Genomic DNA, 64,731 nt, shown 5'->3' on the forward strand with positions numbered 1-64,731 from the left:
TCTGGGAGGTTTGGAAATGCACAGCAGGGGGTCTGGCTGCAGGTGCCACGCAAACATGGCTAACGAGGGGCCAGAGCTCGGTGGACGTGGTGTCCTTGGGGGTCCTGCAGTCTGATCCCCCAGGGATACCGAGGGTGAAGGTCTCACAAAATTAAAATGTCCATTGGAGAACCATTTCTGTATCTCAGGTTTTGCTCCAAACCTCGGAGCTGTCTTCCGTGTTCACCCTCCATAGAGAGGAGACTGAGATGTACACGTTGTCACCTTTTCAAAGGGGCCACATTTGGTGATGCCCTGAGGAGCCCCCCAGTGTCCCTGGCAGGTGATGGCAACAGAACTCAGGCACAGGCTTGTGGCATCTGGGTCCTGCTTCCCTCCCCAAGGAGTATTCCAGAAGGACTGTTCTAAAGTGGCCAGGGTTTGGCCAGCCTTCGCATCTGTTTCTCTCTGAAGTTCTGGGCACGAGGCTGGGGGTGAGCAAGCCCCTCCCGGAGTCTGGAGGGGCTCTGCCCGCCCCTGCTTGGTCACGGGCTCTTGGCCTCAGTTACTGGTCTCGGAGGCACATTGTTTTGCTCGGCGAGACCCAAAACTGCACCGAGATGAATGCTTGCCTCTTCTCACCTAACCACACACAGGCAGGTGGCCTCATTCTGTGAGCTCAATGAGACCAGGGTTTCTCCCATCCTGGTTTTTGTAGTGTCCCATCACCGGGAACTGTCCCCTCTGCATGGTGGAGGCCAGCCCGCCATGTCCTCCTCACAATCCAGAGAATGGAGGGCAAGGGGGGGAGTATAGGGTCTCGAGAACTCACATCCCCTTTCCAGAAGGGTTGGTGACCACTTAGTCCAGCAGCCACTTCCACCAGCAAGGGAGACTGGGACAAGGGTCTCTGACCAGCACAGGCACTGTCCACACACAACAAGGCTGGGCTCTGCTGGGCAAGGCAGGCAGAAGGGACAGGCAGTCTGTGTTGAAGGCCATTCTGCCATCCCCCTGCTTCCTGGGAGGAGCAAATGAGGAGCACAGTAAAGTGCTGAGCGTGTCAGGCTGCCTTACTGTCCACACAGATGTACTGCCATCACCACCACCTTCGTCATCGTCACCATCTTACTCTCAGATAATCCCCTCTGGACTCTGGCTAACCTGTGAGTCCTGCCACTGGTTTGTTTTACGACCTGCCGTACCCTCCATTTGTGTTCAGAATTCCAGTGTGAATAGAACCTAACTCCTTGTTCCACGGGGGTTGGCAAATGGTATTTTGATATATTAATTCTCACATGTTTTAAAAACAGTTTTGATCATCGAAATTCACAAATTCACATTTGCAAATGTGTGTATAGTTTTAAAATGGAAAACTCTGTGGTCCAACCACGTTGCTTTTGAGATTTTTCTGCAGAGGAAATAACCACAGAGAAGGAAGGAGATTTATCTGTGAGGGTGCTTCTCGCAGTGATATTTATAACCATTGAAAAATTGGAAACAACCTAAATGTTGAAGAATGGAGACCTGGTAAGATCAATTACACTCCATCCGTGCCATGAAATACTATATGGCTTAAAAATTATGTTGTCGAAGAATATTCAAATATATGGAAAAGTAGTCGTGATGTATCTGTTAAATGAAAACGCAAATTTCAGAACCGTGTGTGAAATTGTAACCGTGGTCTGTGGGGGGATCACCACTGTCGGTGAAGAACATGGCTCTGAAGCCAAGATTCCACCCCTGCTCAGCCTGGCTCCCCGCCTAGGGCCCTGGCCACAGGACTTCCTGCCTCCGTTTGTGCCTTTGCAGAGCATGGACTCTGACACTGCCCTCCTCAGGGGCTCCAGGCCAAACCCCGCCCCCTGCTCACACATGGCACAACTGCCGGGGTGCAGGACCTCCACCCCGACACCTCCTGCATGGGGCCTGGGCGCCTCCTGTGGCTCTCCATGAGGGGGCGCCTCTGAGGCACACCGGGCTTTAAGTGCACTGAGCCCTTTGGGATGAGCAGAGCAGGGGCGGTGGTGATGGGGCCCGTGTGGGGTGGTGGCGGACTGGGTTTCTTGTCTGGATTTCTAGAAGATTCCTGTTCATTGTTTGTGGAGCCCTGCAGGAGGCAGGTGTCTGTCCCAGGATGCAGGGGGCTGGGGGAAATGGGCTCTGCTCGTGCAACAGGTGATCTCTGAGCACCTACTGCAGCTGCTGGGCCGACTCCACGCTGCACACTGGGGCTTCAGAGGGGAGGAGAGTCACCTGAGGCCAGGTGTAGCCTAACTGCAGAATGAGGTCATCCCAGAGCAACTTCCTGGGGATCCCTGAGCAGAGCTGGGGTGTCCCTGAGGGGCGGGCTTCCCACAGGGCTACCTGCCAGGCTGCCACTTGAAGGAGGGCAGAGCCCTCGCCGCCCACCTCGTCCAAGTCATCCACACCAAGACATGAGGGGAAGGGCCCCTTGTCCTTACCTAGCCCTCAATCCACATGTGGGTGAAGGCCCTGAGCTGGAGAGTGGACACTGGGGAGCCGGAAGCCAGCACTGGAGCTCTCGCAGGTCTATGCCACCCGCTGGAGTGCTCCAGGAGACCAGTGAGGAGTGGAGCCCGCAGGCCAGGCCAGCCTCTTCCCCCAGCCGCCATGTCCCTGCTGCATGCCATGAGCCTTTCAAGAGGAGCCAAGGTGCCACCACGGAGACAGGGCAGTCACCTGACCAGGTTGTGCTTCAGGGGGATCCCCCACCCACAGCTGGGTGACAAGTCTGAAGGGGAGGGGTCTGGGCAGGGAGAGCAGCAGCCCCAGAAAGGTGATTTGGGTTTCTGAACAGTGAGAGGCAGGGGCAAGGGGCTGTGGTTAGGAGATACTTGGGAGGAGGGGTCAGCAGGGCCCGGGGTTGGATGGCCTGGCTGGGGGAGGCCTGGGAGGGAGGAAGGGGACTTGCCCTGGGCAGGGGACAGGTGGCAAGCCTCTTACTGCGCCGTGGACTCCGAGGCTCAGCAGTGTGGCTGAAGGTGCAAAGACCAGTCCGCTCGTGGAGGGAGAGTTCCGACCCACTCAGTGCCCAGGTCACCAGCTGCACCCTCTGTGGCAAGCAGCCTCCAGCAGCCGGGACGTCCTCATCGCTGACACCTGCCCCTTTGTTCCTGCTTCCAACTCAGGAACCCCAGAGACAGTCATGCTAACAGCCAGCCCCTCAGGACACCCTGTCTCCCTGTGTCACCTCCAGTGGCCCAGGGCAGCAGTCTCCCACAGGGCTCCTCCCCTGCCACCCCTGGGTATCTCCAAATGCCAGTGAGGCCAGTGGCCCCTCCCTGCAAGCTCTGAGCAAATGGCCTCTGCCTCACTCAGTCTGTCAACGTCCACACGGGGCCGTGTCCGAGGTAGGACTGAAGCCTGGGAGTGGTGGGGGCCATGGGCAGCGTGTCATGGAGAATCCTGTAGGTCAGAGCCCCAGGCTGGAACTCTGGGGACCCCTGACCCTGAGCAGGTGGTGAAGGTCCAAAGGAAGGAAGATGAGACTCTGGGGGGAGGCCTGGGCCATGGAGGGCGTGTGGCTGGGGCCCTCCCACTCTGCACCTCGGAGGCCTTGTCAAGCCACATGGCAGCTGGTGGAGGTTGCTGGCAGCTCCAGCTGGGCACTGACCTGAGGGAGCCCCCATTCTCTGCCCACATCCGTCCCCACTGCACACTGATAATGTGAACCTAATTTAATAATCGCCCTGCAAGCATGTGCTTGGTGCCCAGATAGACAGGGTCCAGGCACAAACACAGGACTAAAGACCATGTCCTCCCCTCACCAAGGGCCAGTGGCCTCTCTCTGTACTCTGGACAGCTGGGAACAATGAGAGTCTTTCTTGATTGAAACAAACGTGCCCAGGGAGCATCCATTTCAGTCTTTGGAGGGTTCAGAGTCAGGGCCGCCTGTGCCAGTTGAGGTTGGAGGGTGGTGGGGAGTGTGGGTCATTGTAGTTAGAAGAGCAGGTTCAACAGCATGTGGGGACCACAATGTGTCCTTAACTGAAGCCTCAAATGCAGAGTCAACGCTGCTCACCACCATGCACCTGGTCATCAGCTCACTGGGCCGTCCCTCGTATTTCAAACTCGGCTCCACGTACCATAAACATATATAATTTTTATTTGTCACTTTACAAAAGAAATTTAGAAAAGAGAAATAATGCCACTTGGATTTACAGGAACCAACCAGTGCCTCTCAAAGCCACTTTGATCCCGTGGAGACTAGGATAAAAGCAAATGACCAGAAGGCCAATAGGGTGGCCGGCCCAACAGCGGCACTGCAAGGTCATCACCGAGCTTCCTGAAGGCCTGCGGGGGCGAGGCTCAGGGCTCCAGGAACCCAGGCTGCAGGGCGCCCCCCCGCCCCCCACACCCTCTCATGTTGTGCGAGGGAGGGAACAGGCACAGGGCAGCTGGTAACTCACAAAGCTCTCGTTACCAGGAAGTGGGTTCAAGTCCATGTCGGGCACCCCTAGTCGGGCACACCGGTTCACCCATGGCGCTGGCCCTCGGGGGCCGTGGGAGGGAAGTGTAGTCCACGGGCTTCAAAGAACCTGTCGAGGAGGAGCCGCAAGACCCGGCTGAAGGGAGGCGATGTTCTGTGTGGCTCCACTCTGCGAGTGATCGAGGACCCCCACAGCTGCTCCTGGGCAGGAACCATGGCTGCCGTGCAGACAGGGGTCCAGGCCTCAGCGACAGTGCAGGACCCCGGGTGCCCCAGCAGGACTACCGGGATCAGCATCCGAGCAGGGCTCCCGGCCACCCACCGGAGCAGGAATCCCGGCACAACTCCCACACAGGACACCCGCCACTGCCCCTGTGCAGGAACCCTGGCTGCCACCCCCATGTGGACCCCCATCCACCAAAGTGGGGCTCCTCCGGTCACCTCCATCTTGGGACTCTGCAGCCACTACCATAGTCCCCTACACGCTATAGGTTGCCTGCAACTGAGGACATCGCACAGGCACCCACATCTGGAGACAGCCGACAGTCACAACACTGCATGCCACAGAGCCATGTCTATGACACATTGCCCAACACCATGTCCACCACAACCCTCTCCTCATCGCTGAAAGCAGCCACCTCCATCTTGGGACACCTTCATCACCATCTTTAGTTGGGACAACTCCCAGCTTGGAACTCTGGCTGGGCAGGTCCTGACAGTATCCAGCCTCCCCGTCTGCCCGGCACCTGCCACCTGGCACAGTGACTGCCCGATACAAAACAGCTCTCTGGTGACAGATGCACAGTCCTCAGGGCTCAGCCCACAAGACCTCTAGGAGAGAAAGGTCCCCAGTTAGGAAGTAGAGAGGGAGGGGTGAGTGGGATACAGATTAGAGACTAAACTAGAGACCGGGAACCGTGAGGTCTACAGGTGATATAAGGAGAAAGACCAGGCGCCCACATCAGACCAGCGGGCCCCAGAGGAGATCCTTGGGGTGCTGTCTCCCATCAGGAAGGGCAAGTGCCATCCCCCACCTCCAGGAGCCCCGCACCTGAGACCGGCTCTCCCACCCGAATAACCTGCACCATCCTGAGGGTGGAGAAACCAGCTAAGGACAGACAACCCCCCTGTAGGATGAGAAGGGAAGCAGGAGAGATACTGATTTCCAACAAAAATAATCCTGGTTTCCTCATTCGAGGTTTTTCCTCTTGTTCTTTCTTCTCCTGCCCTCACGTCCCCAACATTTGTGAAACCAACTGCTTTTCATGAACCAGGCTACCTAGGACTGGGAGGTCTGAATAGTGCATTCCTGTGGTGTTGTCTCTTCTTTTATCTCCTATTTTTACATTTTTATTCTTCTTGATATTGGTGTGTGTTTGTTTCATGTGCTCTACTAACCTCCTGCTCACTTGTCTACCCCAATCACTTCCGCTCTCTTCTCCTGCTACTAACCAACTCCCTTAGATTACTTTTTCAGGCTTTCTAAGATGTAATAACTCTATCCTCACCTCCTTCCCCCTCAACATCTCATCCTAACCCCCACCCCCGGTTCTTTGTTCACATCAGAAACTGTAGACCCTTTTGCAAACCTACTGTTTATATTGAAGATAATAATTGAACTATTTCCGAACATTGTGACCAAACTGTATACGTCTTCATAGCAGCTATTTGGTTTCAGGTTGTACTGGTTGTATTGGGGTCTGTTAAGATTATCCTCCCCCTCAAAGGACAGGTATTAAACCCTGCAAGGACACTATAAGCCTGTAGGGTGAAAACGATAAACCATCAGATTGCAGTACTAGAAGGGAAGGCACACAGACAACATAAAAAAAAAACAAGGGAAGAAAGTGTCCCCAAACCAACCAAGGTTCTACATTATTAGACTCCAGGCCACTACAGCAGAAGGAATTACAGAGAAGGAGTGCAGGGTTACGGTTACGTGATTAAAATGTTCTGTGAATTAAAGGATGACATAAGAGAGCGAATCCAGGCAGCAAAAGACCATTTTAATAAAGAGCTACATAAGCAAATACAGGAAGCAAAAGATTACTTCAATAAGGAGACAAAGGTTCTGAAAAAACAAAAAACAGACAAATCCTTGAAATGAAAGAAACAATAAACCAAATTAAAAGCTCAATAGACAACACCACCAACAGGTTAGATCACTTGGAAGACAGGAGCTCAGACAATTCTTGTCAAAATATATCATCTTGACAAGAACGTTGACCACACAGAGAGGACGGTAAGAAACCATGAGCAGAACACTCAAGAATTGTGGGGTAACATGAAAAGACCAAAGTTAAGAATCATTGGGATAGAGGAAGGCATAGAGATCCAAACCAAAGGAAGGAGCCATCTATTCGATGAAATAATATTAGAAAATTTCCAAACATGAAGAATAAATTGGAAAATCCAATACAAGACGCTTATAGGATGCCAAATGTACAAAATCACAACAGATCTCTCCTCATACTGTATGTCTTGCATTTTCATTATGATATTCCTTGGGGTGGATCTGTTAGTTCCAAAAACAGCGTGGTATTGGCACCAAAATAGACTTATAGACCAGGGGTACAGAATAGAGGACACAGAGACTAACCAATATAATTACAGTTATCTTACATTAGACAAAGGAGCCAAAAGCGTACATTGGGGAAAAGACAACCTCTTCAACAAATGGTGCTGGGAAAACTGGAAATCCACATGCAATAAAATGAAATTAAACCCCTGTCTCTCACCATGCACAAAACTCAACTCAAAGTGGATCAAGGACCTAGGAATTAGACCAGAGACCCTGCACCTAACAAAGGAAAAGTAGGCCCAAGTCTCTATTAGGTAGGATTAGACCCTGACTTCCTTAATAAGACTCCTATAGCTCAAGAATTAAAAACAAAAATCAATAAATGGGATGGATTCAAACTTAAAATCTTCTTCTCAGCAAAAGAAACCTGAATAGAGAGGTGAATAGAGAGCCTAAGGATGGGAGCAAAGTTTTACCAACACACATCACACAGAGCACCAATCTCCAGGGTCTATAAAGAACTCAAAAATCTTAACGCCACAAAAACAAACAACCCAATCAACAAATGGACCAAGGACCTGAACAGACACTTCTCAGAAGAGGATATACAATCAACCAACAAATACATGAAAAAATGTTTATCATCTGTGGCAATTAGAGAAATGCAAATCAAAACTACTCTAAGACATCATCTCACTCCAGTCAGAATGGCAGCTATTGTGAGGACAAACAACAGTAAGTGTTGGCGAGGGTGTGGTGGGACCGCAAATTGGTGCAGCCAATATGGAAAGCAGTAAGGAGATTCCTTGGAAAACTGGGAATGGAACCACCATCTGACCCAGCTATCCCTCTCCTCGGTTTATACCCAAAGGACTTAAGAACAGCATCCTACAGGGACACAGCCACATCAATGTTTATAGCAGCACCATTCACAATAGCTAACCTGTGGAACCAACCTAGATACACCTCAATAGTTGAATGCATAAAGAAAATGTGGTACATATACACAATGGAAAATTACTCAGCATTTAAAAAGAATAAAATCCAGGCATTCGCAGGTAAATGGATGGAGTTGGAGAATATTATGCTAAGAGAAGAAAGTCAATCCCCAAAAAACCAAAAGATGCTGATCCATTAAGGGGATGAGTGGAGAGCATGGGGGGATGGAGGAGCTTCAGATAGGGAAAAGGGTAGGGAGGGTAAGGGAGAGGACAGGGTGGTAGGAAAGATGGTGGAATGAGATGGCCATCATTACCCCGAGTACATGCATGAAGACATGGACGGTGACTCTGCGATGTGTACAACCAGAGACGTGAAAAGTTGTGCTTTATATGGGTAATATGAATTATAATGCACTCTGCTGTCAGGTATAACAAATTACAATAAATAAACAACAACAACAACAACAAAAGAACTTGTGAGGCCCGATTATGTCATGGCCCAGGCTATGTGGGCAGTGACCAAACAGACTCCATTTTGCCCTGAGCCTCCACATCATGTTAGAAAGCCTTCTCCCAGGGAAAACCCTGCCTCTGCGCCTGTCAACAGTTGCCTAGCATAGCATGTTTGCCAACACAAAATGGCGATTCTTACACAATGTAAAAGTGTTCTCTCTTGGGTTCCCGTCTTCCCTGGACCATGTGCCCTGGCAGAGACTGACTCTCTAGACGTTGGTGACCATTCTGTAACTTGTACACAACTAGGGACCTTTTGGCCACTCCCTTTTTTGCTTATGATTTTAGATCTCATGATGTTTGTTTATGGTTTTGAATCATATCAACAGCCACTTCTACTTTAAGATGGTTTTGGACTATAAAAGGTGTACTCAGACCCCGAGAGGGTCAAAGGGTGTAGACCTGCAGCCTGCCCTTGGCCTGCCTGCTGGTGGATCTGGACCACAGGCTGGTGAATGAAGTTTTCATTCCCGGCTTAGAGATTGACTGAGTGATTTATTGCAATCCCACCTCAACATTTACAGGTCCCTTTGAAAGGATAAAAGAAACTGAAGTTAAAATGTAAAGGACCAGGTATTGTAGAGTTTCTAAGCTGCAAAGCCTGAGTTAAAATGTAAAGAACCAGGTATTGTTAAGTTTCTATGCTACACTCAAAGCCTGAAATTCCTGTAGCTGTTAGGACAATTCCCGGGACTGCCCATTAAATAATCCTCCTTGACCACTTAGTTGTTTAACAACTTGGACCCTGTGCAGCTAGGCACGTAGGCACCTCAGGGCCCAAACCAATCAGTTTGAATGTATCCCCCTCCTTAGGAGTGACCTATCACTCCCGCCCTACCTGTTCCCGCCAATGAATGTACTAATCATGTTTGAGAGTCGTTGTTTGATTTTCCCGCACCTCATGATGATTTGCTCTGATGTATGCAAAGCCCCCACCCTCCCCAAAAAGTGTACTTAAGCACTGCTCAACCCCTGCTCCGGGCTCTTGGTCGCTGTCCCTTCTTGAGTGAGCCTGGAGCCTCAGTGCACTGGATCCTCAATAAATCCCCTTTTGCTGTTGCATGAGTCGGTCTCTTGGTGGTCTCTTCCTCCATCGTTCACCAGACCCTTACACCTTTGTAGGAGTGGGAGTGGGTCACACCTGGTTATGGAAGGGGACAAAGCACCCCACCAGCCAGTGCTTCATTCCAAGGTTCCGAGGTGCTCCACCTTAAACAGAGCTGATGACTTTTTAAAAAATCGAGTAAATTAAAAGAGATGGACCAAGGCTTAATCAAGCAACTCATTTCAACCTCTCCAGAAATGGAAGGCACTAGAGTATGCAAATCCAGTGTTAATCTGCGCTCGGCTAAAGCATCATCGGCAGCTTGCTTTCTATGCAAATAGGACCCAGAGTGAACAGAACCGGTGACTTTCCGTGGCTGGGCTTGTTTTCTTTGTAAATTGATTTTTACCTCAAAAGACTTGAAATTTCTCACAAATAGCTCACGTGCACATGCCCGCACTGCAGTATTTTTGGTCTGGATTTATTTCATCCATTTCTGAATCAAGAATTCCCTTTAGACCTGCCCAGGACCCTGGGATGCCAGACATGGCGTCCCCCCAGCCCCAGCATGACCATGGTGGCAGGGTGGGAAATTGCGGGAGATGGCACCAAGAGCCACGGAGGCTTAAAAGCCACCTCCCCAAGAGTGCTCAAGCACGAGACTGTACATTTTATATGCAGATCTGCCTCGTCTTTGAGAGTAAGTGGACACTTAACTCCAGAGCCTTTTTGCAATTCCCTGTTACCCGCAGGGAATCAGCCGTCAATAAAGTCAAACCCACTTCCTGAACAAAGAGTTCCGGAAAACTTTCCTTTTAGCGAGGCAGTGGACTCACCAGGCTCCTAAGCGCTGCTGAAAGATTCCAGTTTGGACCCAGCTCTTGGGAGGCTGAGCACCCCCTCCCTGGGCCCCGCAGGGCTGTGCTGCAGAACCTGGGAAAGCAGGCACACCCTGGCCTCCAGCTCAGCGGCCAGGGGCTGGTGGTGTGAAGGAGGAAAGAACCGAAGGAAAAGGGGGCCATGCTTCCAGACGCTGGTGCAGAAAGAGACCTTCTGGGTAGGACCCAAAGCACAGGCAACAAGCAAAACTCGACAAATGGTGCTACGTCCAACTAAAAGGCTCCCGCACCACACAGGACACAGTCAGCAGTGAGAAGAAATGACCTGGAAAACGAGAGGAAGTCTTGCCTGCCATGATCGGCCAGCGGGTCAGTGACAGAATCTGCAAGGAACCCAGGGCCTCGTGACAGAAACCCAGGCAGTCCCATTTAAAAAAAGGGGAAATGATCTGAGTTGTCCTCTTCTCCAAAAAAGAAACACAAACAGCGACTTGTGCACAGAAAAGTGATGGGTGTGGTTGTCCACAGGGAATGCAAAATGAAATTCCAACCAGGACAGGGCCATGGAAATACAGCACCCGAAAAGCCCCTAGGTCCATGTATGAAGGCATGAATGGTGTGGCTGGACTTCGTGTCCAACCAGAGAAATGAAAACTTGGGCTCCGTTTGTGTACTACGAGTTGAAAGACATCCTGTCCTCATGTAGAACCAGCTGGAACAAGTAAATGAATGCATTTTAAAATGTGAATTTAAAAAAAAAACACAAAAAACAACAAATACTGGCAAGAGTGTGGAGAAGAGGGACCCTCGGGCACTGCTGATAGGAGTAGCAGTCGGCACAGCCTGGAGTTTCCTGGGAACTCTAAGACAGCCTGCCTCCTGGTCCAGCCAACCCACGCCTGGGTGGGAATCTAAAGGAAAGAAAAATCAGAATGCAAAAGAAACACTTGCCTGTGTTTATGGCAGCCTCATCCGCGGTTGCTAAGTTAAGGAACTGGTCCAGGTCCCCGTCAACAGATGGATAGACAGGAAAATTCAGGGGATACATGCACAATGGAGTACTATTCAGCCACAAAGAAGAACAAAGTCCTGTCATTTACAGCAAACTCGATGGAGCTGGAGGACATTAAGTGAAGTGAGCCATAACAGAAAGGTGAACACTGAAGAAGCGTCGGCCTCCAAGTGGGAAAGTGGTGGCCAGGGCCTGGGAAGGGTGCTAGGGTGGGGTGGAAAGAGTGTGGCTGGCTTTGATCAGTGCACACTGTACACATGTCTGGAATTGTCACCCAGAGCCCCAGTCACCAGAACTCAGTCATCCAGAACCCAGAACCCAGCCATGTAGAACCCCAGTCACCAGAACCCAGTAACCCACAACCCCAGTCACCCAGAACCCCAGTCCACAGAACCCAGTCACCTAGAACCCAGTCACCCAGAACCCAGAACCCAGAACCCAGAACCCAGCCACCAGAACCCAGTCACTTGGTACCCAAAACCAAGCCACGTAGAACCCCAGTCACCCAGAACCCAGTCACCCAGAACCTCAGTCACCAGAACCCAGTCACCCAGAACCCCAGTCACCAGAACCCCAGTCACCCAGAACCCCAGTCACCCAGAATCCAGTCACCCAGAACCCAGTCACCCAGAACCCAGAACCCAGTCACCCAGAACCAAGAACCCAGTCACCAGAACCCAGTCACACAGAACCCAGAACCCAGCCATGTAGAACCCCAGTCACCAGAACCCAGTCACCCAGAACCCAGTCACCCAGAACCCAATCACCCAGAACCCAGTCACCCAGAATCCCAGTCCACAGAACCCAGTCACCTAGAACCCAGTCACCCAGAACCCAGAACCCAGAACCCAGCCACCAGAACCCAGTCACCCAGAACCCAGAACCAAGCCACGTAGAACCCCAGTCACCCAGAACCCAGTCACCCAGAACCTCAGTAACCAGAACCCAGTCACCCAGAACCTCAGTCACCAGAACCCAGTCACCCAGAACCTCAGTCACCAGAACCCAGTCACCCAGAACCCAGTCACCTAGAACCCAGTCACCCAGAACCCATAACCCAGAACCCAGCCACCAGAACCCAGTCACCTGGAACCCAGAACCAAGCCACGTAGAACCCCAGTCACCCAGAACCCAGTCACCCAGAACCTCAGTCACCAGAACCCAGTCACCCAGAACCTCAGTCACCAGAACCCAGTCACCCAGAACCCCAGTCACCCAGAACCCCAGTCACCCAGAACCCAGAACCCAGTCACCAGAACCCAGTCACACAGAACCCAGAACCCAGTCACCAGAACCCAGTCACCCAGAACCCAGTCACACAGAACCTAGAACCCAGGCACCCAGAACCCAGTCACCCAGAACCCAGTCACCCAGAACCCAGAACCCAAAACCCAGTCACCCAGAACCCAGTCACCAGAACCCAGAACCCAGTCACCCAGAATCCCAGTCACCCAGAACCCAGTCACCCAGAACCCAGAACCCAGTCACCAGAACCCAAAACCCAGAACCCAGTCACCCAGAACCCAGAACCCAGTCCACAGAACCCAGTCACAAGAACCCAGTCACCCAGAATCCCAGTCACCCAGAACCCAGATCCCAGTCACCCAGAACCCAGTCACCAGAACCCAGAACCCAGTCACCCAGTCACCCAGTCACCCAGAACCCAGAACCCAGTCACCAGAACCCAGTCACCCAGAACCCAGTCATACAGAACCTAGAACCCAGGCACCCAGAACCCAGTCACCCAGAACCCAGTAACCCAGAACCCAGTCACCAGAACCCAGAACCCAGTCACCCAGAATCCCAGTCACCCAGAACCCAGTCACCCAGTACCCAGAACCCAGTCACCAGAACCCAAAACCCAGAACCCAGTCACCCAGAACCCAGAACCCAGTCCACAGAACCCAGTCACAAGAACCCAGTCACCCAGAATCCCAGTCCACAGAACCCAGATCCCAGTCACCCAGAACCCAGTCACCAGAACCCAGAACCCAGTCACCCAGTCACCCAGTCACCCAGAACCCAGAACCCAGTCACCAGAACCCAGTCACACAGAACCCAGAACCCAGTCACCAGAACCCAGTCACCCAGAACCCAGTCATACAGAACCTAGAACCCAGGCACCCAGAACCCAGTCACCCAGAACCCAGTCACCCAGAACCCAGTCACCAGAACCCAGAACCCAGTCACCCAGAATCCCAGTCACCCAGAACCCAGTCACCCAGAACCCAGAACCCAGTCACCAGAACCCAAAACCCAGAACCCAGTCACCCAGAACCCAGAACCCAGTCCACAGAACCCAGTCACAAGAACCCAGTCACCCAGAATCCCAGTCCACAGAACCCAGATCCCAGTCACCCAGAACCCAGTCACCCAGAACCCAGTCACCCAGAACCCAGAACCCAGTCACCAGAACCCAAAACCCAGAACCCAGTCACCCAGAACCCAGAACCCAGTCCACAGAACTCAGTCACAAGAACCCAGTCACCCAGAATCCCAGTCCACAGAACCCAGATCCCAGTCACCCAGAACCCAGTCACCCAGAACCCAGTCACCCAGAACCCAGAACCCAGAACCCAGCCACCAGAACCCAGTCACTCAGAATTCCAGTCCACAGAACCCAGTCACAAGAACCCAGTCACCCAGAATCCCAGTCCACAGAACCCAGAACCCAGTCACCCAGAACCCAGTCACCCAGAACCCAGTCACCCAGAACCCAGAACCCAGAACCCAGTCACCCAGAACCCAGAACCCAGCCACGTAGAACCCCAGTCACCCAGAACCCAGTCACCCAGAACCCAGCCACGTAGAACCCCAGTCACCAGAACCTAGTCACCCAGAACCCAGAACCCAGTCACACAGAACCCAGAACCCAGAACCCAGAACCCAGTCACATAGCGCCCCAGTTGTGGACACCGCACCGCCCAGCTTCCCGTGCCAGCCTCTGCGCTGTGTGCCACCCGCAGCGCCAGGCTCCGGAGACGCAGGGCCAGGCAGAGGTGCACCGTGCGGGGTGCGGTTGTCTCTGCCTCTGGCCCAGAGTGGAGGTCACAGCCCTGGGCAGGAAGGCTCCTGGGGCAGGAGAGAGGGTCATTGGAGGAGGCAGCCCCTGGGCAGAGCCTTACGGGTGCCGAAGAGGCGGTGAGGAGAGGGAACAGGTCAGGACAGCCGGCAGGGGACGGCAGTGACAGTGTGGGAAGCAGCGCGCACACAGTGCCAGCTTGCCCGGGCGCTGGGGAGCAGGGCCCCTCCAGGGAGAAATATGCATCATACAGCCCTTCCTCCTGCTCCCGGACTCCTCACAAAGGCCCGACCTGGGCCCTGGGGACGTGGAGGCCAGGGCAGCAGGGGCAGAGCTGGGAGAAGGCCGGGTGGGCCGGGGCCAGGGCAACGGGACAGCTCGCAGGCCTGGGCAGTCTGAGGGCAGAGCCACGGGACGCTGCTGGCAGGAGAAGGGCACAGTCGGACTGTGCTGGACCCATAGTCCTGGAAGGCCTGGCTCCCCCAAATCGTCCCTGACCTGCCAGACACGGTGCCACCAAAGGCTGTGGCAGGCACTCAGCTCCCAGGGAGGGAGGCAGGCCCTGGCCTGACCACGAGAGAGAACTGGGGCTGCCAGAGCCGAGGCTTGGTGAGGTGGGCGGGTGAGGTGGGCAGCTAAGGGAGACAGGGGAGGCAGGCAGGTGAGTGAGTGGGTGAGTGGAGTGGTGAGGAGGCAGGGAGCTGGCAGGGAGGTGAGTGAGGCTGGCAGGGGAGGCTGGCAGGGGAGGTGAGTGGTGAGGAGGCAGGGAGCTGGCAGGGAGGTGGCAGGGAGCTGGACTTTGCGAGACAACAGCAGGCGTGACAGAACCCACCCAGTGGATAGAGTGTGGCCCTGACGTGGCGCACCTGGGGTGGGAGGAGGATGCCCAGCACCATGCTGGGTCTGGGAGAGAAGCATCTGCCTTGGCAACAGGCGCCCACAGTGCACCTCACGTCCTGCAGGCGCACAGCGGGGCCCCTGCTGTCCTCCTGGCCAAGGGACTCCTCTGGATGTGATGGCCACAGACCCAGACCTGCCCTACCCATCAGGGCCCTCCCAGGGAGCAGGAGTGTCCAGTCGTCCCCACCAAGGCAGGAGAGGATGAGGACCGTGAGGGCTCAGGACAGACAGGACCAGCGGAGCCACGGGAGGCCCCAGGCAGCCCAGCGGATTAAAGTCACGGCTGACGGGAAAAAGCTGATCTGGGCCTCTCCTGCACCCCCCGGGGGCCTGGCGGGAATCTCAAGCTCTGGAGCCCCCAACCCCGACCCAGGGACCCGGAGTCCCCCACCCGGCCTCCCAGCCTTCCCAGCGGGTCCACTCGTGACTGAATCACAACACACTCCCTGGCAGAAGGACTTCCCCAGACCGCGAAGCCCAGTTGCTGTGTCCTCAGATCCTGCACCTGGGGCCAAGAGAGGGGACCTCACAGAACTCAGCACATTTCGCAGCAGAGCCGGCGGGCTGGGGCGGAGAGTAGGGCAGTCGGCCAGACATGTCTCCTGTGGCTCCTGTCAGGACACGCGGCAGCGTCTGCTGCTGTCATGCGGCACCGTGTCTTGCTGCGGTGAAGGCCACTGTGGTCATGTCTCTGCTCAGAACACGCGTCAAGCATGACATTCTGGGGGCCATGGTCATGGTCGAGTCAGGACGGAGAGGGACGTGCTTTCGTCCCCAGCCCTGGCTGGAGGTCTGCCCAGACTGCGCACGGAGAAGCAGACCACCAATGCAGCGTTGGAGAGGCAGCAGCGAAGGTCAGCGCTGTCCATGGTGGCCTGGCAGCCACAGGGAAAGCCCAGGGAAACGGCGGTCAACTCTGGCCCAGATGAGAGGGCCTGTCCAGGCAGCGACCCGAGCCCAGCACCGATGCCTTCTGTCCAGAGATGAAGGACACCAAACCCAGCGCTTGGAACACCCATCCTCGGCAACAGGGGACAAGCCCAGGTGCGGACAGTAAGCCCCCAGAGACCGCGACAGGGCCATGCACAGAGCTCCACAGAGACAAAGACGCAGTCTCTGGGCATCGCCCGCCGCGTGCATGGCCAGAGCCCACGCACTTCAGTAAAGACCCAAACAGGGCTCTTCACGGAATCAACGATCCTGCTCTGAGAGCCACGAGGAAGAAGGGAGAGTTGGGAACACGGAGGTCCTCCGAACACCAGGCAACGAAGAGGGGTGCTCCCTGGGACAGGTGGACAGGTGGTCCAGTCCTCAGGCACAGAAGGAACGCAGACCGCAACCCCCAGGACAGGGACTGCCACGGAGCAGCGAGGAGGCCACGGACCCACCAGGTCAGGGTGAATGGCGACAATGGAGAAAATGATGGAATTTCATTGACGGGTCACTGCTGCATGTCACTTCCTGGGGACAGAACGAGACAGCGAGCCCTTCACTGCCCTGACTCACGTGGATCAGGAAAACAGCCGCAGAACAAAGCTCTGCAAAAGCCAAACGTCACTTTATTTCTGGGGAGCACGGAGCTGGAGGGCCGGCTGGCGTGGCCTGAGGGTGTCCCCAGGACCCCAGGTCCTGGACTCTGGCTTCCTCTCACGCCATGGGATGTCCCTCTGACACACGCTACCCCCATGAAGTCACACACTCCTAAGTCACCTGATGGACTGCCCAGCCTTGGGCTTTCCTCCTCCAAACCTGAGAACGGAATAAACTTTCTTCTCTGATACTTTGTTACAGCTGCAGGAAATGGGCTACGCCAGCGCAGGAATGAGCAATCCTCTAACGGCCTTCTCAAGGTGGCCGGGCCTCTTGTACAGTCCCAGATACGCTGGCAGGCAGCCTCCCTCTGGTAGAGCATGGACCACCCTGGAGGACCAGGGAGTGCTCAGAGAGCCGCTCCTGAGAGCAAAGGAAGTTACCAGACAGGGCTGCTCTCCAAACCTGCGATCGGACAGCCCCAAACTTACAGAGGGGACAGGGGTGGCAAAGCGACCCAACCCAGGGGGCAGTGGGCAGAAACAGTGGGAGAAGAGCCCCTCTGTCACATGCACATGTGACCGCACACACACACACGCGTGCACACACACACACACACACACACACACACACACACACACCCCTCAGGCAGATCCCAGAGGTATGAGAGTTGGTAGCAGAATCTCTAGTGAAACACAGAGGGTCATGCCACACAGAGAAGAAGTGTTTTTAAATGAGACACAAGAGGAAAATCATTGAGAAGAAATGGATACGTTGACGACATTAGAATACGAGGCTTCTGGAAAGATTCTCTTACAAAACGAGACAGTGTAATAAAAAAACCACAGCTTGACCTTTGTCTCTGTCTGTCCACTCCAGCTGCCATGACCAGGGCTGCGGACCCATGCCCAGACCTCAGGCGGTCACAGTCCTGTCTCTTCTCTGTGCTTGACCTGGGGAGACAGGAAGTCCCTCTCGTAAGGACACAGTGCTGTCACGCAGGCCCACTGTCACATCCTCATTCCACTTCAGTCTTTCCTCAGAGGCCTCATCTCCAAACACGGCCATCCTGGAGGTCCCAGCTTCACCATGTGGCCTTGGGGACAGGGGCACTCGGTCCATGACACAGGTAACCATCTCCCAGCCAATATCCAGGCTGAGTAGGAGGCCACGTTGGCAAGGCCTGAAGAGGGGTCCACTCTGGGGCAAGGGAGATACGGGGTCAAGGGAAACCCCAGGTCTCTGGCACAAGCCACCGTGGACGGAGGTGCCCTTCCCCCCACGTGTGCAGTCACACGCTCTTACACACCATGTATATTAAAATACACGTTTACACTCACATGTGCACCACATGTGCACACCTAGATAACACGTGGGTTGCATGCACACCGATATGTGCGTACATGTCACACATGTGCATTCACTCACAGTGCGTGTCCACACACTCATAAGGCATGTTTATACTCGCCCTCCACACACCCCACGTTGACCCACAGTCCACATGTACATACATGTATGTCCTGCACATGGCTACACACACCTTTCCCCTCCCTAGGGACAGAGGCAGGCCTCCTGTGGGGGTGGGGGACGCTGACTGTTTTGGACGTGGTGACATGTTGAGACACAGAGTATCTGTGGGTCACCCTGGAGAGGTTAGGGACAGGCCACAGAGACGCTGGGGGCCAGAAGCCCACCCAGTGCTTTGGAGCTGAGGTCGGGGATGGTCGGCCTCCGGGTATATGACACCGTCCAGGAAAGAGGTGGAGGGACTCTGAGGCCCAGGCAGCTGGCAGGGATTCCTTTGTCCCCCAGCCATGTGACCGCTGGCCAGGAGTCCCTGTGGGCTGGAGCCCCGGGCAGTGGCTCTTGTTCCCTGTGTTTCCCTGGCTCCAGGCTCCAGGTGCACCCCCTAGGACTCAGCCTCGGCCCACTTGGCTCTGTTCTGGGTGACGTTGGGCACAGTTGGTCACAGGCCTTCCCCCTCTGCTCCCTGCCCCGCGGACCTCCCGAGGCTGCTGTGACACACGGGAGGACACGGGCAGTGAAAGGCTGACCCTGTCCCGGGCTCAGCCTCCGTATGAGCGCCTGCTGGGGGCAGGGATCTCCCTGAGCCTGAGAGGGGAGGCCCCGGGTGAGGATGGCACTCCAGGCCTCACAGCCCTAAGGGACTGAGGCAGAGCTGTTGGCACCTGTCTACACCTGGGCCAGCGAGTGCCTTGTAAAATGCAGACCCGCGAGCTGTTGTGGTGATTTTATCCCGGGGCTCTCAGATTTCTGACCTCTTTCTCACACCATTCTGTGGACACCATCCTTTGCTCCTCCCTTGGTGTGCAGACCCCACGGTCACTGGATTCTGTATTCCACCAGAGCTCTCTTACCGTCCATCATCCCGCAGACGGTGTGGGTATTAGACTGGGGCTTGGTGGAGGATCCCGGAGCTTCTGAGCAAATGGGTGGTGGGATCCAGGACAATGCAGCAGAACGGGGGGCACTGACGCGTCCCCCTCAGTCTCCAGCTGGCTGGATGCCTGGCAAAGAAGCCGACTCCCATGGGGGCCAGCTGCTCAGGACCCTCCCGTCATCGGGGCCTTACAAAACCACGGCGGCCCAGCTGGCCCCGGGCTGGGCTGGCTGAAGGCTGGACTCACCAGGACGTCCATGGAAATGAAGCTGGGCGTCCTCACAGCTGGCCTCTTCCACTGAGTCTTCTGTCAACAGAACCTTGACCCTGGGCCTGGAGGTTGGTGGAGGAGGCCACTGGGCCTGGGGGTTGGTGGAGAGGCCACAGGCCCTGGGGACCCGGCCAGAAGGAAGCTGAGCCTGGGCTCACTCTTGTGTTAATGGGCGATTCCACAATTACAGCCACTTCTCCACCTGGTTTGGTTACGGCTGGTGCCACAGAAGCCACAGTCCAGGGGAATTCGACCACGCATCTGGGGGCTGGAGGTTTGGTATCGAGGTGCAGCAGACGGGCGTCTCCGGGGTCCCTCCTGGGCTTGCGGTGCCGTCTTCTCCCTGGGTCCTCACGTGGTCTTTCCCCTGTGTGTTAATCCCGTCTTTTAAGGTCATCGGTCCTGCAGGAGAGGGCCACACCACAGACCTCCTTACCGTTTGTGGCCCTGGCCTCCAAACACAGTCACGTTCTGAGGACAAGGAGAGGGCGCTATGGGGACCAGCTGCCCGGGTCAGAGCTGCTCTCAGAACCAGGGACTCGGGCCTCTCGTCCTCCTCCCCATACCCTGCCCGGCCCCTCCATGTCAATGACTGAAGACACGCTGCGGTGGGGCCGGCCTGCGTGCGCCTCTCCCGGGGCTGGGGCTAAGGGGCAGCTCGGCCATTTCTCTTCCCCTCCGTCCTCTAACCCCAGAGACTGCAGATGCAGCAAGTCTGAAGGTGCTTGGAATATTTGAAAAATGGCCCCCTGGAAGCCAGAGGGGGGGGAAAGGCCAGGGAGTGACGGGTAGAAGGAGCACAAATTTCGATAGGTCACCCTTCATGCGCTCTGAGTTATTGGGCTGCTTCTTCTGTAATTTCCTCCCTGGCGACAGCCGGAGCCTTTCCCGGGGTGAGGCTTTCCCATAAATCTGGGTGGCGCAGACTCTGGTCCCATCACGCCAGGACCTGGGGCACCACCCTTGCTGGCCGCCTGGAGTCCCGGAGACCTATCCTAAGACAGGACCCTTGGGGGAGAAGGCAGGAACTGGCCTGCCCCCCAGTTCTCCCAAAGTGAGCCGAGCGCCTGTCGCCACCTCAGCCTGGAAACCCACACGTCACCCGCCAGCGACCTGGGAACCCACCAGAATGGTCCTTCCCCTTGATCCAGTGGGTCCCTGATGTCTCCAGGCTTCTAGCCACGGCTGGGCTCTTGTGGTGGCCGGCTACACCCGGGAGGGCCAGCCAAAGCCCAGGAACCCAGGAGCCCTGTTTCACGGGGATGGAAAATGTTCCCTGCACTCGGCAACCAGCACGGGGTCGGGAGCTCTGCTGCAGGAACCAGGGCAGAGACCAACTATCCAACAAAAGGCTCGCCTGGCCCCTGACACTCAGGGAGTGACAAGTGAGGTGCAGTGTGACAGGAACTGGGGACAGAGATGTATGCACAGATGCATTTCTTATTTCACAGAGATCTTGTGAGATTAAAAGCTGAAAACCCAAACTCGACACCAGACTGCAAAGCTCCCAGTCCCTTCCTGGCTGGTGTCACAATTCTCTGCCAGAGATGAGCCCTGGAACGTCCTCAGCCGTCCCCAGGCTGCACGATACAGGCAGGACCAGCTCCTCTAAATGGTGCACCCAGCACAGAGGGCACAGAGGGCTCAGAGGACTCAGAGGGCTCAGAGGGCACAGAGGGTGCAGAGGTGGCCCTGTCTGCAGAGCCGCGCCGTGCACATCCTGACTGCAGAGAGCACAGCATGTCAAGGGGCAGCCCCTGCTCTGCAGCGTGGGGACTGGGCAAGGACCACAGGGCACTCGGCAGTGCACCAGTGCAAAAGGCTGGACTTTTTCAACATAACTAAATAGTACCGAATGTGGACAGTTGGTTTTGCTCACAAGGCACAATTGCTGTGTCTACGGTGAAGTTCCTGGAAACAAAGGCACACGACAGCCCGCGGCTCTCTCAGCAGCCAGAGAAGCCACATCAGGACTGCCCAGCCCATCCCGCCACGGGCCCAGCACTGGGCACACAGCACGGAACTCCAGGCACAAGGCTCTCCAGCACCACTGCTCCTCTGCAGGGGCAGGAGTGAGACGTCTGTGCATCGAGCAGCAGGGTCTCCCGCACACCAGGTGTGTGCACGAGTGTATCATGTGGTGTTTACACGTGTGCAGTCACACATACTTACACACCATGTGTATTAAAATACAAGTTTATGCTCATACACACCACGTGTGCACACCTAGATAACACGTGGGTTGCACACACACTGATATGTGCACACATGTCACACATGTACATTCACACACAGCATGTGCCCACACATGCATAAGGCATGTTTATACTCACACTGCACATACACCCCACGTTTATCCACAGACCACATATGCATACCTGTATATCCTACCCATGGCCACACGCACTGTACGCACCTGTGCACACACGTGTGTAACACAATGCACACACATCGACACCCACACCATGTGCACACTCACACTGCAAGGTATTGTTTTACACACACACATCATGGCAGGATGCACACCATGCTGGGTGAACACTCACCGTGCACGTTGGCACAGTGCACACACCCACCTTACACGCACTTTCACACCTTCCTCACCCCTCCGTTATCACACCCAGCATCTCTCACTCCTACCGACACACCAGGCTGTCACACACACATACACTGCCTCACACCCACCCACACTTCACTCCACACACGCCCTCATTGACACTTCCCGAGACTGCTGAGACCCAGACGGCCCGCACACCCGCCTGCTCACACCTGGCACTCTCCTCTCCTCCCATCCCTGCTGCACACACTCACGCCAGCTCTCACACATGCTCACGGCCTCTCACCATCACACGTGCAGAGCTGAGCCGTGTGTGCAGATCAAAGGAGTGATCATGGCTGACGGACGGGGTCAGGTGAACAGGGTCACCCTGAGCAGGGGACACGCACTGTCTAGGCTTCGGTTTGGGGGGACAATGATGCCAAAGGCCAATTGGGTAGAGGCCTTTTGGTTCAGGAGCCCAGAGTGTCGATCCCTGTGCCCTCGTTCCTAGGGCTGGTCAGGGGACAGACCCGGGACCAGAGCGGGCCGGCTGCCCTTCTGATAGCAGGGCATCTGCTCTTCTCGTGGACGAAGCTTAGGGCTCTTGGTAAGACCTAAGTCCTCCGGAGCAGCCAGGTCACATCGTCACAGGGTCCTGTCCTCCACTGAGGCCCCCAGGATGGCTTTGCCTGCAGAGGACCTATGAGCGGCTCCCGTGGGTGCCAGCCCTGCTCCAGTCCTTGACCCAGGGCCAAGTCCCCCCACCCCTCCAGGGTGTTCCAACATGTGCAGGAAATCAGTGCACAGGAGACGGGTGCAAACCACCTCTGGGGTGACTCCCGACAGCAGAGAGCTGTGGGATGGAGCTCAGGGAGGCTGCCTCTGAGGGACAATGGACACTGACCAAGCCAACAAGGGAGGAGCCATGGAGCCTTCCGGGGATGGTGCACAGGGAGGAGGGTAGAGCAAGGGCAAAGGCCCAGGGGCAGACCTCAGGAGACACCGCGCTGGAAGGGGGCAGGTGAAGCCTCTGGCCGGCTGGGGGCAACTCGGGTGATCACCGGGGGATTGGTAACTACTAGAGGCTCTAGTCACGGTCACCAGCACAGCCCAACACTGGAGCGGACGGCTCTGGAGGGGAAGGTGTGGGGTCTGCTCAGCAAGAGGTCCCTGCAGGGGTTGGGAGGGGTCCACGGAGCCTTCAGTGGGTTCCTGGCTTGGGACACACAGGAAATGGGGGGTAGACGCACACGTTGAAATATTCTCACTACACAGGACACTCCTGGCTGGGCTTGAGTCCCTGCGGCCAACCGCTGATGTCTGAGCGCCACTTCTCCGTTTTCCTGTGACTTCCCGTAACCCTCTTCCAGAGGCACCCTGCCCAGGACCGTGGCCCCTCAGCCGTGAGTCTCGACGCTGAGGTGGCCAGACGCCCAACGGCCCACGATGTCGACTTCTTGCCCAATCCTGGGCCAGCAGCATGGAAACAATTCCCCCAACAAAGATCAAATATTCAAAACCAGAGCGAAGGAGGAAAGGCAGGCTTTATTAAAATGCCTCCATCATCCAAACAGGCGCCTGCAGGACCTCTTTAGTAACTCATCCTCCTAGATGGAAATTATCACCCAAGGAAGAAGGCTAATAAAACTGGCGTCCCCATCAGTCAGCTTAATTCACAGCGTAGCGCTTTCCCCGGCCCATCATGGGCCGCGACTGACAGCCAGCTGAGCATCGCCGTTCCCCTGGAGAAGTGCCTCCAAGGGCGGGCAGCGCGGTGCAGCACTGGGCGCTGTCTCTTTCAAGTCGGGGAAGTGCCTTGAGGAGCAGCCGACTGGGAAGGCACCCTCCCGCCCTTCCTTACAGACAGACTCGGGCTGCACATGGCTTCTCAAGGTCTCCCCAGGTGAGTGCTCCTCGCACACCTGCAGAGGGGGAGATGGGCTTTATAACGAGGCCCCTCTGCACACAGCCGGCAGCCCCTTCTTCCCAGTGGAGCCCTCCACCAGCCTGGGCTCCCTGAGTACCCTGCTGCCCCCCACCCACATCCTGCGGGGATGCAGCTCTGGGCACTGATGACCCGGGGCTCAGAGTTACCCAAGAAGGGCCAAGGTTGGGGGCCAGGCATGATGCCCGGGATGCACAGGCCAGATGAAAGACACAGTCCCAGGCTCGAGCTAGAAACGGCAACGTCGACGCCCAGAGAAGCGTCTTCAGGACCAGACTCAGACCCAGGCCTGGCCTGGGGTGACGTGAGAGTCGGGTGGAACCTGAGGTCTCTGACGAATGGGACCCGAGGCCAGAGCGCGGGTCCCTGGGGGGGATAAGAAGGGGGTGTCGTCAACAGCTTCAGAGGGACCCTAAGTAGCCCCAGTCCCACCACAGTGGCACACTGGGCACCGACCTCCTGCTGGGGGGATGGACGGCTCCCAAGACTCCTGTTCAAACCACTCACTCCCCTCCCCATGTGTCAGTTCCTCCACCACCAGCCGAGGGGGAGGCGGCCCCAGTGTGCCCCCCTCCTGGGTCAGCCTTCAATGAAAGTGCTTTCTTTGTGCAGAACCGAGTGCTGCAGGCGTCCTGCGGGCGTCTGGTGCCTTGGGCAGCAGGCAAGCCCTGCTCCATATCAAAGGTACCCCAGGCTGGGGGCTTCACCAGCAGAATGGGTCCTCGCCAGGCTCTGGAGCCCTGTGGTCCCTGGTCAAGGTGTAGGCAGGCTGGGCTCTGTGAGCCCACGAGAAAGCGCCTGTCCCCGAGCCCCCCAGCTCTGCGTGTTGCTGGCCCTGCTACCTGTAGGGCCGCCACCCGGCCATGGCTGTCTTTACATGGTGTCCTCCCCGGGTGTGTGAGGGTCCTTCTCCCTCTGTGCCCTTTCCGTGTCAGAGAAGAATTGTGGACAGGAGAGAAGAGGACCCCAGGTGCCCACACAGAGGGGCTGGGCCCCACCCAGGGCAGCAGAGCCCTTCAGGGAGGGGGAGCGAGAGGCTCAGGGGGTTGGTGGATGGAGACTTCTAGAAAGCACACGGCAGGGTGGGCGGGCAGGCTGCAGGCAAGGCAGAGCCACGGTCAAGGTCAGGGTGACCAGGACTCAGGGAAGGAGTGTGACTGGCGGCTGGTGGAGGATGGAGGCCTTGACCAAGACACCGGGTCCTCCTGGGCTGAGGCCACCCTGGACGGGCCCAACCTGACATTACCAAGACCCTGTTTCCTTCTCCGAACAGCTGCAGGTCCAGGGAGCCAGGACTTCCGCCTCACGGGGGCTGCAAGCCACCCCACCCAAGAGAGAGCTCCTTTACCTTTAAAATACCCATGGGGAGGACCTCTGCAGGTCAGGGCTGGTCTCAGTCAGGGGCTGCTGTCCAGGGAAGCCATGCCCTTGTCCTGGGCCAGGGGGACTCAGAGGAGCGTGGCCTGGCCTGGTCCCAGGGCGAAGCCAGAGAACACCTCTGCAGGGCTGTCCTCCCTGCAAGGAGCGGCTTCCACCAGTGACGGCTGGGCCTGGAGGGATGACCTCATGGCCTGGCTGCTGGGCTCTGCTCCTGTCTGCCGGCCCGGCCCCCCACGCCTGTGCCAAGCACGAGCTCCAAGGAAATCAAGGGACAGGGACGACAGCCCTGGCTCCACGTCTTCCTGACCCTCCAGCTCGACGCCCTGAAGAGGCCTCCGCTGACCAAGCGCAGTTGACCTCAACTGAACTGGGCTGCGCAAGGCAGGGTGCCCCGGGCCGTGAGGGAGCCCCTGCTTCTCCGTGTCACCTGCCTCCCACGACCCGTTCAGAGCTGGAGGCCAGGTTCCCTTCCTTGATGGACAGTTTCCCAGTGACCTAACCCGGGCGAGGCCAAGCTCTGAAATGGGAGGAGTGACGCATCTCTTCCCATTCTGCCTTCCGAGTCTGGGGAGGGAGAGTTCTATCTCAAAAGGGCTTTTTTCCCAGCTCCTGAGGGGTGAGTTGGAAACCTCAGGAAGTGACATTTTGTGGCTCCTCTAAAATGGAACAAAACCAGTGTGTGAGAGTGCAGGAGAAACGGAGAGGACAAGGGCACTTTATCAATTCCTTTTTAAAGACCTTCTGTAAGCAGCCAAGGGTTCTTCCAAATTGTGAGACAGAATGACCCTGAATCTTTGGAGGATAAAATTTTGGGCTCATTTGAGAAAAAATCCTCCACATGTTTGCACTGCCTGGTTTCTATGGGAACCTGCGAGGAGCCCCACGATGCCCGGGAGGGCTATTTTTATATGAAGCCCGCCCTTCACGAAGGAAACGGACAGGGCAGGCGGGAGGCCGGGACGACCCTGGGATGAGGCTGAAAGATGGCGCATCTGCGCTCCAACGAGAGGCCAGCGTCGCGGATCCTGCATGGGCAGGCAGATGGGGCGTCCCTTCTGTTTGCAAGAAGACTCTGAGCTGTGGTCACTGTGTGCCATTGCCCCTCAGGGAGGACCGCAGTCCCTAAGCTGCACCTCCAAACTGGGATCTGCAGATGGACAGGGACCCTGACTGCGGACAGGGACAGGTGAGGGCAGGAGGTTAGTTGTGGGCTCAGAGCCCTCAGGGAGGGTGCCCAGCTGACTGGGAACAGAGGGTCCCGTTTTAGGAACTGGTGCAACTCCCCCACACACAGCAGCCTGCCCTGGGCCTGCCCTGGTCACCTGACCTGGAGATGTCAACGCAGACCCTTCCCTCTGAGAAAGGAAGAGAAGGAACTTGTGCAGACAGACAAAGGACACCAGCGGCGGCCAGTGTGTGTGGCCAGCTGCAGCTGGCTCCCTGGTTCCTCTTACCCCCGCCGGGAACACGCCCTCCTGCAGCAGCCCAGCAGCCGCTGGAGTAAATACTGTGGGTCTCTTCCAGGTCACATTTCCTCCAAAATAGACCTATTTTAAAAATAATAAGTGAATCAAACAGTAACAGGAAGCTGATGAGGCTAAATGTGAGCACCTGTTTTTTTCTCTCCTACACAAGAAACGAAAATAAACTCACTGTAATGAGAATCAAGTGCAGAAAATGGTGCCTCATTAATGGAGTGCCTGGCTGATTAGCCGCGCTCCCTAGATGTCTCTGTGTCTTCTCTACTGATTGACAGCGCAGGGAGAAGAAGGAAGGGGTTCCAGTCAGGGGCGACCGGCCAGGTGCTGGGCTCCATGGAGCACTGCCCCTGCTCAGCTCCCAGCACCCGGGACCCGTGGCCTCCAGCCCCGACTCTGCCCACCTGCTGTGGCCAGCAAGGGAAGGTGGCCGGGTGGGGCCACAGTGTCTCAGTGACTGCTGCATGGCTGGGACCACAGAAGACTCCCCACGCCCTAATCCAGCACACATCTCTCCCAGATGTCCCACTACGTGCTGGACACGGTCTTCCCGTGGCACCGTGAGCTCCACACAGGCGGGGGCTCAGAGCCTGGCCCCGGCCCCTTCCTCCCACGAATTCAGCAGCTGCTACGGCGGCTGCTATAGCAAGCACTTGGCCAGTTTTGGCTGGACATAGGGAACTTGTGTCAGATTCCCAGTGGGTTCGTGTCTATGGCTGCTGTAACCAAGTGCCCCAAAACAGTGGCACAAAGCAGCCCAAAGCTCTGGAGGTCAGAGGTCAGAGGTGGGTCCTGGTGGGCTACATTAGAGTGGGGCAGGCAGCCTCTCCTGGGGGCTCCGGGGCAGGACACAGCCCCCAGCCCTTGCAACGTCCAGTGGTGCCCACACCCTGGGCTCAGGGCCCTTCCTCCATCCAAAGGCAGCACACCCGCCCGTCTCTCCTGCCACCCTCTTTCTGAGACTTTCCCCGGTTCCCTATTTCACTGTGAGCACCCTGAGATTCCGCCGGACCACCCAGAGAATCCTGGATCATCTCCAGTTGCCGCATGAGGCAAGGTAGTCCTAGAATTAGGACTTGGGCGTCTTTGGAGGATCATTATCTACCGAGCAAATTTCTATCATCAGACCCAACTGGAGATTTTTGAGAGAAAGAAGAAGAGGACAATGTTGGCTTGGTGGCGTGGGCACCCTGTGCTGTCCCCACGAAGCAGGTATTTGATCAATAAATGTTTGTGATGGAACCTTCCTCACCAACAGGACCTGCACAAAGTGACAGCACTGTGTCATCCCAGTGACCCCCCGTGGTAGCCGCCACCAGAGCTGCCATCGCCGGCCAGCATTCAGGGACACTGTCAAACCCACAAGGTGCTCTGCAACCATGAGCTTCGGGGTCCGTGTTCCCTTTTGCAGAAGAGGAAATGGAAGGTCAAAGACCTGAGGCACACAGTCGAGCTCTACCCTCAATTGCCACGGTGTGTCACATGATCTACAGGGAAAGCCGCTCCCGCTCGGCCAGAAGCTCCCGGGGCTCCGAGAGGAGGTCAGCCACCTCATGCTGCCTGACCCGGACTCAAAGTCTGCAGGTAAGAGCAGCAGCTCTGGCACATTGGTGGCCCATAGAAGGGCATCGTGCAAAAAAGGGCCAAAGGAGTTACCCATGGGGACAGAGGGTGCGGACTCAAGAATTTCCACCCTCTGTCCCCTGTGCTGTCTCTAAGTCACTCCTTGACATGGCCCGCAGCTGCCACACGCTCTGTCTCACGTCCACTGATGAGACCCCGTCTACCGGAAAGTGCTGTAGAAAGTCCCTCCAGACCTGGGGCCCTGACTTGCCAGTGGAGGTCAGTGACTGCAGGTACAGGTGGAGGTCAGAGTGCAACCTGGGGCGTCCTCTCCTGCATTGTTCCATCGGGGGCTGATCATCCCCTGGGGGGGGAGGAGGGGGAAGGAGAGGGCTGAGCAGGAGCTGCACCGCGCCTTTGGGTCCTGTTCTTCTGAGCCTGATGAGAACAACGGCTGGGCTTCCTGGGAGACGGAGAGAATCCTTCTCCTCCTGCTTTCCCAGGGGCCCAGATTTTCTGATGGCACCTGCAGGAGGGAGAGCAGGGAGGGAACCCCAGATGAGGAAGCCAGCCTGGCTTGCCCACCACGACCCGAGGTGGCACTGCCCGGAACTGGGGGTTTCAGGCACCCACACGGAAGCCGCTATCTCACTGCAGAGGGAGCAACGCACTTCCAAGACAACGGCAGCCTGTGCTGACGCGGGCGTCCAGGGCATCGCAGTGGACGGTGACCCACAAGACAGCCCGACCTCGGGAAGTGGCCCCCGCGGGGCAGATCCCCAGGGTACATGAAAGGAGCAGGGGACATTGCAGGTCGATTCCCCAGGGTAATGGCTGAGGTCATTTCAAAGTCACCACCAAACCAGGCAGTTGACAACCCACTGATTCATCGATTTGCTCATTTGCAGATGTGACCTGCTGGGGCCAGGCTTGATGCCAAGTGACCAGAGCACCAGCACGTCAGGCCTGTCCAGCATATCTTAGAACACAGAACCCAGGTTCAGCATCATTTCCTGAGAGAATGAGCTCCAGCTGCAGGTATGCTCCAGGGGACGGGTCCTCGTCCACCAGAGTCGGTGCAGGTAGGACTTCGCAGGGGGCAAGTGGCTGGGCTTTGGCTGGGGCAGCCTCTACCTTTTTCCCTAAGTCAGATTCGCGGCTCAGCACAGCCTAATGCCGTTCAGTTGCCTGCAGATCCTCCCAGGATGGGGTTTGGGTTAAATGAGATTAAACTGATGGGATTTTTAGAAGGCCAAGGTGTGGCCACTGTTTCACTGGCCACTGATTCAGCCTCCGCTTGCTGCACGTATGCCTGTCAGTCCCCTTGGCATGGAGAACGGATGTCACACTGTGCTGAGCATGCATGGTGCAGGTACCTGGTGCCCGTGCTGCTATCCCCCCTCCCACGTCCCCTGAAGTCAGGGCAGCACTGCCCCATGGCAGACTGTCTCCATAGGGCACTCAGCAGGGGCCCCTTGGCACAAATATTTCACCAATTTCCACGAAGTCCTGGGTTTGGCTCTAAGCAGGTGGGACATGCTGATCTGTAACTGCAACCTCTACCAAGAGGGGCAGCATGCCCGGCTTGGGGATCCACCTCTCCCTGCCATGGCGGACACCCTCAGCCGTCCGGCCGCTTCTGGCCAGCCCACAGCACTGACAGATCAAGTGTTTCTTTACCAGGCAGCAGCTGATTCGTGGACTTCAAGACGGGAATTGGCTGACCACCTCTTCAGGTCAGTGCAGTCGGTCTGGTCAGCTTCACTGTGCCCCATGGGAAAGGCGGCCTGGCTGGCCTGTCCATGCAGCCTCGCTGGGTCCCACTGCAGCAGAGCCTCGCACCCCATCTTCATTAGGCTGCCCAGCAGCCTGCTCTCAAGACGCAGGCAGGAAACCCCGTCCTGTACTCCTGGTGGCCTCGGGGTTGGACATGCACCATGCCCTGGTCCCCTCTGGCACCGGAGGCTGGCTCTCTGCAGCCTCAACCTCAGAGGGAGTCGACCCAGAGCCTCTGGAGTCAGGGCTTGGAGAAGTGGCTCCTCCGCATTCATTCAGCCCAGACACCTCCAGTGAGCAGGCCTAGGGTCATGGGGCTGGACTCCAGGACACTCGGCATCCAGTTCAGACTTGGAACTGTGCCTCCTCTCCAACGCTGCTCCCTCCTCGTCCGCACGCCCGTCGCTGCTCTTTGGAACACCTTTCCTTTGCCATATGTTACATGTATATCATTTACACATATCAGGGATTATCGACACTCAGACGGCGAAGACGGCCCTCCCCGGACCGGAAGAAGAAGCACATGGTGGAGAGGAGACAAGGGCTCTGACAAAAGTCCACCTGAAGCCGAGAGTGACCCAGCACCAGGAGTGAGGGCCAGGGACTGACCGCCCAGTGCGCTTTCTGGATCTCTTCACCCCCCACGTCTTGAGGTTTGCCTCCAGGTATTTTATTCAGAATGAGCTTCAGGGGCCGCTTTCCAGTTCACAAATTCTTTCACTTCCACTTGGGGTTTAAAAAATGATTTTCCAATGATTCTATTTTTTATTCCTAGGATCCTTAATTTGGCTTCTTAAAATAATGGATCTATTTTTAGTTCATATCTAATTGATGATTTTTTTTTTACTTCAAATAGAGAAGAGATACAGAAAATGAAATGAGCTTCCAACGTACACACGGAAAAGAATAAGAACATAGCAAAGGAGCGACATTTGAAGACAGGTGGCCAGAAATCCTCGAGGTTGGACAAAGAATCAGGAGCTCTGAGTTAATGAGCAGACCAAGTGCTAGGCAGGAAGTGTGTCGGTCACGATGACAGTTACAGTGCAGAAAGGAGGAAGAAAAGGCATTCCAAAAGAAGAGCAACGAGACTGCAACGCAGCGTTCTCAGCTGCGATGTGTGTGTGAGGACAAGGAGTGAGCAGCCTCGACGTGCCAGGAGGACTGTGGATATGGTCCTCGGAGTTCCCTGAAACTGCTGTTCAGGGGCAAGGGCAGAGGAGGTCCTCAGAGTTCAGAGAGGGGAACAAGCTTCCCCCTTGGAGATCATTAAGGAGAAAGCTGCTAGGGGACATAGTCCAGCCAGAAGATAAGTGACCGCAGGGGACAGAGCAGCCCGCTACAGACAATCCCAGGCAGAGGAATGGAGAAAAGGGTTGTGGCCAATCTATTGAACCCCTGACGAGAATTATTTATTTAAGAAAATTGAATCAAAATATGGGGTGAGAGCAGCGAGAGAAGGAGGTAAAGATGAAATAACTTGAGACTGAATTAGGAAAATAAAACATTGTCATATCAACAGCTTGTGTTTATTGTGGTTTAAGTAAGAGGTGCCCCCCAAAAGCTCATGGAAGAGACAGTGAGGCCGGTTCCCAGGTGAGATGACTGGGTCAGGAGAGCCTTGACCCGTCAGTGGTTGATCCCCCATAGGATGGACTGGGTGTGGCTGAGCGAGGTGGGTCCCTGGGGGTGGCTTTGGGGTTTCTATATGGGTGAGCTGAGCTCAGTCTCTGTTTCCCCATCACCCTGGGAGCACTTCCCTCCGCCCCGCTCTCCGTCATGACGTGCCCAAGCCCTGAGGAGCAGAGCCGGCCACCTGTGGGCGGAACCTCTGAAAAGGCGAGCCTCAAATAGGTGTTTCCTCCTCTAAAATGGCCCTTGTCAGGATTCTCAGTCACAGTCGTGAAAACGCTGGGTAGAACCCTGTGTTGTAGTTGACTGAATACACGGGGAGAGGTAGTTCAATGGCTCCCAAACCAGAGCCAGACAGGATCACTAAAACTGCATCCCCGCGGCCAGAGCCATGGCAGGGAGACAACATGAGCAAGTACTGGGTAGAGCAGGGTCAATGCGGACAAATGACCTTCCAAAGCCTCTGGAGTCTGTGTTACCTACTTAGATAATGCACGAACCTTCTATGTGCCCCTGGAGGGAGAAATGCTGGAATCCAAGTAGCCGAGAAAGTTGACAATAATTAGAAAAAGATTCACTAAACCATACTTCATGGATCACAGAACCAATCAGGGTGTCAATAACCAAATATCTAAAACTGCTGGGATGAAGTGCCACTTGGCATTAGAACTCCTGAGACATAGCTAAAGCAGCCCTTAAAAGTAAACTCATAGCTCTTGATGCATTTTTAAAATAAGGCTATAAAGCCGACCAGTTAATTATTTGATTTCAGAACCTTCTAAAACAGAGTGATCCATTAGAGAGAAAAAGGAAATAATAAATAAGGGCAGAAATTAACAAACAAAAAGTCAGACAAATTGTGGACGATCCATAAAATCAAAGCTATTTCTTTGGAAACAAATGGAAAAAAAATCGACTGAGTAGGAAGGTCAAGGTCAAGGGAATAATATAGGAAGTGCAGGAACAGGAGGAGTATAGAAAGGGTTCACAGACGCATCAGGAACGCTAGGCATCGAGAACGTCATCAGTAGCTGTTTCTGGTAGTAAAATTGAAAACTTACACAGCATTGTAAGCAAAACCAAATTTATAAAAATCATTCGGACGCCAGGTTCTGGTGATTTTTTCAAAGAGAATTTTACGAAAGCTTCAATGAACAGAGAATTGTTTCCCTTACACAGCTTGTACCTGAGAATAGATAAAACAAACAAAATATCTGACTCGGTTCGACACTAGCATGATTTGAGATCAGGATTGAACAAGGACACTGTGAGACTAGAAAATCCCAGACCAACCTCACCAATAATCTAGGTGCAAAAAGACAAAAAAAGGTAAACCCTATTTCACAACGTAGTAACAAGTCCGGAGTCAAGCTTGTTTCTCCAGGTAGGTGACAGAGAACTGAGGGCACTGGGACTCTTGTTGATGAGGAGGATCTGCCTTTAGGAGGATACAGGTGGCAAGTCCTCTGCAGGATTCAGTGTCCAGCACATGTAAGAAGCCAAGCAGGACAACAGCCAGGAACCAGAATCCGCTGGAAAACCCGTAACAGAAGAGTGAAACCCTTCACTTAATAAAAAGGAACCAAACTGGCAAAGATGAGCTTGGTGATGGGACGTACATAATTTCTTCTCCTTACTGGATTCTACCTCTCGCCCTGTACAAAAGTAAACTCAAAATGGATCAAAGACCTTCATGTAAGACCTGACACTTTGAAATTGCTGGAAGAAAACAGGGGTAGCCTTTCAAGATGTAGGCACAGTAAACAATTTCCTGACTAGGACTCCAACAGCTCAGGATCTAAAAGCAAGAATTGACAAATGGAATCTCGTCAAATTAAAAAGCTTCTGCAGAGCCAGGGAGACAGTCCACAGAGTACAGAGAGAGCCTGCACGGGGAGGAAATCTCGCCAGCCCTTCGTCTGACAGAGGGTTGCTATCCAGAGGATACAAAGGATTCAAAAAGGCTGAAAAGAATGAGAGCGTGTAAGTGATCTGAGCGCCCATCTCAAAGGAGTACAAATGGCCAATAAATATAAATCAATCAATCAATCAATTAATCGTGTCCATCTACAACAAAAAAAAATTTACAAAAGAGACACTTACACACCCATGTCCATTGCAGCACAATTCACAATAGCCAAGATATGGAATCAGCCTAATGCCCATCAACAGATGGATGGCTTTAAAAAAATATGGTATGCCGAGCACAGTGACCCACACCTGTAATCCCAGAGGCTCAGGAGGCTGATGCAGGAGGATCGAAAGTTCAAAGCCAGCCTCAGCAACTTAGCGAGGCCCTAAGCAGCTCAGCAAGACCTTGTCTGTAAATAGAATTTTAAAAAGGGTTATGGATGCCACTCCATGGCTAAGCATACCTGGCATCAACTCCCAGTATCATATGTATATGTATATGATGGGAATTGAATGAATACACACACACACACACAGTCACACACACACTCACATTTATATATATATGGAAACCTGCTGTTCGGGTCCCCTCTCACCCTGCGAGAGTCTTGCTCCTATTTCTATTCTTAAATAAATCTTACTCCTTTAACTCTTGCAAAAAAAAAATGGTAAATGTACAAAATAGAGTATGATTCAGCCACAAAGAATGAAATCCTGTCATTTTTTCAGAAAAACGGATAGGACTGGAGGAAGTCATATTAAGAAAAATTAACCTGAAACAGACAAATATCACATATTTTCTCTCATAAGTGGGGAAAACGACAGGAAAATAGAAGAGAGAGTCTTGGGGAAGAGCGAGGGGACGGGAGGGGGTGAGAGGGCTGGAGGGAGGGTCATATACAGCTGTGGAAGCCACTGATTTGTGCAATCAATATGGCTGAATAATTGTAAGAAAAATAAGTGTCTGTAAGGGAAAATGCTACTGTGTTTATTTATATTTAAAATCGGATTCACACTGAATCTAATTAAAACTGATTTGTATGGAGAGTTAAATCTTGATAGAAAAATTGTGTGAGAATCGTCGGCTCTAGATATACTAAAGGTTATATTTTGAAATAAAATATCAGAAACAATGTTGTCACAGTGCCAGTAACAGTTGTACCACTAGGAAAATCCATCCTAAAATGAAAAATTATCAGAAATCATTGTGAACTTCTGACTGATGGTGCTTTTTGTTTTATCAGCTAAAATTTTAAATTTAAATTTAAACAGTAGTTAAATTTGAAGAAAAGTGAGCCAGAAAAATCTTAGAATTGAGATCACGTATCTAATATGTTGTGTAAGATCATGACCAAATAGTATTCTGCAGTCTTCAGGGGTATGTCAGTATCAGGCATCATTATTACCCCAGTATGTCATATATGTAATGAAATATTTTAAAAAAGAAAAACTGAAGGATATTTGTTTTGTGAAGATGTTTTCTTAACTTATTTTTTTAAGTCAGACAAATTTAGTTATTTCATATAGACAGCAATTTCTTATGCAAAGTATTTTATTATATGATCAAATTAAATTCACTATAATATATTGCATAATATATTAATGTTATTAATATATTAATATATTGCATAATATCTTAAATGCGTTGCATATAGATATTAAGTGTTAAGTATTTATTTTATGTGTTCTAACAGATCATCATTTGTAGCAATATTGAAGGTCATTCCTAACCACAGATCTAATAACTGTTTATCATTGTGAAGTTCTTTATTTGCACTTTTTTGATACGTTTATGTACAACTTAATTGTTTTGCCTCTTTTATCCAAAGCAGAGTTGGGGCTTCAGCTTTGCCAGCTTCCTTTCACTTGGACTCCAACTGCACTAAACTAACGTAAAGCACTAACAGCCCGGCACCCAGCAGCCTGCAGTGGGGAGCAGGCCGGCTGTGGCAGACGGCAACCCGGGGACTGGGCTTGGATTGGCAGGAGGCTGAAAGGCAGGAAGGAGCTGGCTGCTGTGGCCAAGGCCCTGGGCAGGGTCTCCACCCGTGGGAAACTCCCTGGAGAGCACCCTTCTAGTCTGGGGGCAGAGCAGCGGGAATTGGGACCTGAGCTGTGGGTCCCCACCGGGGCCAGGGCTCTGTGTCCTCCGGCTCTGCAGATTCCTGACGTGGTCTAGTAGGTGTGGCCAGTGGGGGCGTCCACTGCGCGGTGTGAGCCAGGGCTCCCTGGTCTCCTGGGCTGCTCTCTGCACGCAGCGGGGACTCCAAGCCTGTGGTTCTGACGGCGGCCAGCACCACCCCGTCTCCACTCTCGGCTCTCGCCTCCTATCCAGTGGCCCTCTCCTCTTGTCCAAACCCTACCCACCCTGGGCCAGCGTGTGCCCTGTGCTGGCAGTGCCAGGAGCCTCTGCTCATCCCCGAGAGCCACCTGGGCCTGCCCTCATCCCTGCCGGGGCTTCCCTTGGCTGACGGTGGAGACAGCCCAGCGACAGCCACCCCTGATGGGAGAGTGAGGGCAGAGGCCACGTCCCGACCCACTTCTGGGGTCTTCAAACCCCACCTACAAAGTGGAGCCAAGTGTCCAAACCTCAGGCCACTTGCCTGTTACAGTGCGGAGCACTGAGTAGCCTCTCCATTAACAGCCGGCTCGTCTCTGGTGTGCTTTAATGGCCTCCGGTCTTCTGCGCACAGACGTGGAGTGGGGCAGGACTGTGCTCACCTCCTTCCACGCCCACCGTGTGCACAACAGGGGCTGGTAGTGTGAACCGCATCACCACGCCCCGTGAGCTCCAATGACTGGATACCTGAGTGGATCCCACAGCCTCCACCAATGCCCTTGATGGGGAGGCAGAAGGGCCCGTGTCCAGGCCAAGCTGGGCCAGCTGGGGTGCTCCAGAAATGACCCCATCCATCACTGACTCCAAGAGCTGCGTTCTGGATGCTGCCTCGTCTCTGCAGGATGGAAGCCCTGTGCCCGCAGCCACGTCAAAGGAGGCCCCAAAGATCCCGCAGAAGAAAGCAGCCTGACTGGAGGCAGCACTTACAGTGTCAGAGGTGGCTGACCTGACCTCGTTTGGGCTACCAGTCTGCACATCTGCTCTACATGGAGGTGGGTGCCCAGGGCGGCTGACATCCAGACACTCAGCTTGTGTGGTGAAGGGGGAAATCTCAGCAATTGCCCCCAGGGAGACCTGCAGCATGGGCCTGGCTGACTTTGATGTCTGTTTTCTCTCAGGGCAGTGTGGACAGAGATTGGCCACTCAGGACCTGGACTTCAGGTCCCTCGTTAGCTGAAATGCCCTGAAAGGGCCTTTTGTGTCAACTGCTGGGGATTTTTAAAGTCCCAGGTCCTTTTCTGACTCCGGGGACAGATGGGATCGATGGGCCACTGCTGTGGCCTCAAGCAGGACGCAGCTGGCCCAGGGTCCTGCACAGGCCAGAGGCAGGGCCAAAAAGATGAGGACTTGCGGCCCTGCCTGCCCTAGAAGCAGCCCAGCAGCCTCTGTCCACCGTCTCTATTCGGGGTTCTGTTTGGAGCTTGCGTGTCCCTCTGAGTCCTATGAGGGGGAAGGAAGCCAGGGCTCAGCGCCCCCCCAGGGAGATGGACTTGTGCAGCCCGCAGCCTTGGGTGACGAGGCAGTCCTTAGTGCCAGAGACTGGGCAGTGGCTCCACTGAGCCACCTCGGATGGGCCGTGCCCAGGGGGACGACACTTCTGCAGCTCCTGATGTCCAAGGCCAGGAGAGGACGAGGGCCCCAACTCTGCCATTCCCTTCTATCCCGACCCCAGCGATGGCAGGGCGAGACCCAGGCCCTGCTCAGGGCACAACTTCCGGGCCACCCTCCTGGGGACGCGCCCTCACTGAGGCTCCTGGAAGCAGTGTTCCACCAGCTCTCTGGGTGTCCTCGTGCTCCGAGATGGCCTGCCGTCAACCCCTACAGCCCGCTGGAGCTCCCCTCCTCTTCCCCCCACGCCCACCCCAGCCCCTTCCCCCACCCTGCCCTCTCTGGACGCTCTGAGGACCTTAGGTCCCACCCCGAGCCTGCCCCCGGCAGCCCTCTCTGCCGCTCACCCCGGGAAGGCCCGGCTGGCGGACTGCTGCAGCCTCTGCTGGCCCCACCCCGGCAGGGCTCATCCTGGACCCCAGCGTGGACAGGTGTGGGCTGCAGGGCCAGGAGGGACCTGGGTGTGCTGCCCTGCCAGGTCCTCCTCTGTATCCAGGCCCAGGGAGGTCTGGGAGGGGAGAGGAGTTGGACGGGCACAGGGATCGGGCAGAGCTTGCACTTTCTCCTTCCCCTCCCACGTCTGGTGAGACAGGAAAGGGCTTGTTGTCCCTTGCTGAGGGGGACAAGATGGGGAGCAGCTGAGAGCCAGGCGCCTGAGAAGGGAGATGAGCTTGACCGCCCCAGGTTGCTGCCCTGTGACCTCACCTGGCTGCCCTTGGTGACCCTGCCTTTCAAGCCACAGATCCTGGCAGTCCCGCCCCCCACCCCAAGCACCTGCCCCAGAGCAGAGGAGACCAAGACCTGGACTTGGGTTTTGTGAACATTCCCTGGGTTTTGTGAACTTAGGGGTGCCACGCCCAGTCACCACAGGTACACAGTCAGGGACAGAAAGAGCAGTCCTTGCCCCTCAGTGGCTAGGTGAGCCCTGTGTCCTAGGCCACCCCCGAGGCAGCTCCCACCCCTCCAAGTGCACCCAGCCCCAGCCCCGCCTGCCCCCAGGCGCTGCCCTTGCTCACTGAAGGCTCCTTGTCACTGGGCTGTTTGTTTAAAGGCACAGAACCCCTGATCACCACCAGCAACATCTCAGGTCTGCATGGCCCTCTGGGGACCAGTCTGAGTGTCCTTTCACTGTTTGGCTGGTTTTTATTGGCTGTGGGGCTGTTGGAAAGACAATGAGGACGACTTATCACGCCCGGAGGAAGCCTGCCACCAGCAGTGAACGGCTGTCACCAGAGGGGAGGGGACGTTGGGTGGGAAAGACACCGTGAAAGCAGGAAAGGGAAACTGTGAGGAAAACGGTCTCCGCACTCTGTGGCAGGGACGGAGAGGCCCAGAGCAGAGTCCCCCAGCAGAGTCTCCCCATGAAGTTCCTGAAGAAGCCACCATCAACCACAGGCAGCCACATACCTACCTATTGGATGCTCCGCAGGACACTGGGAGGCTGTGAAGCTGTGGCCAGCAGCAGTGCAGCACCAGGCTGGGTCCACGGGGTGCTGACCTGCAGACAGGGGTGCAGACGCCTGGCCGGCACGTGCCTTCCCAGCACAAGACAGCACTGGGTGTAGACGCTCGTTCCTGAGCTGGGCACCCCAAGGACCCCAGGACTTGGAGGACAGATGCCAGCCAGCGGGTTTCCAGAATAGCCCATAACACAGGGTGGGGCTGCAACAGCGGGAGGAAGGAGGGAATTAAAAACCATCAATCACGGCACACACACACACACACACACACACACACACACACGAGTGCAGCAGGCCACCTCGGCCAAGGCTGCCTGCACAGCTCAGTGGCATCCAGCAGGCCCAGCTGCTGCGCCCCATCCCCACACTCCACCCACAGCACTTCTCCGTCCCCATCAGACACGAGCTCCCGGTGCCCCTTCCCCAGCCCCTGGCAGCCACTGCCCTACGTCTGCGTCTATGAATTTGAACACTCTAGATAAACGGAGGGAGATTTGTAAGAAATGCTTTATTTCGGAGCAGTCATGAACTTACAGAAAATCTGCACAGTGACCAGCGGTTCCCCTGCACCTCACAGCCTGTGTCCCCTGCCATTAGCATCAGGAGTCGGCTGCCGATCTGCGATACAGAAGGGGCCCTTCAGATGGGATACCATCCACTGAGGCCCAGGCTGAACCAGGACCTCCTCAGGCCTCACCTGATCCTCCCAGGTCCCACGTGACCTTCGGCTCTCAGACCTCCTTAGGATTCTTGAGGCTGGGACAGTTTCTCAGAGTTTCCTTGTCTCTTGTGACCTTGACAATGTTGAGGAGGGCTGGTCAGGTCCTTGCCGGGCACTGATTTTCCCACCTCAAAAAAAGAATCTCATTTTATTCCTTCCAATTGTTGGCTCTGTTGACACCTTGTCCCTCGTCCCCCACATTTACAGAACCCCCCATCTCAAGCACATGTCCAGGGTTCCCCAGAGGAGCAGTGAGTGGACACAAGGAGCAGGCCTGAGGACTGCCCCATGTGTCCACCCTTTCAGCATCCCAGCTACTGGGTTCTGCCCTCTGGCTGCCCTCGAGAGTGCTGTGACTGGACATCTTCCCCTCCACATCTCTTCTCGAGAAGGTGCCCTGAGCCACCAGGGTCCCCTCCCTCCCAATGACCATTCCTACATTCACCTCAGAGGGGCCAGCATCTCTTTTGGGGCTGAGCTCCCAGATTCAACCATGGATGGGAAGTCACACTAACCTCTCAAGAGCTTGTCAATCCTGCCCGCCTTCTCCCTGCTTAGCCCTCCCATGAGCAAGAGCTGGGTTTTCCCCCTGAGTCCACATAGTTCACACTTCTAAGCTTCCAGTTGGCTATGGCAAAGTGGATGGCTAATTAACCGTGCTGCCCAGCATGCCCTGTCCATGAGCCTGGCTACTGGTGAGCCAAGCCGTGCCTCACCTCACCTACTAAGCAGCAGTAGCCAGTTCTTCGCCTCTGCTCTGCTGAGACTCCAAGAACCAGCATTCTGCAGGAAGCCTTGACTCTAGAATGGTTTTGAGATCAGACACAAGAGGGGGGGATTCCCCTTCTCACATCTTCTGTAACATCACATGGGAGGCCTACACACTGCAAGGAAACAAGAAAGGGATTAAAGGTACACAGTTTGGAAAGGGAGAAATAAAACTGTCCTTGTGTACAGAAGATATGATCATTTATGTAGAAAACCCCAAAAGAATTGACAAAAGTTCCTGGAGTGAATACCTGATTATATAGAGACATTGCACAACACAAAGTTAATTTGCAAAAGCCAATTGGTTTTCTATATTCCAGCAAAGAACAAATGGATTTTAAAATTAAAAACACATTACCATGTATATGAGCACTCGCAAAGGGAAATACTTTGTGATAAAGCTAAGCCCATTTTTACATGAGCCGTATGAGGAACGCTATGTGACTCTAGAGAAGGACATCTCCTGAGAACTAAATCAGTGGACATCCCATGTTCATGGATAGGAAGATTCGATGTGGCCAAGACATCAGTTCTTCCCAACTTGATCTACGGATTTGAACAATCACAATTCAAATCTCAGTGTTGTGGCTTGAATCTCTAAAGACTCCCAAAGGCTTGGTCCCCAGTGCAGCAGAGTTCAGAAGAGGGGCTTTGGGGAATGATGACATCGTGAGGGTTCTAACATCATCAATGAATCGACCCATTGATGGACCCATAACCTGATGGGATACAGGGAGGTGATGAAAGCTACAGGAGGTGGGGCTCAGTGGAGGGGAGAGAGTCCTGGGGACTGTGCCCTTGGGAACCACACTTTGTCCCTGGAAACTCCCTTAATCTCTCCTTCTTTTCCTCTCTGTTTCCTAGCTGCCAGGAGGTGAGCTCATCTCTTCTGCTGCACACTCCCCGCCATGAAGTGCCGCTTCCCCAAAGGCCCGCAGCATGGAGCTAAGTGTGGGCTGAGACCTCTGGAGCTGTGAGCCAACAAACCTTTCTCCTTTAAGTTGGTTTTCTCCCGTATTTTTGTCACAGTCATGGAAATGTGATGGCACACTCAGCAAGTTATTTTGTAGTCATCAACACACTGATCCTAGAGTTTAGCTGGAGAGGCAAAAGGGACACAGTCTGAGGACTGTCCATACCTAGCTCCAAGGTTGACCATAAAGCTACAAGATGGTGTGGGATTGGAAAAACAAAAGACAAATGATAAATGGAACAGAATAGAGAGTCCACAGTGGACCCCCCATAGATACAGTTAGCTCATCTTTGACAAAAGGGTAGAGTTGAAATAGGAGCAAAGATTGTCTTTTCAAAATGGTGCTGGCACAGCTGGATGTGAACACAGACCTTCCCCCCACAGAAATCAACCCCAAATGGATCAGGGGTCGAGGTGTGCAATGTAAAACTACAGAATTCCCTGCAGATAACAGGAGGAGACCCAGGTGACTTGGGTCTGGTGGTAACTTTTTAAACAGCAATATCGAAGGTACGATCCGTGGAAGAGAGAACCGATAAGCTGACTTCATCAAGATTAAAAACCTGTGCAAGATTAAAAACATGTCAAAAAACGAGAAAACCATCTATAGACCGGGAGAAAATGTTTGCAAAAAAATGCATCTGATAAAAGACCGTTACCCACGTCGTTCCCAGGACTCTAATTCAGCAGTAAGAAAATGAGGAGAGAACAAGAAAACCTCACAACGCCTCGCCAGACATGCAGGGCACCAGGGAAGTGCCGATGCGATGCCAGCACAGCCCCATCAGGGCGACCAGATCCAAGACACCGCAGCTCCAGGGCCAGCGAGGATGTGGAGCGGCAGGACCCTCACGCACTGCAGGAGAGAGTGAGAAAGGGGCGGACCCTTGCGTCAGCAGGTACCAATCACAAGGCCAGGAGCAGGGCCTGGGAGGCTCACCCTCTGCTCATCTCAGGCTGGGCCAGTGGACCTGGGTTCCTGGGTCATGGCTGAGCCCAGCTACGCAGACCCTGTGCCCAGGCCTGCGGGAGGGGAATGAGAACCCACTGAGGGATGAGAACCCTCCCAAGGGCGTACGTGGTCTGTGAGTGAACAGCTGCAGCAGTGATCTGTACCCGGGAGCCCCTTTCAGCCTCTGTGCTTGGGGTGTGGAGACGGTGGCTGGACGTCTCACCAGGGAGCTCCCGTCGGTAGCACCGCTAAAGACCGTCACTGGGTCTAGACGTTGGGCAGCGTATCATCAGCGTTTGTTGCTATAACTAAATACTTGAGGCGGGCTGCTGATAAAAGGAGATTGTTCAGCTCACAGTTTGGGAGGTTCAAATGGGGTTCCTGCGTGGGCCCAGCTCTGGGAGGGCCTTCTTGGCTGTGCCACCTCTCGGCAATGGCAATGGCGGAGCCATCACATCTGGAAATGGGAGGCCTGGGAGGCTGGGTAGGGCCAGGCACAGGCTTCTACCAGTAACCTGGTCTCGCAAGGGTCGGGCACACCACAGCGACCTGAGGACCCCCCACCAGTTCCACATCCACCCGGGGGGCCACCCCATCCAACCCCAGCAGGCAGGTTTCACAGGTGACGATACGGGAAGAGCAGACCAGGAGAACAGCAGTGGGCGCGGTGTGAGGGCCGCTACGGCCCCTCAGTATGTGCAGCCCTTACCCCACGCAGGGGTGAAGCAGGTGGGGCTCTGGGGGTGGCTCACGAGTCTCACAGGAGGGCTCAGCACCCTGATAAAAGAGGCCCGAGAGACCCTCGTCCTTGCACCATGTGAGGAGGCAGCGGGAGCCAGAGGAAGAAGAAAGGGGGCCGCTTGCATGTGGGGTGGACGCAGAGGGCCCCGTGGGGAAAGCCAGGAGGTGCCAGAGGGGAAAGAGGGAGCCCTGGGGTGCAGGGCCCCTGCACAGGCCACACGGTGTCCAGAGGCAAGACTGGGTGCCAGGGCAGGGGAGCCTAGGCAGCTGGACTGGGGGAAGTGGTCACCCTGCTGCTGAGCTGCCCTCTGGAAAGCAGGACCACCTCATTGTGCTTTGGGTCTTCAACCCTCTCGGTTGATGGACTGACGACGGCTGTGCATGGTTGGCAAGGAGAGGCCTGGCTCTCGGGAGCTGAGGTGGCTCCCTGTCTCCGTGGGACCTGGGTTCTCGACTCTTTCACGGGAGTAGAAGATGCCAGCCCGAGACGTTCCGAGGCAGTGGGCCATCCCCCACCGTGAGCCTCCTCTGCGGGTCCGTGGAGGGCACCCACCCTCGGTCTCCGTTGTCCTGACGAAAGCAGGGCTTGCCTTGCCCCAGGCCCCGGGGCCAGCACAGGGCAGGTGGCAGGCAGCCCGCAGCCCCCACCCCTGCACCCGGGCTCCTGGCGCTCCCTCCTTCCCTGTGCAGCGGTGGATGATACTTGACTAGTTGCCAAACATTCTATTTTGGTCTCTGAGCTCATGTGACTGAGCCGTGACAAGGAGGCCGTCTTTCACACCAGCCGAGTCACGGGTAAGGCTCTGATGTGGGTATTTTTGGTGTGGGTCAGAACTGTGCTGTTTCTAAATGTTCTCTTTCTCCTCCCCTAAAACCAGCAGGAGGCCCAGAGGGGAGGCAGCTGAACTTCGGAAAGGGGGTCACAGAGGAGCCTGAAGCAGGGTCTGGGGGCCCCCTGCAGGGTCGGGGCGTCCTGGCTTCCCTCCAGCCTTCCTCCAACACGGGCTCTCCACACACTGACTTTGTGAGCTAAGCGTTCCTCATGCCGCAGTCCCTGGTCTTCTAAGTGACATTGATTGAGAAACCTGAATGGGCGGCGGTGTTTATGAAGGACACTCAGCACTGACCGGGCACTGAGGTTGGGGCTTGCATATTGAGGAGGAGCATCCTGGATAATTAACCTCTGAGGCCTGGGGACCCCAAAATAGTGGGCAGGGAGGCCTCCAGGAAGAGCAGCGAAGTCAATGCGGTCAATTATTTGTCATTTACAATTTAAATAAACCCCCGTGATCCCATTAACATCTCAGTCAGAATCGGGTAAGCCGCTGTGTGAGGTGTGAGGTGTGCAGTTGTTTTTCTGGGACCAGGCGAGCTCCTTCCTGGACTTCACCCGGAAGGACTGGGAGGACTGGGGCTTCTCAGCTGTGGGCTGTGTCTGGAATGGACTGGACCCGGGAAAGGAATCCAGGAAGTGAGGGTGGAGCGGATGGTGCCAGGGGGTGCAGACAGGGAGGAGGCGGCTCAGGGGGGCAGCTGCAGGGCAGGTGGGGCAGCAGGTGAGGAGGAGGGTGTTAGAGGACCCCCCTCCCCCCAGCCGGCCAAGCACAGGCCCCAGCAGGAGCGCGTAGGACTCTCCTTTTACCACAGTCCAACCTCCACCTTCTGTCACCTGCCTGGAGTAAGGTGATGAGCCCTGAAGGTGCACTTTGGGCAGGGCGTGGTGAGAGAGGAGTGGCCCCTCATGGGCCACTGAGTGGCTTGGGCTGTCCAGGGAAAACTTTCTGAAAAGTCTCATGTGCTTTCTTTTCATTTTTTTTTTCAGTATTATTTTCAAAGGACCAGCTGGCAGTTGACAGCTATTGAAAGGAGAAAAGATGACTGCCAAATCAAAGTGGGACACCAGCACGTGCTGTGGGGACCGGAAGAAGGAATCGGAGCCTTTCCACCTCTGTGAGTTGGGATTCCACCCCTCTGTGTGTGTGCATATGGGCGTGTGCATCCGTGTGTGTACATGTGGGTGTGTGCGTGTGCTCTGGGGACCCACAGCCTCAGGGGTCGAGGAAGGCCTGTTCACACAGAGAGGCTGCTGAGAGGGGCCCCCGCATGGACCCCCTGGGTGGTTTGCACCCCAAGAGGAAAGCACTGGACAGCGTTTGTGAGCTCTGATGGGGCCGCCCACTGTGCCTCCTGCCCCACCGCCTTTTGGCTGAGCATGTGAGGTCTCAGCTCCATCTGTGGCATCTCCTGACTTCGCATCCAGCTTAGCAGCAGCCTGTGCTCCAGGCAGACCCTCACCCAGCCCGACCTCAAGAGCTTGATAAGCTCTCCATTATTGGACTTCTGGAGCTCCTTCTGGTGGAGAGGGAAGAGAGAGGCTTACCCCACACAGGGGCCTCTGCTCCCCAACACCTGGGCTGCATTTCTCCCAGGAAGGCTGTGGGACCAGAAGACACCCCTTCAAGTCCACCAAGAGTTGGCAAGAAAGACCCTTGATCACCAAGGGACATAGGGGACTCCCCTCCAGGCTCCCCTGGTCTTCCATCAGGAGTCTGACCTCTTTGTCAGGAGTCAGGACTTTTCCAAAGCCTTGCTCTCGTTCTCCATGGTGAGAGTCAGAGATGGCCCAGTAGCTTGGTGCTGACACCCAGGTGTCCCCAGGAGAGTCCTTCCCGGCCTGCCTCCAGGTCACACAGCATGGGGCCAGCTCTGATGGTGCTGGATCTTCCACCTGGGGATGCCCTTGGGTAGCTGGAGATGACCGTGGACTCCCTGGATGGCTACCCAGGAGGGCTACCCCATGCACACTCACAGAATTCTGCAGCTAAGTCAGTGGCACCGTTGGGCCATCCAGGGCTGGGCTGCCCAGTGGAACTTCCTGTGGTGTGGAACCACCTAGGTGGCCACTGTCCAACATGGCGGCACCAGCCACACATGGTTGTGAACACTTGAAGTACAGCCAGTGCAGGTGACCAAAGGCACCCCGAGAAGTCCACTTGGGGAGTCAAAGGACCACAGCATCACGGAGCCTTGTGGCTCCTGGGTGCAGGACACACCCTCTTGTGAGGATTTCTTAGACAACCACCCCCCAGAGAGGGCCAAGCACAGGCCCCAGCAGGAGCGCTGGCGACTCTCCTCTTTCCACAGTCTGTCACCTGCCTGGAGTGAGGTGCTGAGCCCCCTGAAGGCACACTTCGGGAAGGGGGTGGTGAGAGAGGAGTGGCCCTCATGGGCCCATGGGGAGCCCTCGGCTCTAGCTGACCACACAGCTGGAGAGGGGTGGGCTTGGGGGCAGCAGGTGTAGCATGGAATGTTCTGGACGAGCTTTGGTCATGGGGAGAAGGAGGCCAGAAGGAGAAAGCAGTCAGGGCGGGTCCCAGGCCAGGGCAGCTGGCACTGGGAGGTGATGGGGAAGGCCACCACCCTCTCCTCCTCCTCCCAGGCACACACCCACCTGCAGCCCCAGAGCCACCAGATCACGTGGCCTTTCCAGCGTCAGCAGGGGATGGCCTCTTCTGAAGCCAGTTGACTGCCCAGCCTTGCTGTTGGCACTGAGTTCCAGGCTGTACCGGTGACCTGCCCAGCCCAGGTGCAAAGCCATGACCAGCTGGTGGCTCCAGGTGGCCTGCTGGTGGCTGGGCAGGAGGGGCTTCTAGCTGGGGGAGCGAGGAAGCCAAAGCCAACCCCAGCCTTCTCAGAGGCAGGTCCACTTGGAGAGGCCAGGAGCGGCCCCCAGCCCCAGTGAAGGGGAGCACCGCAGCCTGGAGCAGGTGGCTTGTGGGCAGCTTGACTCGCATGGTCAACACAGCAAGCCCACGGGGACAAGGACACCAAGGCCCAGGAGGCTCAAGGGAAGGTGGGGCTCACAGCCTCACTCCTGGGACAGAGGATCCAGGCTCCGACCAGGCTCCAGCCCACACAGCCAGTGACCCAGGCGAGTCCCTAACCTCACCGTGCCTCAGTTTCCACGGCTGTAAATTACTCAAGCCTGGGCCTCGTCAGACCCTGGGGATGGCCCTCCTGGGCCGGACCAGCCTTCCCGGGTCAGTCTAAGCACAGGCGCTCAGGCGGCTGCTCCACAGCACAGCAGGGAAGATCCGCTGCCCAAGGGCCTTGACCCAGAGGGGGCTGTTCCTCCTCTCTCCCCAAGGGCAGGGTCGAGGCCAAGGGGCTGGGCACGGGGCTTCCAGCTCCTGTTTGAGGTCACCAGCTGAGTCAGTGGGTGTTCACCAACTTCATCTGGACCCCAGGTGACATCCTTGTTCAGAGAAGAAAAGCCAGGAGCCATGAGGGAGGGGGGACCCCCCTCCAGGCCAGAACCCCAGTGCTCTCAGGGGACAAAGCCAAAACGCATCCAGGAGAGCCCTGCCTGCCAACCAGAAGGCCCAGGGGACTGTCCACGGGAGTCCTGGCTTCTCCGAGTGGAAGGAGGTTCTCCCTACAGGGGCGTGGGGCAAAGTGCCTGCTGTCCCCTCCCACTGCGTGTTCAAGTCCTTGGGCCTGGTGACCAGGGCGAGCCATCACGTCAGTTGGAGTTCTTCCTGGGATCTGGCCTGTGGTAGGGACTGAGCTGCATTCCCCCAAAGTCCACCATTGACGTCCTCGCCCGCCCATGCCGCCTCCGAATGTTCCTCTGTTTGGAAATAGGGTCCTCACAGATGTCACTGACCAGGACAAGGTCACAGAGGAGTGATGCAGACTTCCTTCCTCAAAGGCTCACGGAACACAGCCCGTCACCCAGGAGAAGCCGGGGGAAGACCAAGGCGAGGCCAGGCTGCTTGTCCCTCCAGCCAGGCATCCTGGGGACTGCAGCCAACCGCCAGAAGCTGGGAGAGAAGCCGGGACGCACTCTTCTCCCACCGAGGGAACGCGCCCTGCCGACACCTCCGCTCACACCTCTGCGCTCCAGACGGTGAGAGCAGACGCTGCCTGTGAGCCACCATCTGGCATGGAGCAGGCACAGCTTCCTGCAGCTCAGGCAGAGCCAAAGCTCCAGGGCCTGGGGGCTGCCAGGGACAGTTGTGCAGCTCAAGCTGGAGCACTGAGCAGCCAGCTGTGCTGAGGGGGAGCACGGGCACCCTGGTGGCCCCCAAATCCTGTCCCCTTCCCCACAGCTCCAGGGACCAGCCCTGCCCTCCCCTGGACTCCCTCATGTCCGGCCAGCTCCCTTCTCCATCTGCTGGGCGTGGGCACCCTCTGAGGGTGGAAGTGGCAGGGGACAGCAGGAGCTCACTGTGGGAGCATTTTGATGAGGCTCGTCTTCAGCGGTGGACTCCTGAAGGCCAGGGCAGGTTCCCAGAGCTGAGCACTTTCCCGGGGTTTCTGGCCCCAGGCAGCCCCCGAGACGTCCACCAGGGCAGACACACTGCCGTGTCCTGTTCCCAGGCCACTCCCGTTTCCTCCTGGGCAGAAGCTCTGCAGCTAGGGCACAGGACTGCCCCCCGGTGGAATGGACGTGGACCCAGGTCTGCCTGGGAACACCACAGGTGGCCTCTGTCCCTGGATGGTGACATTCCTGCTGTGCAGTTGGTGGAAGAAGGAAAATGGAAGCCTGCGGGCCTTAGACCACACGATGGTGATGCTGAAACGGCAGACCCTGGACCCGGCCTTGACTGCTGGCTCCTGGGACGTGACGCGCCTGTCCTGGGTGCTCCCCCAGTGGGTCTCCGTGAGGAGTGAGAGCCTCCCAGCCTCCAGGTGCACAAAGGGGACTGGCCTGCCCTGAAGGAGCTGCTGGGACGCTCTCCATGGTCCTGACCTACGGGCAAGGGAGAGCCCACAGCAGACCCTAAGGAGGGGCAGGAGGAAAACAGGAAGTCACCTCCCTCGTCACCCCGAGTCCTGTTCTGCAGCTCTCCACCCCAAGCCTGGCCCGGCAGTTCTGGGGAACCTGGCCCCCGGGGTGCAGAGCCCCACTCCACCTCGCAACCCTGGAGTGAGTCTGTTAGAACTCTCAGCCAAGCAGAAGTGACACTGAGGTGGTGACCGTGCCTGCTACGTCATCTTTCTTGGTCACCTAGGAACAGCCTGAGCCATGGCTTCCCCCTCTGGCTGGGGAGGCTCCTGGTCTTCCATGGTGGGGAGATGGACCACAGTGCTGCCCAGCAGGGACACCTCAGGGGTCCAGCTCTTGGTGCCAGCAGGACCTGGGAGTCACCTGAGGGTGGGAGGTTTTCAGAAGACACACACCCACTCCTTCACCCCTGTAGGGATGCCCCGGCAAACACGGCAGAGTGGGTGGCTTAGGTGACAGAAGGTATTGTCCCATGGCTCTGGAGACAAGGAGTCCAAGACAAAGGGCCAGCAGGCAACAGCTCTAGGGATCGTCTGACCCAGGCCCCTCCCCATCTCCTGGTGGTGACTAGTGATTTGGTAGCAGAACCCTCACCCCCACCTCTGCCCTTGGCTTCACACAGCCTGGTCCCTGCATGGGTCTGGGTCCAAATTCCCCTTTTCATAAGGACAGTCACATGGGATGAAGGCCCACCCTGATGACTTCAATCAGCTTGACTTCCTCTCCAGGGAAGGTTATGGGGGGTCAGGAACAACCTGACTTACTGGGGACACCCTCCCACCCACCCCCAACTTAGGAACAAGTGGATGGTTTGGCAAGAAAATACGAGTCAGAGAGAAAGAACAGAACGGGAGCCCTGGCAGCTGGGGGGGTCCACCAGGATCCTGACTTAGAGCCACAGCCAAGGTGGGGCCCGAGTTGAACACGCCCCCAGGCCCCTGGGTAACCCACAGCCTGATGGCCTCACTGGTGGTCAGGCAGGTGCAGGGACAGCAGCCACCCGGCCCTCGGAGAATCCCTGACCCTGGGGCTCCTGCTGGCAGCCCTCAAGACCCACCTGCCCCTCCTCCATTCGCTCCTCCCCCCCAGCCCCCAGCCGCCCAGCAAGGCCGGGACAGGGAGGGGCGCCTCAGCTCGGAGAGGAGCCTGGTCCCCCCGCCCCCCACACATCTGAGCACAGCACCATAAATTGGGAGCCCATGACAGATGGGTAAAGCCATGCAGCTCAAAATAAATGACACCATAATGTCTGTTCAGAGACTGAGTGACAGAAACGTGCTCTCAAGTCCCCCGCGGGGCCCTGCCTCCTGCCCACTGGCCTTGACCCCCACCTACCGACCAGCGTGCCTGAGTAGGCACCTGCTGAATACTGTTGGACGACACAGGCGGATCAGAGGCCAGTCTGGCCTTGAAATTAAACATTCTTTTCTTATGTTTCATAATTAAAACGTTTTTGGTTTTATGAACCTGAGTATGAATGGTAACAAGTGTGTGAATAAATTTTTTAAAATGAATTCTGTGAAGAGGCATCTCAAGGGACTGAGGCCAGCTGCGCAGTCTGAGGGAAGAGTCCTCCATGGCCACCTTGCTTCACAGGCCAGCTACAAAGCAGGGGTCGCTGGGCACCCTCACTGCAGACCCCTGGCTGAAGATGTGAAAGTGTCCCCAAAAGTACTATCATGTAACTCCCCAGAACACTCAAAGCACAGGACAGCAACGCCTGCATTTAGGGTTTTGTGACAGCAAGAAATACCATCTAGAAGCACTTGGGGGAGAGGTGGTGGAGAGGGAGGGTGGGAGAGTGCCCAGTGCGAAGCCCTGTGTCCCCCGGCCTTCTCTCCCCAGTACCAAGGTGTGACCCTCCACACCAGTGCCACCCATCGGGGAAGCCTGCCTGAGCATCACAGAGATCCCGAGCACTCAATGGGCTGGTCACCAGCCACGTGGCCACTCTGATTCCTGCCGTTCCCCTCCAGGAAGTCAGCTGAAGCCCCTGTCCCCTACCCCCAGCCTCCATCCTGGTCTTTCTGGCCTGACCAGTGGCCTTCCTTAGTCTTTTCATCAGCATGGAGTAGCCAGGGGCCTGCCACAGGTCAGGCTGTCAGCACAGGACATGACAAGGGGCCGAGGCCACTTCCCAGGACTAGGACAACGGGCAGACCTGTGTTCAGGTGGGTCACAGTCTTAGCGACACTGTGACCTCAGCTTGTGATCCCCATATGAAGGGTGCGTGTGTTCTGGACACCTAAGGAGACGCGTGGGAGAATTTGTGGCAGAGTTATTGGACATCATGGAGGTGTGGACATGGGTGACCACACACGGCTGCCTGAGACATTCTGTCTCCAACAGTCTCCTTCGACAGAGAGCTACCCCTTCAGCGTCGGGCCTCTCAGTCCCTGCGAGTGGCAGCCGCAGGCTGCAGGGAGGGGCGAGCCTCATGATGACCCCTTCCCTTCAGAATCCAGGGTCGGTTATCAAACATTGCTCCGGATGAGAGCTCCTCCTCCCCAGCCTTGTGCAGGAACCTGAAGACTCGCAAATCCATTTTTAAATATTCAAAAGGCGCTGTTATCTACCTAAGTAGATGGGCTGAAGCGCCAGGAGCCGTTGCTGAACAATCAAAACTCGCTCAGCGGGGGTTACAGGTTGAATTGTGCCCCCCCCCAATTCTTAGGCTGAGTTCCCGACCCCCAGGCCCTGCTGGGTGTAGGGTCATGTAGAGGAGATTAGTTTAGGTGAGGTCATGTGGACTAGGGTGGCCCCCACCAGTCCGCCTGGAGCCCTTATCAGAAGAGGAGACCAGGACCCAGGCTCATGGAGGGACGGCCCTGGGGTTCAGGGTGAGCCCCTGTCTGTGGCTGAGGAGAGAGGCCCAGGGATGAAGCACCCCCCACATCCTGGACTTGGCCTCCAGGTGGTAGGAAGCAAACGGTACTGCCCAGGCCACCCCCCAGTGTGCCAGGGCAGCGGGGTCAGGGGCACTGGCCTCGGGTGGAGGGAAAACACGTCCCACAAACACACCGCGCCCTGTTGGCACGAACCTGGCTTCTCCCAGAGAGATTGGCAGAAAGAGCACTGAGCCCCCATCCAGGGTGAGCCCCCAGAGGCCCTGGCCCGACCCTCTCTGCTCCACCTGTTTATTTAGGAGATGGGGCATCACTCACCAGAGTTCTGCCCGCAGCCTCATCTTGGCATTTTGACCAATGCCAACTCCGGGGTGTACCTGGGCAGCCCACCCCACCCCAAGTCCTGGAGGCCATGATGAAATCACTACACCCAGCCCAGGGACCACCCAGAGAAGAGGGTTCTGAAAAGTGGGAAAAGAGAGGAATTGACCATTCGTCACTTGGAGAATCAGGCACCGAGGCGATCACGTCCATTCCAAGGATCATTGTTTCAACTGACCATGTGTTTCCAGCCCTCAAACAGGGAGGCCGGAGAGGCCAGCAGGGAGACCGGGCAGCCCGGCCTGATGGGTGCCACCCCACAGTGTCTCTGACTACAGAAGCAGCGCGCAGGCTCACAGGAGACGGGCGGGTGCTGGGAAGTCCATCCACCCTCACGGAGATGAGCTTAGGGCACTAGTGCAGGACGGTGAGCTAGACGTGCTTTGGGGAGGTCTCTCTGCCAGGAAGAGGAGGAAGGAGCCGGTTGACGGAATCAGCTTCTCACTTCTGCCCTTGGTTTAAGGGACGCTGCTCTGACCCTGTTCCCACCCAAAGCTTGGTTTGCCTCTAGGTTCATGTCAGCGGGAGAGATCCCCAGAAGGGGAGTCACCAATCTCAGGCCAGTCGCTCAGCAGGAAGACTGCCCTGCTCCCGGAGAGCAGCAGTGCCCAGGAGGGCCCCCCACTGACCCAGGCTAGAGCAAGGTAACAGTAGACGGGAGAGTTTCCCACTCGTCTCTGAAAGTAGTCACACCTGGGCGGCTGCCAAGGGCCGGAGCTGGGGATCGGCTCAGGACGCCTCCAGTCCTCGTCTGCACCTCTGGAGGTCATCTGAAGGGTCTGTGCACTTGACAGCCCATTCACTGGCCTGTGCTGGCCCTTCAGCTGCAGCCTGGTCAGTGCCCACCTGGACCCAGCCCTGGGAAGAGACCCCTTGGTCCCCGTGCTGTCCAGAGCTGTGTGTAAGCGCGATCCGGGCGAACAGAAACGCGTTTCCTCTCTCCACTGGCTCCTCTCCTCTTTGCCAGGAGACAGACTTTGCTCTCCGCAGGCAAATGCATTTGGCTCCTGAGTAAAGACGGGAGATTCCAGGTGTTTCCAGGCATGCGGGCACCCCCGACAATGGCCCCATTTGCTGCCGTTGCGGCCTCTTGCCTGGCTCCACGTCCTTGGTCACACATGGTGGGGATCGAGTCTCTCTGCTCTTTGTCCAACAGCAGGGCTCTGCTGAGCTTCCAGAAACCAACCCTGGTTGTGAGACTCAAAAGAGGCTGGGCACAGGGGACGGTCAGCCTGGCCAGAGCTCCAGGTGCTTTCAAAGGAGCAGGTTTTCCTCCAGGAGGCCACAGTCCATTAGAAGGAAAGATGGGCAGGTGTCATTCATATAGCCAGAGGCACGGCCAGCTCAGTGGTGACACCACTATGTCCACACGGTTTCTCATGCCCATGATTTTGGGCCAGGATAAAACACAGTGTCTGAGACAGACCTGGGCCTTGTGTGACCTGGATTTATGTTCCAGCCCTGCCACTTGCTGCAGTGTGACCTCACGGTGTCCTTGAGCATATGAACTCACAGCTTCCCATCAGGTTGAGGGACAAATGAGACGCATAGCCCACAGATGTCTCCAGTGGCCCCGCCACACACAGCCCTTGGTCCACCAGATCCCACTCACTGAGGACCTCACCCACTGGGGACCTCCTCTGGACTGGGCCCTGTTCTATGTGCTGTGGTCACTGCAGTGAATAAGAGACCAACATCCCTCCAGCAGTGGTCAGCAGCACCCATCATTCCTCAGGTCAAAGGCCTGAGGATCATCTGCTGTCCCTTCGTCCTGGCACCAGGGCTGACTAGTCATTTGAGGAACATTAGGTAAGACCTGCAGACAATTTTTGTTGTCATAACTGGGGAGGAAAGGATGCTACTGGTTGGGAAAGGGTAGATGCCAGGGTTTCTAGACAGCCCACAGGGCACAGGACAGACCCCCACGACAGAGATCCAGCCCCGAGTGTGGACAGTGCCGAGGCTGAGAGCCCTGCCTACTCCAGACCATCAACACAACCACAGGTCACCTCCAGCATGTACCCCAGCCCTACAACTCATCCCCAAACCATAGTCACCACCATCATTACTGTCACCACCATCACTATCACCATTGTCATCATCACCAACATCACTGTCACCACCATCATCATTACCACCACCACCATCATCATCACTGTCACCACCAGCATCACCATCATCATCTTATCACCATAAACATCACCGCCATCATCACTGTCAGCATCGTCATCATCACCATCATCATCACCATCACCACCATCATCATCACTGTCATCATCAGCATCACCATCACTATCATCACCATCATTGTCATCAATGTCACCACCATCATCACTGTCACCACCATCATCATCACCACCATCACCACAACCATCATTACCACTACCACCATCATCATTACTGTCACCACCAGCATCACCATCATCACCATTATCACCATAAACATCACCGCCATCATCAGTGTCACCACCGTCATCATCACCATCACCACCATCATCATCACTGTCACCACCAGCATCATCACTGTCACTACCAGCATTACCATCATCACCTTACCACCATAAACATCACCACCATCATCACTGTCACCATCACCACCATCACCACCATCATCATCACCACCATCACCAGCATCATCACTGTCACCACCAGCATCACCATCATCACCTTATCACCATAAACATCACCACCATCATCAGTGTCACCACCGTCATCATCACCATAACCACCATCATCATCACTGTCACCACCAGCATCATCACTGTCACCACCAGCATCACCATCATCACCTTACCACCATAAACATCACCGCCATCATCACTATCACCATCACCACCATCACCACCATCATCATCACCACCACCACCAGCATCATCACTGTCACCACCAGCATCACCATCATCACCTTATCACCATAAACATCACCGCCATCATCACTGTCACCATCACCACCATCATCATTACCATCACCACCAGCATCATCACTGTCACCACCAGCATCACCATAAACATCCCACCATCACCACCATGTCTCAAGGGGTGACCCTGCCCCAGACTCTGGGCTGGGTACTGCTTGAGTCAGCTTTTTTGCTGCTGGGACTAGGAGACCCGACCAGCCCAGCTGCAGAGGAGGAACAGTTCATTTGAGGGCTCATGGTTTCCGCGACCTCAATCCACGGATAGCAGGCTCCATTCCTCGGGGCTCCAGGTGAGGCTACACATCATGGCAGAAGAGTGTGGTGGAGAGGAGTGGCTCCCATGGTGACCAGGACACAAGCAGAGAGGGGACCCACTCACCAGATAAAAGTCAGACACCCCCCAGCCGCAGCCCAGTGCCCGCCTTCTCCAGCCACACCCGCCAGCCTTCAGCGACCACTCAGCTCATCCCTGTCGGGGATGAGGTCACCGACTGGGGCAAGGCTCCCACAGCCCAGTGATGTCTCCTGAACCTTCTTGCGTTGTGTCACCCGTGAGCTTGGGAGGACACCTCAGATCCAAACCATAACAGGTGCTTTCCACACATCCCCCCATCGCATGTAACTCCCCCACTCCCGGCCACACACACACGCACACACACACACATGCACACGCACACACACATAAACATGCACACGCACGCACACGCACATACACACACGCACACACGCACACACACACACACACACGCACACGTGCACATGCACATGCACATGTGCACACGCACACACACGCACCCCTCTGTGAGGAGGACATTGCTGCCCTGACTGCACAACCCACGTCCCACCAGCTCCGAGTGAACCTGCCTAAACTCTGCAATAGGCTTCCTGGCCGTCAGAGGACCTGTGGGACCTGAGGGTGAGTCACTGGCCTCCTGTCCCCCAGCTTGCCTCCCTGTACATGGGGACATCATGGCACCAGCTTCGCTGATTCGGAAGGACCCCATGAATGGGCCCATGAAGCAACTGGAGTAGAACCCGGCAGAGTGAGTCCTGGACACGGGTCAGCCAGGCCCTGGGCTGGTTTTAACGAGGACACTGAGGCCTTCGGGGGCGAGCACCTCCCTCCGGGTCCTCTGGGAAGGGCTCGGCCCCCGCCCACCACTGCACAAGGCGCGGCTGCCCTCAGGACAGGAGACGCTCGTCTTCCAAATGACCAAGACCTGGCTCCCGGCTCTTGTTCCAGGCGACCTCAGAGAGGAGGATGTCCTTCTGGTTTCTGTCCATGCTCTAGAAGCAGCAGACGCCCTACGCGAGGCTCCTGTGATCCCCACGGCTTGACCTTTCGGGAACCCCATCCTCCTCTCCAGCCTGCCGAGGCCACGTCCAGAAAATGTGAGACTTCTCGCCACCCCTCCCCGCCCGCATCCCGGCCAGTATCCTAATCACCGCCCCCCGGCCAGCTTGCTGCTTGCCCAACGAGTGTGGTCTATGCGGTCTACGAGACCAGCCTTCCAAGAGCAGCCACCAAGGCTCTGGTGGCATTTGCTCCTCTGTAAATCAGCCTGTCTGCAGGCTGGGAAGTGCTCTGAAGTAGTTGCTTAAAGTTCTCATTACATTGGAGAGGCAGTGCAGCCAGGGCCTGGGCGGCCGAGGGAGACGGAGAGAGAGAAAGCCATTTTCCCCCACCGAAGGGGTCCCCGGCCCTGAGAAGGGAGGGAGCCCGAAGTCTGTCCTCCACCCTGGAGGCAGGGGCTGGCCTCGGAGGTGCTCAGAAACCTCCGGCACAGAGCCCTGGGAACCGGCTGCAGGGAGACAGACTCCCGCCTCCTGCGGCCCTCCCACCCCCCAGAGCCCAGCATGGGCCGTCTCACCACGCTGGCCCTCGACCGCTCTTCCCTCCTCCCCCACATGCCTGTGGCCCTCAGCTGTGGCAGAGCCGCCCCCTCAGGAACCCTTCCCTGGACGGGGCAGCCAAGTGGCCACCTCTATATGGGCCTTTGTGTCCACTCACATCCTCCCGGGGATCACGCTGCTGGTTCCCTGGGGCATGCCATGCCTGTGTCCTGGACACAGCTCTGGGCATCTGGGGTCCCTGGAACACCCCAAAGAACCCCAGGAGAACAGCTGAGTCCTCGGTGCCTTCAAGCCCAGAGGTGGGGAGGCCAGAGCACTCCCTGGCCCTTTGGAGAAGCCCCAGGGACACAGCCATCCTCGGGGACCAAGCAGGAGGAGGAATGTGATGTCCCAGAATCTCAGGGACAGACGGGTGGGTCCTTCCCACCGCCCAGCTCTCCTCTTTCTCTCCTGCTTTGGGTCCTCCTCGACCGGCGTGGGGTGATGGCCGCTCCCACCTGGATTCTTGGAATGGTCCCTGGTTTATTCTTAAATTCTTCCACAGGGCAAAGCCAGACACGTTTGCCAAAACTGACCCTGAACCTGGCACCGGCTGGGCAGGGCCTCGTACTGTGGGTCACCCTGTGGGCCATTCCAGCAGGCCTTGAGTTGAAAACTGCTGGCCACTTGTACCTGGGAGGGGACGGAACCCGCTGGGCCCTCCTCTTATCTGTCTGTGTGCCAGCCCCTGGCCAGCACCTGGCCACACGTCCCGAGGAGAAAGCTGCTAGAACCTCACTTTACAAAGTCCTCAGCCTGAGCCGCACTGGCCAAGCGGCCCTCCTGGCCTAGGCAGGCGCAGATGCTTCCAGAACTCAATTTGCAGAAACCAGACCCTGAAGCCCCCCAGCTACGTCCAGCGCAGCATCAGCGTGGAGCGGAACCCAGAGCTGGACAGCAACGCCTGCCCTGCCCAGGGCCTCTGTCAACAGGGCGTGTGGCAAGAGGCATCCCTAGCTGAGGGGAAGCCATGTCCCGTGGAGAACTGGCGTCATCTTCCAGACCTGTCACCTGACGGTGCTATATGGCGGGGGGAGGGGACGCTCCTTCTGCCAGTGGTGCTCCAGGTGACTCCTGTGCTTGGAAAAGATGAGCAGGGCTCCCAGAGTGTCCCAGACACAGCTGCCCACGCTGGCCAGCAGCCCAGACACTGCAGATGGCCTCAGCAGCCACTGGAGGTGGGGACAGGGACACGTGGGCCATGGAGCCCCTCTCCCTCACCAAGGGCAGCTTCCGCTGTGTCCTGTCCTTCACCTTGAACTAAAGGCCGTGACGGGGGAAGCCCAGAGCGGCCCGTCCTGCATTTCCTGACGTCCTGCGGGCTCCCGGCTGGCTGAGGATGGAACCCTCCCAGGTGTCCCTGTGAGTTTCCAGGGCCACAGGAACCAGTGCCACAGACCAGGGGCTTGACCTCAGGAACTTCTCCTGTCCTAGCCTGGAGGGCAGAGGTCCAAGGCCAAGATGCAGGGGGAGGTCCATCTGGGGCCGTAGTGGCCTGGGCCCTGACAGTGGCCATGGCTGAAGTCCTTCTTCCCCAGTCGTCTGTGTCCAAATGTCCCTTTGTATTGGCACTTGTTCATGTGGGAGGAGGGCCACCCTCACGGGCCTGATGAGTTTCCCACAGAGGGGACTGGCTGACCTCTGTATGGTGTCCCCAGTAGGTCAGAGTCACAGGGACTTCCAGATGCGGAATCCCCGGGGGACACTGTCTCTTAGGGTCTGATCTGGAACCGCTTGGTCCCCAGTGTAGTGCTGCTGGAGGCCAGAACCTTCAGGGGGGACCTGGTGGGAGGAAGAAGGTCACAGGGGTCATGGGGCCCCAGCCTTGGCTAACACCGTCCAGCCACAGCACAGCCCGTGGGATGCCCAGCGGATGCCCCCAGAGCAGCTCAGAGGAGGGAGCTATCCCAGGACCTGGAGATCGGGACAGGCCAGCTGATGGGCTGGTAGGAGGGGCCAGGAGATACCCCCATTCCCCAGTGGCCAGGGAGCTGCATCCCAGAGTCCAGAATGCGTCCTGACCAGAGCCGCCCTGGACGGACCTGTGAGGTCAGTTCCCCTCTCAGGGCCACAAGCCACCCTCACGATGCTCACGGGGATCCAGCTTCCGTGACCCGGTGTTTGTCTGTCACACACAGATGCAAAATGAGCCCAGCGGAAAGATCCCCAGTGGTTAGACGGCAGCACCTGACGCTGTGCACTCCTTCACTGATCTAAGAAGTATTCTGAGACCCTACTGCGTGCAGCCTAGCTCTGAGGGCTGAGGACGCTCATGATTTTAGGTCCTGGGAGCCCCCGATGTCCAGCACAAACAGTAGAGGCTGCACAGGGACAGCTTTACTTCTGCTGCCCAGGTTGTTTGGCAGCCTTGCTGCATGAAGTCCCAGGGGTGACGCTCCTTGCCTGCTGCTGCTCTGCTCGCCACAGTCTTGTCTCCCAAGAGAGCCCTGTGGTTCAAGATGGCTGCTCTAGCTCCAGCCATTTCAGCTGCATCTAAGCCAGCATGAAGAAGGCACCAAGGAAGAATGTGTGCCTCTCCCTTAGAGTCACTTCCCGGGAGGTTCCACCCACATGCACTAATGTTCCACAGGCTCTAACACAGCCCTGGGGCCACATCAGCTGCAAGGGGAGCTGGCACCCAAGTCACTCCCTAACTAAGCAAAACCCCATGGGAGCAGGGCCAGCTCACATGGCCAGAGGGCAGCTCTCCACAGCCTGAGAGACACCCAGGCTCACAAGCCCCCACCCATGCTTGTTCCGAAGCATGGCAGGGTCCAAGTCCAGAGCTCACAGTGTCACCGCCCCATGACGAGAAAGGCGGGACAGGCGGTCACCTCCGTTCAGACCTCTCTCCTGTCCCGTCCTGTGATGTTAGGGGCAGCTGAAATGCCTCTCCAGGCCCTCTCTAGAGCCTCCTCTGAAACCTGCCCCTCCCAGCGTCACTCAGGGCTTGTCCTGGCCAAAGCAGCACAGAGCCCCGTCAGTGTCCTGGGGCTGCTGCACCACATCACACCAACCTGTCGCCTTTGGACGGCACAGAGCCCTCCTCTGGTGCCTGGAGGCCGGAAGTCTGAAATCAAGGTGTCACAAGGCCATGCTCCCTCCAGACACTCCAGGGACGCGTCCCCTGCCTCTTCCAGCTCCTGGGGGTCCAGGCCTGGCATAGCCTGTGGCCACCTCACTCTGTCTCCGCCTCCATCTTCTTGGCCTCTCCTCTGTGTCTGTGTCCCTTCTGTCTCTTTAAGGACACCCACCATCCACTGTGCCCTCTGCTCACTTCCACCCAGACTTCGGTTCTGCAGGGGAAGCAGGGGTGGAGACTCGGGGGAGCCGGAGGGACCCCCCACAGCAGGGCACATGGTGGTCTGAGCCGAGAGCAATGGAGAGCTCGCAGGAGCTGGGACACAGCTCTGACGAGGCCAGCCGGGGGCCAGCTAAGGCCCTGACGAACACAGTTACGAGAAAGTTCTAGATGAGCCCAAACTGGGATTAAGCAGGAGGGGTCAGCTTGTCTCTGAGGGGCCCCGGGAGGAGCCACAGCCCATCCAGGCACTGCCCAGAGCCCTTCTCAGCCGTGGCTACCAGCCCAGGTCATGTCCAGGGCCCTGACTCTGATGTGTCCCCATGACCTTGTGACGTTGGCAGGAAGAGCCCGCACACCTGGTCCAGGTGTGTCTAGAACAGGTGAGGAGAGTCCCGCCACTCGATCCCTGCAGGAGCTCTCCGACCCAGGGCTTGGACAGGGCAGGCCTGGGAGCCTGCGTTGCTCCCCCGTCCCTGAGAGAACCAAGCCACTGGGCCCCAGAACGACACCAGGAGAGGACTGCGGGAGGGCAGTGAGCACGCGGAGCCTGCTGGGAAGGTGCTGGGCTCGCCCTCTGGCCCCGGCCCTGGGCCGCAGGGTCGGAGGGCAGCGGGTTCCAGGGCCCTCCACTGCCCACCCTTGTCCAGCGCCCACCAGAGGCCCCGGGCCTGAGTCTCCTGGGTGGACCTTGCCCTGTCGGTCCTCCAACCCATATGGAGTCGTCCCTCCAGGTTGCCAGGAAGACCCTCAGACTGGAGCAGGGGTGCAGGAACCTCCTCCAAGCCCCGCGGTTGTCCTGGGCAGGCACCTCCCGCCCCGCGTGCTGACTGACGGCCCCGTGTGTTTTCTTTACAGTGGGGCCGTGTCCAACCACCAAGTACACAGTGCTATTTCAATGATAATCACAGGCTCCCGAGCCTGCGCAAGCTCCACTATCAGCGGGTGCCTGGGCCACCTGGCAGGGGAGGACGCGGCCCCCCACCTTGGGGCACCTCACAGGGCATCCCTGCAAAACAGACTGTGACTCTGTAGGCCCACCCAATCCTCACGGACAGTTGACTCACAGCCCTGCCTGTGACCCGTGGCAGTGGGGGACTCGCAGCCGACGATCCAACAGCTCCCTGCAGCCTGTGTGCCAAGCCAAGCTGGTGGCCAGGGTGGATGGCCGGGGCCCGCCTGCACCTCCCTGCGTCTCCTCAGCCTCGAAGCAGATGAGAAAACAGCCTGCAGACTGCATACAGGACCCAGCAAGGTCCAAGGAGATGAAGAGCCCGACAGCAGTACCCAAAGCACAGGGCAGGGTCCTCCGGTGGCTGTGACCAGCCAGGTGGCCCTGTCAGTGCCTGCACTGGGCGGGTGGGGGGTCTGAAAACAGCGAAGCTCCGCCCTGCATCCTGGGGGGGCCTCTGACGTCCAGGGCCAGCAGGGCCGGCTCCCCTGACAGCTCTGGGCAGGACTCTTCCCGCCCTGTCCATGGGCCTCACTGCAGCCCCTGCCCTCGTCTCTATACCGCCTTCTCCCTCTGCGCCCCTTCCTCTCTCTTAAAGGGGCACCAGTCGCTGGATTAGGGCCCCTCTCATCCAGTGTGACCCCCCTTCCTAAGGACGTTTGCAAAGACACAGAGTAGCCAGCAAACTCAGGTGTCCAAGAAACGCCTCCAGAGTCCTCCTCCAGGTCCCGGCAGCGATGCTGGGCAGGCAGAGGTGGTGGCTGCCATGGTGCGTGGAATGGGGCTTTCTGTTACTTGCCAGCCTCCCGGTGTCACCTGGGCGCAGGTTTGAGAGCCTCTATTTAGGCCATCTCAACAGCTCATGGCCAGGTTTCTGACTCCTTTGTCACCTAAAAGCATAGCTCTGCTCTTCCCCTGCTCCATCACTTCCCACAGCTCCCTACTGCCTGTACCAGCCACTAGCATTAGCTCTCCCTGCTTCTCTGGACACCGTCCACTCCCACCAGGTCCAAGCACACCTGTAGCAGCCCAGCTTGGCCTGTGGGGGCGGCTTGTCACTCCCCTTCTCCACCCATTCGTTGGCTTGGTCAGCTGACATTTAGGATGATTCACCACGCGTGTCCCAGGTGCTGTTCTAGGTGCTGGACACAGAGTAGCCAGTAAACCATCCCTGCCTCCCTGTCCTTGTGGAGTTCTGGGGAACCACCCACCCCTCCAGACCCACCGCTCTCAGCATCGGCCCCAAGGCCCTGGCCCACACTGGCTGCCCTGCTGAGGCCCACCTCCCCTAATCTGTCCAGTGCCCACACACACCTGGACCCCAGTTCCAGCCAGGGCCTTGGTCCTGCTCACCTCTGACCCCAGGTGCTTAAACTCTCCTGAGACTGGAGGAAGTTGATCAAAGTGTCCAAGGGAGCACTTGGTGGCTGGCCCAGACTGTACCCCAGCTCAGGGGGCCCTGGAGAAAGGAACAGGACCCAAAAATGTCATGGACACGGAGAGGGAGGGTGCGACAGACTGAGAGGAGCCTCCTGTGGGAGAGGCCAGGGGCTGGCCGGTCGGCTCCTCCCGAGCCTGACCCAACCTGCTGCAGGGGGCTCCTGTGTGGAGCTCCCAACCTGGCCCCTCGGCCAGCGCTGAGCCGTCCCTCCCCTTCCCTCCCATTCTCTCCCTCCCATTCTCTCCCTCCCTCCCTCCCTCCCCTTCCCTCCCTCCCTCCCTCCCTCTCCTTCCCTTCCTCCCTCCCTCCCTCCTCATCTCCTTGCTCTCTAGCTGCTCTCTGCTCTCCACACCCCTTGTCCTTCTCAAGAGCTGGCCAAGAGGACCCGAAGGACAGCTAAGTCACCTCCGGGTTCCGTGAGCCCCTCCCTGCTCTGCACACTTGGGTCATTTCTGGGCAGATGAAGGATCCACAAGACTCAGACCCACAGGGAAGAGGCCCAGGGAAGAGGCCCTGCACAGGACAGAGAAGGTAGAGAGCAGAGCGGCGCAGCTCCTCACCAAGAGCAGCAGGGACTGGCCACTGAAGCTGGGCAGGGCAGGAGGACCCTCCAGTGCCTGCAGCGGGAGCTGGCCCTGCACACCTGGACTCCGGACTTCTGGGCCTCTGAAAGAAGAGCCTTCTGTGGTTCAGAGTCCCCTGGTGTGGACGTTGGTTCCAGCAGCTGCAGGACACGAGCAGAATAAACCCTAAAATGCCAATCTCCCCCTGGCCCTTGTGCTCAGGCTCCTCCCGTTTTCATCACACACAAAATAAAGATCAAATCCTCAAGGCGCTGAGTCTCCAGGGCCCTGCGTGGCCGCCGTCCACAGCCCGGTCCCTCTCCCGCTGGCCCCAGCCATGGAGGCAGTGCTGACTCGGCCCCTCTGCTGGATGGTTCTCCCACAAACTCCCCTTCAACTCTGTCCCTTTCTCTCTAACAGGGTTTCAGCTTGGAAAGACTTAAAAACATGAAAGAGAACCCCCTGCCTCAGACCCCGCCCGGGACCCCAGTGCAGCACAGGGAGCCCCGAGGCCCTACGGCCAGCCTCTGCCCCCTCTGCCTCCTTCCTGCCCCTGTTTCCACCTCTCACTCTCCGCCTGCCTCTTCCCTCTGCCCCGTGGGGTGTCAGGAGTACTCAGCAAGTTTCACAAACAGCACCCTATCCTGCGACTACTCAGCAAGCTGCTTTGTTGTCAGGGTCTGACTGTGGCCCATCCACGTTGATAAACGTCCATGGGTCCGTGTGTTTTCCCGGGTGGGCGCTGTCTCTCCTGTCTCTCGTGCCCCTCCCTCTCCTCGCCCAGCCCCCAGCCCCCACCGTCTCCACTCCCCGCCTGCAGAGGTGCAGCCCGGCCTGGCACCCCAGCTCTCCTTAGACGGGGCTGCCAGGCTGCTCTTTGCGGGTCTCTAAGCAGGCGTGTGGATGTGCCTCTGGTCACCATCCCAGGAGAGAGGCCAAGGGTCGCAGTAAGTGAGCGGTTTCAGTTTTACTGCCCATAATCCAGTTACTCTCCTGGGGGCTGCATCAACTCCACGCCCCACAGTGGAGAGTCCGCCCGCCTTCCTGCCTCCGCTCGTCCAGCAGGTGCTTACTTAACTCCTACCAGCAGGAGATGGCCCGCAGGTGCTGAGCAGCCCAGCACAGGACAGGCAGAGTGGACACCGGGCTGTCCTCCTGGACCACAGGCCCACAGCTGACCGGTTTGCCCTGGGGAGAGCCAGGCACAGCTCTGTGCCTCAGTGTCCCCATCTAAGGTATTTGATAAATTCTAAAACACACATGTAAGTAGAGATACCTGCACAGGTGTGCGTACACCTGCACAGGTACGAACACAGACGTGGACACTGGAACAGACACACAACCCAAGGAAGGTGCGAACACAGGTGCAGACACAGGTGACCCAGCACAGATACAGACAGCCATGTAGATGTGGGCACGCATGGCCCAGGTGGCCTTGAGCACACACAGGCCCTGTGTGAGTGGCCCCTGTGCCTCGGGTTCCCACCTACAGCACCCACCAGAAGCCCGAGGAGGGGGATCCCGCAAGATGGTGATTCAGGGCACGGGTCAGCGTCGAGGCAGCGCAGGGCCCACATGGCCGTCTCCCCAGGTCTAGGTCCTGCCAGCACAGACCAGCAGGAACTCACCGTGGTCAGCGTGGGCTTATGGCT

The 64,731-nt window shown here is 56.6% G+C and overlaps 3 long non-coding RNA genes across 12 annotated transcripts; 2 read left to right on the forward strand and 1 right to left on the reverse strand.

Moving 5' to 3' along the window:
• Positions 1-23,492: 23,492 nt before the first annotated feature.
• Positions 23,493-43,492, reverse strand: LOC144369038 (uncharacterized). 6 transcript variants are annotated; one of them, XR_013428460.1, is made up of 8 exons: positions 41,315-41,962; positions 40,281-40,443; positions 39,536-39,687; positions 39,373-39,456; positions 38,790-39,040; positions 38,395-38,536; positions 37,726-37,991; positions 37,123-37,210 (listed from the first exon to the last, which is right to left on the reverse strand). It is a non-coding gene; the product is annotated as an uncharacterized LOC144369038 (long non-coding RNA). The 6 variants fall into 6 exon arrangements; XR_013428463.1 differs by lacking the exon at positions 37,123-37,210 and adding an exon at positions 43,319-43,492 and having other exon boundaries at positions 37,693-37,991; positions 41,315-41,425; XR_013428459.1 differs by lacking the exon at positions 37,726-37,991 and having other exon boundaries at positions 37,131-37,210.
• On the forward strand, positions 29,819-31,629 carry LOC144369037 (uncharacterized). Its single transcript, XR_013428457.1, has 3 exons — positions 29,819-30,068; positions 30,575-30,773; positions 30,965-31,629. It is a non-coding gene; the product is annotated as an uncharacterized LOC144369037 (long non-coding RNA).
• A 108-nt stretch (positions 43,493-43,600) lies between the features above and the next one.
• LOC144369039 (uncharacterized) lies at positions 43,601-50,298 on the forward strand. 5 transcript variants are annotated; one of them, XR_013428464.1, is made up of 4 exons: positions 43,601-43,788; positions 43,872-44,676; positions 44,816-44,943; positions 47,638-50,298. It is a non-coding gene; the product is annotated as an uncharacterized LOC144369039 (long non-coding RNA). The 5 variants fall into 5 exon arrangements; XR_013428467.1 differs by lacking the exon at positions 43,872-44,676 and having other exon boundaries at positions 47,638-50,255; XR_013428468.1 differs by lacking the exon at positions 43,601-43,788 and having other exon boundaries at positions 43,804-44,131; positions 47,638-50,255.
• Positions 50,299-64,731: the final 14,433 nt, after the last annotated feature.

The sequence above is a fragment of the Ictidomys tridecemlineatus genome, chromosome 12, assembly GCF_052094955.1.
Source record: "Ictidomys tridecemlineatus isolate mIctTri1 chromosome 12, mIctTri1.hap1, whole genome shotgun sequence".
NCBI lineage: Eukaryota > Metazoa > Chordata > Mammalia > Rodentia > Sciuridae > Ictidomys > Ictidomys tridecemlineatus.